Raw genomic sequence first — 63,768 nt, 5'->3', positions numbered from 1 at the left:
ACTGTTTGATCCTGGGTAAGCGAAGGACAGCCAAATCCCTGATCTTAAGAGGAATGTCATCTGGATGGTGATTCGATCCATGCCAAGGAAGTGCTGTGTAGGTGAAAGCAAGGTGATTTTGTTTTATGAAACCTGAAACCCATAATCTTACTTTTCTTCCTCATCACTCATGCATTATGTCACGGCGTCATTGTGTCTTAATGAGGTTTAATGATGCTCTTCATTGGATCCCCACAGAAGAAATGTCCTGACAGAGGGCTCAGGAAAGCTGAAGCCTCACATGCCTTGAATCCCACAAGCCTGTGCATCAGGCAGAGATCCAAATAATCCAGCTGCAGGGCAGCAAGTGTATTCCAGCAGGCCTCCTTCACCAGAGGCTTCTCATGGAAGGTGCACCACAGCTGGGGGGGACACAGAGCTGGGAGCTGCTCTCCCAGCCTCACAGCTGCAGAGCATCCCAAGCAAGGGGCACTTGGCATGAACAGAAGCAACTCACCATAAAGGACATCTCCTCATCCTGAGGAAGCTGCAGTTATGTGCACCTTATTTTATTTGCAGCAATATCGGTCTGCTAAGTAAAATGAGACTAAGACAAAAATGCTAGAAATTTAAATGAGGATTAAACAAAATGAATTAAAAAGAAAACTGGTGAATATCAACCCCCAGTTTCCAGTAGATAGAAGTTACTTTATTTTTCCTACCATTGTTGTTGGGGGAAGAAACAAAACAAAACAACACCCGGGAGTTAACAGGCTAAGCCCAGCAGCGCAGCAGGGGTGACCACGAATACAATAGCTGTGCTTCCTATCTCAGAGGCAGCTGAGAGCACAGCCTCAGTTCCTGTCTCCGTAGCTGACAATGGATATGGACTACAAAAAAAATCCCTCTCACATCAAGCCAGGTTTTCAAGGGTTGACCTCTTGCTTCTCTCCATCCACCTGGATGTTGTGTTGAGGGACATGGTTTAGTGGGAGCTATTGGGAATAGGTGAACGGTTGGACTGGGTGATCTTTTAGGTCTTTTCCAACCTTAGTGATTCTATGATTCTATGATTCTACCTAATACACCTGAGAGGAGAGCTAGCTCCCAGCCCAATTCCATTTGTGGGCCCGTGGTCTTGCAGGAGATAAGTACCTAAGGCTGTAAATGAAGAGGTCTTCTTGCCTCACAACACCCTCTTTAATTTTTTCTCACAGTGCAGCCCCAATCTCACTCATTCTGGTACATGCAGGTGCAGTTGAAGTGGTGGTAGCCACTGATGGCAAACTTCACCGCAACTCTTGCTGTTCCTTGGGGAGACTGAAACAAGAAAAAACAGAATATAATAGAAAAGTAAGTTGACTTTCAGATCAGGAGACTTTAAAACACAAAATACTGAGGTGCTCCAATTTGGTTCTTGTTTTTATTACTTTTTCTGGAATAAAAAGAACACTTTGGCACTGGTGCAGGTCACCGATGACTTGATTGAGCTGATCTGTGCTGTGAGAATTGAATGCCATTCCTGAATGGGAATTCAGGCACCAAGGTATCTTGAAATAAGTTCTAATTTTCCCCAAAATAAAAAGCAGTTTCCAGTGTGAGATCCTGGCAGCAATAAGAACCTGAATAACCTCCGGAAAGTCTTCTGGCCTTGCACACCAACAAGCTGACTCTTGTAAACCCAGAGCAAGTGACACAAGAGGACTGCAAACCACTACAGACAGTGCCACCTCCTGGGTAAAATGCACAACTTGGAATTTAAGAGAAAAGTAAAACGCTTCCATCCTTGGCTCTGAGATGCTGAAGTGTTGCTTGACAGCTCGATATCAGCTCTGGAAAATGACACTTCAAAAAGAAACATGATCCAAAACAACAACCACTGCCTATGTTTAGCTTAATCACATTTCCATCCATCACCTTTTTTTTTTAATGATTTCAATTCTCCAAGTGTTTCCAGTCAAAGGACGTTTGTCTGATTCATCTTAATTCAAAACAACCACAGCAGGTTTGTTCTTCTGTTTTGTTTTCCCATGAGCCTACAAGTGACCAAGTTTAAAACTGTACGAGTACTGTACTGTACTGAGGAAGTATTACTTTTCAGAAAGGGTGGTCAGGCACTGGAATGGACTGCCCAGGGAGGTGGTGGAGTCACCGACCCTGGGGGTGTTCAAGGAAAGGCTGGATGTTGTGTTGAGGGACATGGTTTAGTGGGAGCTATTGGGGGTAGGTGGACGGTTGGACTGGGTGATCTTTTAGGTCTTTTCCAACCTTGGTGATTCTATGATTCTATGATTCTATGAGTCTTTGCAGCCACATTCTGTGGTTCTGTGCTGGAGAGAGCTGACTGGGAGGAACCACAGCAGGGAGTGATCTGCATTCCTTTCAGGTGGAGGAGGAGCTGGTGAAGAACAGCAGTGACTGCATGCCCTGTCAATACACAAAAATGAGTAACACAAGATGTTTTTCAGAAAAATCATCTATTTTTTCACATTGTGCTCACTGTACAGAGCTTCAAATTCTGTAGTCAAAGTGAAAAGGACTTCCTATTGTCCCACTGAAACACAGAGAATTGCAACTCCAGTTACATGGGAACCTTGGTATCAAATAGCTTTGATTGTTTAATCTCAGTAGGTTTGGACTGTGTTTTCATTGAATTCATACAAGAGATGTTTTGTTGTGACAGAGATCATGTGTCCAAAAATTTCCTTCTATGTAGTCCTAATAGGTTCCTATTACTGTACTAACCAGTTCCTTCAGAGAGCTCATTAGCATCAGTGCCCTAAGAGGCCCTATACAAGGGCCTCTAATTTTCACTTAAAGCCTATTTAGTTACTGTTTAGGTTTCTTAGTATCTGCTGTCATCAAACTAATCAAGATTGAAGGAGTTAAATGAATCAATTTTTTACTTATGTGATGAATAGCAGCAGCTGAGCAAGAAGTGGAACAGGTCCACTGGAACAGGTTGCCCAAGGAGGCTGTGGATGCCCCATCCCTGGAGGCATTCAAGGCCAGGCTGGATGTGGCTCTGGGCAGCCTGGGCTGCTGGTTGGTGACCCTGCACATAGCAGGGGGGTTGAAACTCGATGATCATTGAGGTCCTTTTGAACCCAGGCCATTCTGTTATTCTATGAAATATAACAAAATAGTTTAAGATACCTTTATGCTGACTGAATGGTTATAGCAATTTACAATTCGTATTTAGTTTCCAATTTCAAGTTCAAGGGACAATCCACTTTTTCTCTCTTAATAAGCTCGCTTTCTCTCCTTCTAAATGTTTCATCCAATTTTACATTTATAATTCAATACGTCCTTAAATCTTCTTTCTTATCTAAATTCAGTAGTACAGTATTTGCAGGTAAAGAACTACTCAATCAACTTTTGCTGTTTCTGCAAAGTGCTATGTGCTACTTGTCTGCTGTCACATGAGTAAGTTATCCACATTCTCTAAGGAGAAAATGTAAATTCAAATTCACCACATGTCACTTAAATTCCCATCTCTACAAGCACTCATCAAAGACACCTACACAACATCTTAGGTTATTAATACCCAATGGCAAAAGCAAGAAGAAAGAAAAAAAGGCTCAACGGAATCTTTTTCTTTTGCAGTTTGTTGGGTTTTTTTTCTGTAGCTAAGAAAATTTTCCTTGACATCATTACCTGCTCAGTTTAAACACTTCCTGAAGGACAGGTGTGAAAAACCTACAATACCTGAAATATTCTGTAGCAGATTTACTGTCATTATCTCTCGTCTCCCTCAGGGAGGAAATAAAGCTTCTTCAATGCTTGCCCTCAACCACCTACCTAAGGATGTTGATTCATGTTCCATTGCCTTTTTTTTTCTCTGTTACACATCATTCTCATCTTTATCATTCTACATATCTTGAAACCTGCAATTCCACAGTCTTAACCATATGAGAGTACTTACCATATGAACGTCATTTCTAATATCAGAAAATACACTTCACATGATTTTCAGCCTCAGTTTAGGGATGTATCAGGTCAGTGAGGAAGTCGAATTAACACCACCATTAAAGATAGATTTAAGTTTTCTTCATCTTTTCAAAGAACTTCATGCCTACAGAGAATACTTCACTTTGACACAGAATTCTAAGATTGAAAGATGGCTTATCTAAACTACAGTTTGCTGCATTACACAGTGTGATAAAAGGGGATATTAACTAAAAAGGAACGTCCCATTCCTATTTCCCATTCATTTATAATCTTCCTGCATTTCTCAGGATTAATATTAGCATTTGCAGGATGTAATAATGATAAAATCTTGCCAAAGGTCGAAATACTGTAATTTCATTGACATCTTTAAAATAATCAAATAGACAGTGGGTTACCCCCCATTTGCCCGTTGATTTCATACTTTTGAAAGTATTTTGACATTTCCACAATGTGATTTGTCAAGAACCACAGTTCCTTTAAGCAAAGGTAAATAGTTGAAAGAGTTAAGAAATAAATAGCAAGTAGAGCTTTGCCATTTCAAGATCCATTCTGTTACCTCTGAGTGGTTCTTCAAACTTAAACTCATTTTATCTGCAAGACAGGTGATCAGCAGTGGCGGTCTTGATCCTTCATGTTGTGGTAGTGCTACTTTGTGGCTTTATCTGTTTGCATACTGTCCTGTATTGGATAATTTATCATTCATAGGTAAAAAACTGCATAAATTACACAATGGTTTTACAAGGCTCAGGAAGGGTAACAGTCTATTCTGGAAAATCCCAGACCTGTCATTTTTATATAGAGAGGGTTTGACTCCAGCCTGGAGGCTTCTGTGTCCTGACAGAAGGAGCTGATGTGCTGACTTCTGATTTCTGATCTGATTTTAGAGCACCACCCAAGATCTCACAAGAAGCCATTTCAAAGATATGAGTGTTACGCACATATTGTTTATCCAGTCATCAATGAACTTTCCCTTGTCTGGCACTTCTTTGCCTGTTACAGCAAGGAACAGCCCCAGGGTAACACCACATTTCAACAGGCAGAGCCTCAGATGCCCAGTGACCCAGTGCAGGTCACTTCCTTCAGGCCCTTTTTGCATCTTGCAGCCCCTGCATGCAGGATATGCTACACACAAAAAACCAACAAGAACTGAGATCCATGAGATTGAGCATGAGTATGCTCAGTATCCACTGTGCAGACACACAAAGAGCTTCCACTTTTCCACTGAAAGGCCAGCAGCCTCAATCAGGCGGCCAAGGATCAACCCTGCTGCTCCCTGCAAGAGGTGCCCAGTGGCACCAGGCTCTTGTTCTCCAGCACCAGCTTTCCTTGAGCATTTTGTACCTTTTCACACTGGGTAATTTTCCTCTTGTATCCTCTGTCACTGCTTGTGCTGATCTAAACCAGCAGCAGCTTCCTTCTCCACCCACATCCTCAAGGCTGCTGACTTCCTTGCAGCTTCTTCCTGTAAAATGAGCTTTTCCATGCTGGCCTTGGCCACAGGCACCTCAACCCCAAGGATTTTAATTGAGAGGTGTGAATTTGCTGCAAGTGTGGGACAAGATAGAGGAGAATATCTTTTTCTTCCAAGCTCTGCTTTGCCCATTGCCAGTGCAGTCTTGGGGAGAAGCACTGGCCCACATTTCCATATGGAATCAAACTAAATCCCATGGGAAGCAGAGCTTTCAGTCATTAATCTGTTTAGGAAAATAACAATTACTTCAGAGCACTCTTAAGTCTGAGTGAAAATCTTGGTCTACTTTGGAGAGGTAAGCCCAGCTTCCATCTGACAAATCTGTGCAAAAGCCCTGTCAAAGTTAGTACTGTTTCCTTCAACTACTCCACAATCCTACTCCAAGTCCTACTCCATAATTGTAAGAAACAGAGATGTAAGGTATGGCCAGAAACTGCAGCATAGGAAGTTCTGCACAAATGTGCACAAGAACTTCTTTACAGTGAGGTGACGGAGCACTGGAACAGGCTGCCCAGGGAGGTGGTGGAGTCTCCTTCTCTGGAGATGTTCAAGACCTGCCTGGATGCCAACTTGTGTGACCTGGCGTAGGGAACCTGCTTTGGCAGGGGGGTTGGACTTGATGATCTCTGGAGGTCCCTTCCAACCCCTACAATTCTGTGATTCTGTGATTCTGTGAATGGCCCACCTTTCTACTTTATATTTTATTATCCTGACCAAATTAATGACAGCTGAAAGTGTCACTTTCCACATAGGTTAAAATGGTCTCAAGGTGCTCAAGAAGAGGCTTAGATTACATAGTAGGAAGATTTACTTCACAGTCAGAGTAGTCAAGCAGACTGCCAAGGGAAAGTGTGGAGTCCCCATCTCAGGATGTATTTAAGAGACATGTGGACGTGGCATAAAGGATGTGGTTTCATGGTAGGACTTGTTGGGTCGGGTTGATTGTTGAACTTGATGATCTTGAAGGTCTATTCTAACCTAAATGACTCCATGATTCCATGATTTGCTGGTAAGCCCTTGTTCAGTTTTTCATAGCAGTTATGCTTGTAAGTTATGTTGTGTTTTGTTTGTTTTTTTTTAATTTAATTTCAGGAGATTTACCTCAGAAACACTTATTTTCCAGTTCCTTCACCACATTTACATCAGAAACCTGTGTTACCTTTTAAGTTCTCTAAAGCATTTATGACTCCCGTGCCTGTTTTCACAGGCAAGTGCAAACACCACTGAGCCTGATAAATGCAAGCTTCAGCCTGGTGAAATATAAGCCAGTCGTGTGGGAAACTACACAGAGTCTGGGCTGAAAACGAATTGCAAAATATCTCCAAAGGGCTACCTGAGGTCTGTTTGCACTTGCAAGGAAAGCACTGCCCTCTATGTACAGCTGAATGAACAGCGTTGACAGGAGAAACTCCAGCAGGGCCTTCTTCCCCTTCAGGTGGCCTCAGCTCTGGGCACACTGGGGGGAGAAACATCAGTGATAACGATTTGATAAGTAACTCTTGTAAATTACTGTTATACTTGAAGTAAAGCATCAAAAAGTATTTCTTTCTTACTTTCATGTATAATTTTAGATTGATGACACACTGAACTTTTAGAGAATACGTATGTGACTGCATACGTTACATAAAAATATACATGTTTATTTTAAAATGTAAGAACAGTTTTTATGTGTGTATTGAAGCTGGGGTATTGAAACAGGGGACTGAATCCAAGGATGTGTCTGCCAGAGATGAAGCAGAGAATCTGTGCATTTCACTATGGCCCTATTCCTATCTCACAGACCCTTCCCCTTAAGACTTGGTAATCCCAAAACAAACCCATAAAAAGGAAATGAAGATTTACCAGAGCCTACAGTTCTCTCTCCCCTCTTGGCTTTATCTTGCTATCTGTGCTAGGTTTCATTTGCACAGTGGCTGTAGCACAGGGTCAGTAATCCCAGCTCCTTTGAGGGGACTCTATGGCTGTGTTGGGAACTCTGGTAGAAAGGCAGGAGGTGCTTTTCCTCACCCTGCCACTGTGTGAGGTTGTAACTGCAGGGCATGGAATTTCAGCACAGGCTGTTTTGCCTAGCACTTCATCCCATGCTCCAAAAGCATGTTGGGCTGTTTATCCAGTGCACACATTAACTGCTGTAGGTAGACACAGGGGCATTCAAGGTGACTTTTTTGCAAAAACAGCTGAGATCTGGCAGTTTTAAAATCTATATGCAATGCAGTCCCACTCGTCCCATGGCCCAATTGGATCTGGAAACAAAATAAACTGACTACAAACCCTGACAATAAACTCACTGTGTCTCCAGTGCAAGGGCAAAGTGACCTGGGAAGGTTTAGTCTCATTTTCTTGGTTGTTAGCTCTGTCTTCCTTACTTCTGAGGTGCAATTTCTCCAGCATATAAGCTCTGAGTAGCCTTGAGCCTCCTGGCATTTCCTGTTATGTTATTCAACAGAGTGAAGGACGAAAAAGGAAGTTTGTATTCTTTATGCAGGGTGACCCTGGATGCTTTATTTCCACACACTTTCCAGACAAGGCAGTTTTTCATAGGGCCACAGTGAGTCTTCTTCAGTGTGTGTCTCCCAGACAGTCTTGTAAGCAGTAACCTTGGATTTGCACAGTGAACTACGTTATTACTAGTTGTTAATGCACACAGCATGCTCAGCCTCCTCCTGGATATAATGCTGTGGACAGCCACCAAATCTGTGCTACTCTAAATTATGTAAAAGGCAGCAGTAAAGAGGTCACAAAGGAGCATGCTATTTAGAACTAGACAAGTTAATCATTTTCATCCTAAAAAATGCACAGTATCTCCTTCTCTCCATAATCAAGCCCCTGCATGCTGTGTGTGCTCCACACCTGTAAGAACTACATGATGCACTGATGCTTATCCAACCTGTAATTGCCTCACACCGAGCAATAAAGCCTACAGGTCAGGGCCGCAGGTGCACTGACAGGCTCTGCAACCTCCTTTCCCCTGCCTTGGGGCTGACCACAGAAGTTGATTCATCCTCTCCTCATCTCACAAGCGCAATGTTCGGGAGCAGAGTTGATACAGGGCAGCTGTAATTTTGGATCTGACACCCAAATTCTGTGACAGAGCTGTGGAAAGCCCTATTTGGAACCTTCGCCCTTTGTTTTGGGGGCTGCCTTTGAACTCAGGCCCCCAGGCTAGGTCCTTGCCCAAGCTACACCAGCAGGTGCATAAGGAAGGTTAGGGGCCAGGAATCCTCTAACCTCAGAGTGTGCTGATTCAGGACTTCAAATACACCTGATATGATGATCAGAATAGTTTATACTTCAACTGTGCAGATCTCAGGGACTTGCAGTTTTTGGGGACCTGCCATAATAAAGAGAACTAGAACTGGTCTCCGTGTTTCTTAATCCATGTCATGAACTTGGGCAGTGCTGAAGCAAGTAGAGCACTCATTTTACCACTTCTGCTCAGGGACAAGCACCAGAGAGGAGAGTGGAGAGCTCAGGGTGACTGCAGGGTTAGAGCAAGATGCCAAATCCCTGTTCTTGTCAGCCACTGTTCTTGTCTGAAAGCTCAGAAAGCCAGTTGTTGTGGTCAGATCACATAGCACGTTCTCTCTTAAGTCATCTCTGTTCTCTCTGAGGTGTTCCAGCCTCTAATACAGGAAATCAGGTGCCCAAATTGTTAGAATTACCTTATTCTTCATCAGTATTAAACATGCAAGTGTAGCATGCACTTCTGGCAGCACCACAGCGGGGACTTGACAGCTCCTGATTTCTAGCACCTTAGGGAACACCATGGCCACAGAGATGTTCAGTAGTTGGGTCATGCTGCTGCTGGAGGTGGGGCATGCTCATCACCTGTGGGAACTGAGCAGCCCTTACCAGGCAATTTATGTTTTCAGATATATATACATATAAATCCAGACCAAGAACAATTCAGAAATGTTACTTGCTAGGGAATTTATACCATACTATTTAATTCAACAAACAAAAAACAGAGATTTCTTTTTATTGACATACAGACTGAAAAGATTCTTAATATATATCTCAACAATTCCCAGACAAAGGATAAAAGCAGATAGGAAGCCTCCAACCATGTAGTCTCCCCATGGGAACTTCCAATTACATCTCAATTCCTCAGTGATTCATTTCCTTGCAGTATTTTAAGAGTAAGCATCCCCTCCCTGGAAGCATTCAGGGCCAGGCTGGATGGGGCTTTGAGCCACCTGGTCTAGAGGGAGGTGTCACTGCCTATAGCGGGAGGTTGGAGCTAGGTGATCTTAAAGGTCCCTTCCAGCCCAAACCATTCTATGATTCTGTGATCACTGCTGCATGTGTGATAAGGGCCCTGATCCCTGTTAGAGCTGTTCCTCAAGATTTTCAGAGTCCCTTGCCCAGCTTGCCATCATCAAACACGGCCTGAAAAGCTTTTTGGTCTTACAGCTGCCATGGCTCTGCAGCCGTACCGTGTGCTCTCTTGGAACACCATGCAGGTTTTCAGACCAAAAAGTTCTTCTGTACTGGAATCTAGGCACCAGCATGGTAAGTCAGCAGAAAAAAGAACTAACTTTATTATTTTTTAAGAGAAAATTAATATATAGAATCATGCATGTATGAGGGATACAATAAATATATAATCACATGGCAGGAAAGAAAAGATTTCTAGACGCAATAATTCTAAGGTCCTTTCTCCAGTTGAGTTTGTCCTGCACTTCTTTTGTGGGGGAAAAAAAAAACAATTAAAACTGAATGCAGATGTTGTTGATGGAATGTAGTTCTTCATTGAGGAGCATTTGCACACATCCACTCTAGCTTGCAGATGCAGAGCTCCATGGGCAAGGCACAGCTTCTGAAAACAGCTAGGTAAGGCTACTGGGGATGTTTTTTCATGTAAAACAAGAGATATGCTGTTTGTCCCCTGCAGAAAAAAAAAAAGAAAGAAAAAAAAAGAAAAAGCAAAACTAGCATGTTTGAAGATCTCACTGATCTCAGTTGCAAAAAAACTTCCAGGTTTGTTCCTGCTCAACTTTCTGAGATTTAGGTCAGTTTAAGCGGCCCTACCCAATGCTCCTATGGCAGCATGCTAACCTCCCTGGCAGCACTATAGCTTACAGGAGGAAGTCTCTCTCTCCATGCTCATTTTCTTATGATTTATCAACGTACAAAGCATGGAGGAATCCTGACCGATGTACCTAACGCTAGTCAGGATCAAGGGTCAATCACACCACCACTCCTACAGCACAGTTTGTGACTACTGCAGGCTCCAGGTACAGTCAGTATAGTTGTCTCAAGTAGCCAGAACACAAGAATGCTCCCTATATACTCCAACATCCCCAGCTCATGACAGGCAAAGGGCAATTCCAATCTTTTGTTCTCCCTCTCTTTGCTGCATCGTTTTAAATAATGAAATTTAGACCCCAGAGTGGCATTAAGTAAAAACAAAGAGGCACTTCCTTACCAGCTGAGGTCTGAATGCCCATAGGTACTTCTAACATCATCCCATGACACCTGAAGTAAAACACAGAAGGTAAGGGTTGTAAAAACTCTTGAGATGGACATAATGTGATACCAGCACAACAGTCCTCATGACAGTGATACATCTTCTACTTTCAGGAGCTACAAATATTATAATTAAACAGTTAATCACTCATGATTTTTGAGGAAAATCAGTTCCTTTGCCTCTTCTGAAAAAAAAAAAGCAAAAAAAAAGCATTAAACAGATCTAGAGTACATAATGTAGGGCACACAGCCAATGGCTGCTTGTGGAAAATGCAAAGCAGATCCTGAGGTTCTGAGCTAAAGCCATCTTGCCCTCAGCTCTGAGTATGCTGTAGAAGAGGAAAGGCATGCACAAAGCTCTGCAGACTCATTTTTCTCTCCGGGTTCTCTTGAATTAGCGGTCAGTCAGACTAAGTGAGATCTAGAGGACTGTCTGGAAAGCTACAAAAGAAAAGTGGATTTGTCTCCTTACCTGTTCAACAAGAGAATCATTGAAGCAATACCATTTGCATTCTGTGAGACTTCGAATATAGGCACAGTAATGTCCATAGCTAGTTGATCCTGAATGAGCAACAACAGCAAAGAGCTCATACTGCCAGGTAGCCTGTAAAGAGGAACTTTCAGTAAGGCAATTTTCATTTACCACTGCTGAAAACAAGCAGCAGCCAGGACAGCAAGAATGTGCATTTCATAAGGAAAAGAAAGATGAGACTGACCCTGAGCATCCTGCCTTTTATAATATTACCCTCAGTGATTTGCCTGCCAACTGTGGACTAGCAGCCTCCCTGGAGGTTACAGGAACATAAAAAGGGCAATAGGACAGCAAAGAGGCAGTAAAGGGGTGACAAAGCATCCAAGCACTGCACCAGTGAGATTTTGCTGTTGCCACACTTTCCCTTGTTATTCTCAGTAAGGGGAAGAGATGTAGCAGGTCACTCAGCTGCTTGGCAAAGCTGTCATCTTCCTGCTAACCTCAAGGTCTGGATTTGGTCAACTAAACTGACAGTGTTTAAATCTTTTCTGTAGTATTTTTAGACACGGAAGAAAGAAGTTATGCTCATTGCTCTCAGAAGAAAGAAAAAGAACCATAAAGCCTGTTTTATGGCTTCATGGCAGAAAGCTCCAGTTAGTTATATTACCTTTGGAGACAGGAACTTGAATAATGCCTGAACCAGTCCAAACAATTAGATGTCAGACAACACCAAGCACAGGTAAAGTCTGAGACATACATTTCTAAGACTGCTTTGAAATGAAGTCCGCACTGATCTTATCAAATTCGAGCTAAAGGCAGAAGAAAATCTGACTCTTTTAGACAGGGCATTAGGATTATCTCACCTTTTCATTGTCATACGCTTGGCACTGCTGTTCTGTCAAGACTGCATTGAAATCAAGGTCTTGTGGGAATGGCAGACAGTTGCTAATTTTGTGGATGTAAGCTGATCTTCCAAAGCAGAAACGCTTTAGGTGTATGGTCAGAGTCTGTGGCAGGTGGACCAGCTTTACGCTCTGAAAAGGAATAAATAATGAAATTTAGAACCAAGGAGCAAACCCAGGAGAGCTGGGGTAGGAAAAGCCATTCCCACAGAATCACAGAATCACAGAATGGCCAGGGTTGGAAGGGACCTCAAGGACTGTGAATCTCCAACCCCCCTGCCACAGACACGGCCACCAACCTCCCCATTTAATACCAGACCAGGCTGCCCAGGGCCCCATCCAACCTGGCCTTGAACACCTCCAGGGACAGGGCATCCACAACCTCTCTGGGCAGCCTGTTCCAGCACCTCACCACTCTCTCTGTAAAGAACTTCCCCCTGACATCCAACTCTATCATTGCTAGACGGTGAATGTAGCATAACAACCCATCTACACAGAGATGTGATGATCAGGTTTCTCAACTTCAACTTGATAAGCATTGAGCCTTGCGTGTCTCATTGACTGCTTCATTTCTCATCTGCTTTCCTAACCCCAGGTTGGTAGCATTCCCATAACTCTTCCCTCTATTCACTAACCCATGGACTGAAAATTATGGCATTTAAGATGTTCAGGTGACCAAATGAGCCATAGCACAAAATACAGATGGTGTAGCATGCTGCCTAGCTGCCACAATCAGCAGGCTGTTTCTACACAACAAAGAAACAGTCACATTCAGAAGAAATTTCCCTCTTGCACAACTTGTCTGTGAAGATTCATTGGAACAGTTTTTTCTGTCTGCTGGGTTGGCTGTACTCTTCAGTGGCAAAATAACTGCTGCGTTCATCACCTCTTTAAACCCAAGCACCACAGTACCATCAATAAACTGGATGGGGTCTTGGGCAGGTGAGTGGATAGTCAAGCACTGTGCCTGGTGAGGAGAAGCAAGCCAGCTTTCTTGTGACATGGCCAACAGAGCTCTGTGCAGGATGCCACGCTGTCAGTTCACTCCACCTGGCGCTGCCTTTGTTGATAGTACTGCTGCTGCCATGACTGCCACCAAGGCATGTATGCACTGTGGCCTAGGAGGGTGGACCAATCCTGAAAACGTCATGGAAAGTCCCCTACAAACCTTGGGCTGAGGCACTCTTCCCTTACACACCTCTCTCTTCAATGCACTTGCTGCTGCATGAAACAGCTAATTCATCTGCTGGCAGAGACCAATACTGTAAACACACAGAGCCCAATGGAGAGAAGGAGAGAAAAGAAATCACCCTATGCTCTCCTGCTCTTAAAGGTATGCACAGCACTGGTAACATACTCTTGTCTACCCCTAGGTGACTTATATTAAAAACCATAAAAGCATTCTTTTGTCCCTACAGCTACATTCACAGCAGGGATCTTGCCATATGGCTTTTACCCAGCTGACAGTGCTATGTCAACACAGCTTTGAGTTGTTGATCTCTTAAACTGGTATGGCTGAGTTCTTTCTCTGTTTTTCCCAGTCCTAAAGGGAGTTCTGAATATAAGAGATGTATGGGGAAATACTTCTGCTTACCTGCCGAAACGGTGTTTTCTTTCCACAGTGTTCACAGAAACACATGTTTTGACCAGTCAACTCTTCTGAATGGAAAAAGCACTGCAGGCACTCCTCCTAAGAAGACAGAACAGTTTTCTTTCATCTTATTTCCTTCCTTCAAGCTAGACTTTTATTTCAACTTTGCTTCACGGGCTGCATGTAGACAACAAAGCTACAGAAGGCAATTTTTAATTCAAAGGAAAAAATCAGTTTTCTGTCCCTTACCATGAATGAAAGAGTGAAATCAAGTATTGCTAGTCAGTTTGAATTGTTCTGCATTTTTTTAGTGTTCAGAAAGATTTTGTCTGCCTTGCATTCATCTGTAAGTTAGACTTGCTCCTGAATAACCAACTGCACAAGCAGTTACAAAACGTGACGTGTTCAGCAACCTGTGGACTAAGCATTAAGTGTCACTGTAAAACATGCTCTTCACAGTGACATTAATGCATTTAATTTTTTAGCCAAAGAAAACAGAGGAAGGGTTTGGTCATTTCAGCACATATAGGTACAGCATGGAGAAAAGTTGTTTTCAGTCTTTGTTTACTTGAGTTCTAAAAACACAGTTTTTTTGTTTGCCTTCACAGGAGAGTGTCAGAAGAAAAATAACCCTTATTCTTCTACATGCAAAGATGGAATTTAGGAAGGAATGCTGCAGTAAGAAGACTCCCTAGATAAGAAAACTGGGCAATGCAGAGCTGGGAAATTTGACCAAATACGGAGAGCTGGACTGCAGTTCACTCTGACCTACCTGTATTTAAGTGCCTAGTGACATTAGGTGCCTGAATTTCCAAAGGCCCTGTTTACAGTGCATTAGGACTGGCAACTCTTGTTTAGCCTTGGACCTTGAAAAGCAAGGAGCCATTACGCTGGGACACTCAAAACCAAGAGATTCAAAATCATTAGTGACTTTTGAGTGTGATCTTCACTGAGCTGCACTTCCTGCTCTCACCATCTGAAGTCAGCAAACGTATGACTGTAAAACTTCTCCTTACGTAGTGCCTCTCCTATTATAACTGACTATACAGACATAATCTTAGTCAAACTGTACTGAATGTGCATTCGTATGTGTACACATGCACACACCTACACTGTGTCAAATCATTTCTATTGCAATGTGACCAGGACAGTTCTAAAACAGAACTTGTTTTGTTATTTCAACAGGTGAAAGAGCATCTTCTTTACATTAAGAAAAAAAAAAATCCACAAAGTATCAACAAAATAACATCAATAGAAATGCATTGTTTTAAACCCCATTTTAGAATGAGTGTGAGTAACAAACAACTGTGTGCCTTTCAAACAGGACACATGTTATGCTATATATTCCTTTTCCTATCACAGCCCTGACATTCCATCAATTTCTACCCTTGCAGTGGGTGAAAAGTGAGACTGGATTCCAGATTCAGCCCTTACTTCTCATGCATTCCAATGCAGTATCACACCCCTGGCATGCAGCCTGGTACAGGATCATCCCCATTGTGTTGTTTTTCTTTGATAGTGCAGCACTGTGGCAAATTTTCTATGAAGAGACAACTCCTAACATATCTCCTCTTTCTTAAGCTCTGGGTGCAATTACACTAATTGAAACAGTAGAGTACTGCATGGCACAAAAAAGGTGTTGATACGTGAAGGTATTTTACACCATCCCAAAGCCTCAGCGATTTTGAAGAAGGTTCCTTTATCCTGGAACAGCATAAAGCGATCAGAATAAGGTCCAGTTGTCCACTGACAGCTGAAACCCCCACTCTCCATTTGACACCATCACTTCTTTATCTGGATATCAAACAGCAGTACTGTTTTGACAGCAAAAGAACACTGCACCAGGCAAATGCATTGTGCCTGGTGAGGGACTAACACTTACAGAGGGCACTTCTCTGTGGTAAGCAAACTCTCACAGATACACATCATCATACAGTGTAAGTCTTTGGATCCTACAGAGTATTTAGTCAACATCCTTCTCAGAAAGGAGCTTCAAAGATTTTATTTTCTTTCTCCAAAATTGAACGGACTTTTTTTTCTGGAGAAGTTTAAAAGCCCTCAAAACAAGCAAGAAATGTGAATGAGAAAAGGCCCCAGACAATCTGCAGAGATTCTCTAGAGAAGTACAGGGAGACACCAGTCCTACAGGGAGATGGCTCTGACACTGAATAGAGAGGAATCTTCTTTCAAAGGTCAGAGCACTATCACTGAACTTACCAGAGTCTTCAGCATGTGATAGCCAGAATCTAATAATGAGACTGGAAGGGTTAACATGCTGCTGTTCCTCTTTGTTTCAGAAGAGCATGTCTGACAGGCCAGGTGCTCCTGCACACTGATGGTGTACAAATCACTCAGCTTTTCAACCTGGAGGAGGTAAAAATGGCCAAAACAAGGTTTGTGAAGAACCCATCTGAGGTATTTCCCTCTGCGAATGGGAAGGGACATGCCACTTCATGAAGTGTTGGTACTTTAAGGCTTGAACCCAGATCTGACCTTGACTCATGTGGACTGGACAATTCCACCATTTAAAGGAGAACAGCTCCTTCCCCTCACCCCCTAATGGAGGTGAAAGACATCTCCTGTAAAAGGACAGCTGAATGTCTGCTTTAAATACAATTTTATTGTTCTGTTTGGAATAGTAACAGGAATCTGCCTTGTGTATGAGCAGAACTATGATACTGATTTGAGGAACAGACACTTTTTTTCTTACTTTACATCATTCTCTTTGGAGGAACTGTCATATACATACCAAGAGTTACCAATAATGAAATGCACATGGCTGACTCCAAAGAATGAAGGAAATGTGTAAAGACATGCCAATTAATGCTTACAGAAATTTGGGAAGACATGCAAGTTAACTAAATTTGGTGTTGCTAAAAGATCGCTCTTATCATTTATTAATAGATTCTCCTGTTAGAAAGGAAAACCTGGCATGCTCTAAACAGAGGAACAATAGACGTGTGATTAAAACCCATGAAGTCTATGAGATCAAGACTGTCTACATTTAAATATGAGAGGGAATATTTAGATGGCAGATAATTCCAAGAATTTCATTTAGGATAACAATGAATGGGATTCTTCTTGGAGAAACAGAGGAAAGAACATATGGCAAAAGCCTGGTGTTCATTTTAGTGATCATACTTACCAGCTCTGGGTTTTTCATCTGTTTCTTTAACAAGTTCCAGAGAGTCAGAAAGAGTTGTGCAGCATCATACTGTACAAACACTGGACAAGCAGAAAACATCCTCAATCAGTATTATCAAGAATGCCAAGCATGTTTTCCATAGATGGCAAAGGTAGATTTGTTCTTCCCCATTGGAATGTGTGTTCTGTTCCATTGCCACCTTCTACCAGGGACAGAGCTTAGCCTGGAGACAGCCACAGTGTCTTCTCGTGACCTGAGCAAATAGTGGGAAAAGATGGGAGGGCTCAAGTACCCCACTGAACTACCCACTGCAAGAGGAACGTCTCTGTCAGTAGGACACAGAGCCTAGCATATGCCTATAACCTACCACAGGATAGGCCTGACTGATGCCTCATGGAGTTGGGCATCTCTCTTTAAGTGAAACAGAGAAGGCAGAATGCAAAACCTCAGAGGGAAGAATTATATAAATAGAAATACTAAGGTTAGCTCATGTTCCTCGTTCATATAGGTCTGGGCTGGTTATCGATTTTCCCTTCCAGAATTGCCATCTTTCAGCTTTTATACAAAGATCAGAGTATCTGTATGCAAACCACCATCCATATTTGTACATGTAATCAGACCCTCAGTATCCCATCCCTACTGATCACTTGTGCAGATAACTATTTCTCTCATTTGTACCCATGTCCAGATGGGAGAGTAGGTCAGTGAGTTCTTCTCTTAGCACTTATAACAAGGAACAGGAATGGGATCCTTGGGGATTTGGGTGAGCTCAGTATCTTTCTGACACGATCCCTTTTTTCTAATAAGAAATAGCAGCTGTTGCACTGTTATTAAATAGTATAGCGAGTCAAATCAAGCCATAAGCCATCCACTCTGTGTCTTGCACAGCCTTTTATTCTGTCCAGTATCAACTGCTGAGTCTTCTAGCAGGCTGATCATCTTTGCATCCTTTGGACACCAGCAAAGTAAATCAGAAGACACAGCACCTCACTCATGACAGGAAGGTAGCTATAAAGAGCTACATCATCATGTACCTACTTCTTGCATTTCTGAATCCCTGAACGAGATGCCAAAGTCTGCACTGCTTTCCAGTGCTTGATAACAAGCTTTCCCAGTCTGCAGGCACAGGTGGGCATGAGAAAATGGATGCTTACTTGTCACTCTGTGTTCTGCAAGACAGACAGCAAGCTCTTTGGGAGGAACTGCTTTCTGCTTTCCACACTGCATCTTCTCCAGCAGCAAAAGCATTTGGTATGGGACATTCTTCTTCTTTCCTGTGCCACACACTGGCACTGAGATCCTATAAAGAGAAGTAAAATGAATGGTAACCAAGCAGCGCAATGGAGGAGTATTAGATATCACACCAGAAGGAGCAGAGGTGGATGGCACAGATAGCAACTCAAGAAGAACCACTATGGGCACATTTTCAGCAAAATAAGGAAAAATGGGAAGAAAACACCAACACCAGCTCAGCCCACAGTGCAAGCTGACAGCTCTAAAGCAAAGGTTATGATTTTAAGTTGGCCCATTTCTGAATAAGGGGTAAACTGAGCAGGACTTGCAGTGCCTTCTGTGCTCTGAAGCAATATTATCTACAGCTGTTTTCAGAGCTGCTCTTGCCTTACTCCCTTCCTTCATTTTCAGCTACCCTCAAAATTTCATGGGCAAGTATATCACAATTAATGAATGCTGAATATAGAAAAGATTTCAACTATATGCCAACTGGGAAGCTCTTTATCCTCTATAAATTTATTAGAGTCAACATGCTTTTCTATGTCTTTCTTTAAATAATAATAGTAACCTTCACCTACATTATTTTGCTTTTTTAATGATATTTATCATCCCTGTACACCTGTAACTTGTCTCCTTCCCACTCTGCACACTGATGAGTGTGTAAGAGATTTGGAGAAAAGACTAAATAGGAATGATCCACTTAGATGCCTAAAGCTACAGTGAACTGAGCAAACTGGACACCAGTTTTAAGGGTGGCAGACAGAGCAGCAGAAGCCCACATCGTGCTCACAAACAAGTAGCAAGCACTATGAAGCAGAACAAAGCAGCAGCGTACTTGCACTCTGCTACCATATTAGTCATCTCTATCAAGAGTTAGGCCCCAGAGCAGTGGGGGCCAGAAGCTATGGATCATCAGGATGTATATATTCATATGCTTGCAGTTACAAGGTTAATAGTGGATATGGTTACACATGGCACATCCTTTAATTATAATGTGTTCTGATCATACCTGGGACAAAATCATATCCTGCTATTGAAAAGAGGTACAAATCATAAAGACTCAGTTCAAGCCTGCAATGCCTCGATGTACAAACATTACATAAGAGATGACTAACAAGTAAGAAAACTGCAAGTTTTGACTTCGTAGGCCCTAGTCTGTAAAATAAGAGGCACTGCAAGATAGAGATCTTTTTGAGCTAGCTGGAAGTACTTAACACATCCTAATGAATCAGTCCTTCAAATGTATGCTCCATATGAAAAAAGGACCAGAGACAATGGGGCAACAACAGAACCATCTCAGGTAGTTCAAGCAGGCAGTACCTTCGCAGTATCTTTGTGAAGTGTATGTTCATGAAGAACACCTGGAGCAGAGAGTTCAGACAGCAGGTTTGTCCAATATTATACAGTCCAACAGCTCCTGTAGGCACAGGAAAAGAGGAAGTGAGTCCAAAGACAGGTGACAAGAAAAGAAAGTGAAAACGATTTAAAAGATAGAAAACTCATCTTTGTATGTATTCAGCCATTCAGTGCACAGCTTCAAGATCTTGCTCAGACCTCAGAGAGGCTCCAACCTACCTTCCTCAAGCAGATAACATCTGTGTTTTTTTTGACAACTGACAGGAAAAATCCAAGTCAGCCTGGATTATAATACTCAGATGTCTCCCAGCTCCTCTACTTTCAGTTAACACGCTTAAAATAAACAGATACCAAAGGCTGCCTGTATGAACATTTTTATTCAGCCTTTTAAACAGCCAGGTCTACCACCAAATAAGGAACTGCATGTGAGAACCACATGTGAAGTGTCTACCACACAAGCTAACCCGCAGCTGTTTACACTGCATATAGAACTTCTTTCTGTATTCTGTGCCGCAAAGCAATACCAGTAAAGCATCAGAAAGGAAAAGTTTGTCTCCTGAAGTCAGGAGAAAGGAAATGGGGCAGAAACTCAGAACAACTGTGAAACGTGTACAGCCAGTGGTAACGAGAGATCTATGTGATACACAACAGAATGTACACCTGAAATACTGATGGCAGCTTTTGGGGAGCCAATCTACTGACACAGCATAGTAACTAGGACCTACTGTCTGGTTTAGCAAATCAATAGGCAAAGCTGGCTGTGTATGGAAAAAGGCTGCTATTTACTTATTCTCAGCTGCAATGGCCAATACAAGGAGTTGGAAGGGGAGAAAGCTCTGAGATCCTCATGTAAGTCCTTATCAAAACCCAAAATGGTCTCTTGACAGTGCAAAATGAGAATCATCTGCATATTCCTCGGTAAGGGGGTAAAGGAGAAAACAAAGCCCAAGAACAGAGAATGGAACAGAAGGCATGAGAGACAGAAAATATGCATGCAAAAAATAGACAAAACTTGATTACTGTTTTTTAAGTCGGCAGCACCAAAGACTGATGGTGGCCTCCAGTCTTCACTCTTTGACGCTTTGTCTTCTTCTTTATAACTTTTTTCTTCTGCCTTCATGGTCTCACTTGGTGATGTCTCTAGTTCCTTCTTGCTTTCCTGATGCTCACCTCTTTGGCTCATCAACAATATTGTATGTACAATCACGGAAGGACTGCAGAAGGACATAGAAAGATCAGAAAGATAGGGAACACCCAGAAACATACGATTTCTATTTCATATTTTCACGATGAAAATTATGGAATGTAAATAAAACTAGTTTGATTACTGCAGTAGTGTTTGATACATTTAAATTATTGTGGGCGTGGTAAATGGGCAATATATCAGCAAGGTAAAAGACACAGAGCTTGTTGGCAACTGCACATCCTGACTTCTCTCTGTGACTAAATGAATGATCCCCTGGTTCCACAGAAGTAGCTCCACCTAACCAAGGGAATTCTAGACACACCTACCTGTTCATGATTCGGTGAATATTATTGTTCAACTGTCAGATGTTGAAAAACTCCTCTGGTTAGTAACAGTAACGCCCCAGTATTCAAAGGAGAAAATTTCACCTCACCTAATCTTTTGAGCTGATAAGCATTTATTTTCTGGTTGGGCTGTCTATATTGTTTTTAAGCGCACCAACGACAGCTCTACTGCAGCACTTTGTATTCTAATTTTTAAAGGCATTTCAGCATTCAAATATCATTTTCAGTTCACGCTTCTTCAAGTGATCACAAAGGAACTGTTTAAGCAAGAGAACAATTACAATGCCTTGAGTTTGAATGAACCATTACTCTAACAAACCTCTATGATTCAGCAACTGGCACTTAAAGTAAAACTCAAAACAATCACTAAACAAAAAAAGAAATTAAAATCACAGTGTCCCACACTCAGATCAGATCACATCATCAAATTTGCTGAAGAATTTTATTTGGGGCAAAAAAAAAGAAAATCAGAAATTGAAAGATAGATTCAAGAAGACTGCATTTTATATGAATTGATTTGAACAGCTATTCAGGAAAAGCTTAACTGGATTCAATTTCTTCTTTTGCAAAACAGTCAGAACTCAATCTGCACGTCACCTGGAAAGTGGTTTAACCAGGCATTCGGGATTCTGAAATCCCATCCAGAGAAAGAATGCATCTTTGTGTGCAGTAGAAAATACTGGGTTTATTTGTGGTGTATCAGCAAGAGTGTGAGTAATGCCATCAGCCAGTGGTGATGTAGGAAGAGACAGAAAGGAGGGAAAATGATCAGTAGAGTAAAGGGAGCTGAACAGCAGCTATGCGTGTGCTGGAGATGAGGAGAACTTGCAAGACACAGCTTTTGGTAGGCTTAAGAGTGGGATGAACAAGCAAGCTCAGCGCTAGGAAGCTTCGGGTGACTTGAGAAATAGGTAGAATTACACTAGTGTTGGAAGGAGCAGGGATCTACAGAGATAGAAGGATTTGGGTCTGTGGTTTGATGAAACTCTCCCCCAGGCACCCAGGCCCTGCTAACTTGAACCCTGGCTTGGAGCAAGGACAAGACCTGAACTTCCCAACCACTGCATGGAACTGCCTTGTCTCAGCTATAAAACATACAGTATTCCTAAGATTTGCACGTGATCCTCCTTTTTCTGCATAAATATGTAAGAAATCTGGTGAGTGGGCAGAGGACTTGGGGAGCAGGCTTCCCTCTTAGCCCTGATTTCTCCCCTCTTACTGAAGGGCAGGGTCCCTTCTCTGTTTCCCTGGCAGATGAGGGGGATGACTCAGTACCACTTGTGGCTTAGATGAGCGGAGTGACCATGCTAACTGCAGGCAGATAGAAGGCAGCAGCCACGTCTGCTTCTATCTTTCACCCATCATCTACAAGCTCTCTCGCCCATCCTCTCAGTCAGCTTAGACTCGTCCCTTTCACTCTCAATGCACCACAGCCTTCTGTGATTCTGTGATTCTGACCATCCATGATAAATCCCCATGGCCCCTTTACACCTCCATGCCACAATCCTCTCAGCCCCAGCATCCCTGTGGTCTTGCTGCCCCTTTGCCACCCAAGCCCTCTCTGCCTGAGGATAGCCTCTGTCCCTGGTCACCATTCTCCCTTCCCACCATCATCACCTCTTTATCCTCATGGGGTTTGGGCTCTCAAGGGGACAGACAGTGGCTTGGGGAGATAAAGGCCAACGCAATGAGTTGATCTAGTGGCCAGTAACCCTGCCCACAGCAGAAAGCTGGAGCTCGATGATCTTTCAGGTGCCTTCCAACCTAAGCCACTCTAGGAATCCATGGCGCTCTCGAGGAGATGATGGTGGCCCTGAGGTGCAGCTGCAGGGCTGAGAGGTGGACTTGAGCACTTGTCTTGACACGGCTGAAATGAGACTTCCCACTCCTCTGTTGAACTACGCGTTTGTTCAGCTCCCTTTTTTTTTTCTTTCCCTTTTTATACATATTTTTGTTCATTAAAGAATATTTCTGATGAGCCAGACAAAAGCAATCATTCCAGCCGCTACAGACGCCAATTATTCGCACCCCTTTGACTTCATGCCCTCTAATTAGCACAGTAAGAGCTTGCAGACAAGAAGACCCCGACACATTACGCCTGGGACCGCCCTACTGGCGCCCTACGGCTGCGGCTCGCCGTAGCGACAAGCGGTCCAAAAGGTTTCCCTACCAGTTCCTGCAGGATCTCGAGCGCTCAGAGCCACGGCGGATCTTCAGCCTTCCCCCGGGGCCGCATGCAGCCGTAACGAGCCAGGAAGGCGCATGACCGCAGCGCGAAGGGCACCTCGGTCCCGCGGGCAGCGCTGAGGGAGCGGCTGCCGCGGCGGCGCTGCCTGAGAGATTGCCGCGCTCCTCCCGGCTGCGTCAGAGGGCAGCGAGGAGCGCCCACAACGCAGCGGAGCTTTCATTTCCCGCTTAGCTCTGCCCCCGGACAGAAAGTGAAACTCAGCTCCGGTGCAGACCGCGCGGAGCCGGTTTCGCTTCCCGCTCGCCGCCAGGGGCGGACGAGGCGCAGAAGTAGGCTGTTGTGAGGTACGGCGTCCGTTCCTTTTAGCTACAAAAGCAATAAGAAAGCCAAACTGTTAGGAACGCCCGCACTAACCTACTTATTTAAAATAACCCTAAATAAGTTACTTGCTTAGAAACTTAATGCGTGTTGCAGTCTCGAAGTGTAACTGCTCGTAAGTGAGCCGTAGTCCCCAGCAGAGTATGGGTGAATGGCAGAGATATGGTAAACGAAATTACTCAACCACAGTGTAGCTTCAGCTCCAGCCCATGCTGGATGGTGCCTGGCCTCAGCGAGTCCAAATGCATCCAGACCAGCAAGAGTTCAGGCACCCACTCCTCCAGTGCATTTCCAGGCTACCTTCCTCTTCTTCCAGAGCACCAGCAGAAGGAATGGAACGATGTGCTGCCCTGCTTGGATGTTTCGCTTGTTGGGGAGTAGCTACCAGTCCAGCTTTGCACCACACAAGGAGAGAGGAGAGCTGAGAGGTGAGTGGTGCTGCCCTGCTGGCTGGGAAGTGGTGTGTGTGTGAATCACAGGATCATAGAAACATGGAATTGCTCAGGTTGGAAAAGACCTTAAAGATTGCCAAGTCCAACCATGACCTAACCAAACTACCTTAACTCTAACAACCCTCTGCTAAATCATGTCCCTGAGCACCACATCCAAATGGTTTTTAAACAAATCCAGGGGTGGTGATTCAACCACCCCCCCGGGGAGCCTATTCCAGTGCTTCACAACCTTTTCTATAAAGAAGTTTTTTCCTGATATCCAACCTAAACCTCCCTTGGCGCAACTTGAGGCCATTTCCCCTCTTCCTGCCACCTGTGAAGTAGGTGTTCTGCTATCTGCGTGAAATAGATGGAGCCTTTGGGAGCCCAGGAGTGAGACCCTGCTCATACAGCCTGGCCCTCACAGCAAGAGCTCTTCAGCCAAGGTAGCAGTGGCAGTGAAAAGCTTCCTGAGCTGTCACATGGACAGACAAGGGTACCTGTAGAGGCCTGTAGAGGGGAGAAGAGTACAAATGAATCAACATCTTTCCTGTGGAATTGTGAATCATTTTGGTAATGACAGAGTTAGTGGTTTTCACTCTGTATTACTAGTTTGTGTGGAGTCTGCTTGATAAAAGTGAGAGGAAGGATAAGAACTGCATAGCTGTACGCTGCCTTGAAACAGTTAAACCAACTAAGCGGAGTGCAAACTGACACCGGAGATTAACTAGGAGCTAGATCTGTGTAAAGCAGTGAAGGACCATGCAGCTGCCATGGCTTTTGGTAATGACCTCTTTGAGAATCTGGTTACTAGATTAAATGGAGCTTATGTCTTATTTAATAATATTGTAGGGCTTGCCTGTGGAAGTCAGTTGTGACACTCCAGTTCCAAAATGTACTGGGCAGGTGTCTGAGCCTGGGAAATACACTTAGATGAAGAGATGGTTAGAAGTGAGTAGATAAAGTGTTTGGATCCAAATACACTGCCTGTTGAATGTCATGGGGTAGTGCCACTTTGACAAAACCTGCTTGCTCCTGGTAACTGCCATAGCACTTTTAAAGTAACCTCCAAATATTTCTAAAGAGTTCATTGACTACTGAGAAAATTGGGATCCTGATTCCTAAGTGTCCATGCTAATAAAATAAAATAAAATAAAATAAACCATAAAATTGATAATCAGGATGAGATTTGAAAAGCATTCTGGGAGTTAAGAACTCCACATCCTATGGTTTAGAGTTTATAATGTACTACACTCTGGATTGGTGTCTTCTCACTTCTTCATCGTATCATTTTCAGCAGTTTTTCAAGAAAGCAAGCACTTTGTCTGCCAATTTTGTCACCATTTCTTTTTTAACAGTGTCCTATGTGTAAAGTTTCCTGTTTCTGGCTTTGGTTCCAGTATAGGAGATAACAAGGAGTCTAACAGTCTAAATCCCATTGGGTTGAGTAACACTCTTTCCTGTTGCTTCAGTTTAAATACATAATCAAGTATATCCTGAATAGGGATATTTTCCTAAAGAGAGGCATTTCTGGTATTCTGTAAGTGCACAGTTCAGCATTTTAGTGATCTGGATAATTAAATGCATATCATGCACACTGTAACTGTCAACATAAATAGAAATCTCTACGTGAGGAAGATAACAGAATCATAAAATCACAGGATGGTTAAGGTTGGAACAGACCTCTGGAGGTTGACTGGTCCAACTCTCCAGCTCAAACAGTGCTACCTGGAGCAGCATGACCCTCTGGCATATCTGCCATTCCTCTCACCCTCTAGGCTCAGCCATTCAGCCAGTTTTCAATCCATTTCAGTGTCTACTTACGTAGCCTGCACTTTGGCAGCTTCTCTTTGAGAATCTTGAAGATCTGACCAGAGACCATTAAAAGCCTTACCAAGGTCTAGGTGGACTATATTCACTGCTGTCCCCTAGTCTACAAAGACAGTCATTTTGTCATAGAAGTTTATCAGATTATTCAGACATGACTTGGTGAATGCATGCTGACTACTAATAAGTTGTTTGTTTGTTTTTTCTGTTAATGTCCATTTTATGTCCATCAGTTGAAGATCATTTAGAGGATAATGAAGCACAGAGCAGAGGAACCATTTCTCCATTTCCATTGTTTTTTGACATGCCAACAAGCAAAAGGCAAAGGTATGTCAAATTTAAATTTGAAAACTATGGCATTTCGCTGTAATCCATTAGAAGCTTGTATATATTGGATTTTCATGTTTTAACATGTGTTAGAGTTTTTAAAAGCTTACACTAACAGGAGAGCAAGTCTTTGTACATTGCTGGGAATGGTGGAGCGTTACTACCATAATGAAGATACGATCATCATATCTTACAGGACAATCATACCTTACAGGACAATTTGCCTGTGATTCATAGAACAAAAAAATGTCTTTACGTGACTCCTCCTATATTGGTGTATATTACAAAGGTGTGACATAATCATAGACATACGCAGTACAGTGATGCAGAGACAATTCTGTGCTCACTAGGAACAAGATGTATTTTAAAATTACTCTCCATCATTTTCATCTTCAAATGAGTCAGTTCCCACTTCTTCATAGTCCTTCTCCAGAGCAGCCAGGTCCTCTCGGGCCTCTGCAAATTCTCCTTCCTCCATGCCTTCACTTACATACCAATGAACAAAGGCTCTCTTGGCATACATAAGATCAAACTTGTGGTCAAGCCTTGCCCAGGCCTCAGCAATAGCTGTGGTGTTGCTGAGCATGCAGACTGCTCGCTGAACCTGGGCTAAGTCTCCCCCAGGAACTACTGTAGGAGGCTGATAGTTGATCCCAACCTGGAAGTAGGAATATGAGAGAAGCATGAAAAAGGCAAGGGCAGAATGTAGTCAGGAAGTTGAAAAAATTAATAAAGTCACAGATGCTGTGATAGCATGGTACCACTATCAAATGGCAAATACAATAAAACATAATAAGGTTATACACGATATATAATCATTTTAATTGCTGTACACTTATTCTGTTTAATGTACACTGAAACTTCCTAGCTTTCTTAACAGCTACTCAACACCAAACATACTGTTTCAACAAGATGCTAACTAATATGGAAAGTTGGTTCCCAGTTAAAAGTACTCGGTTTCTAAACTAGATATTTGCATGACAGATGTATTGCTGTAGAAATGATGTTTGTCAACGTTCTATGGAGCCAAAGGAGAGAGGCCACGTAGTACTTCTGTATGAGAGTGTTAGCTGACAGCTTCTTGAGTACCAGTATTTCCTTTATTGAATGTATTGACTTCGGTATTTCCTTAGTTTTGTTGCTTCAGAGAGCACAGTCACTGGCTTTTTCACAGTTCAGGTCTGAAGGTAATATGACTTCAGATTTGAACTTATACAGCTAGATTTCTACTTGTAAATATTTACAGATCTGTGCCATTAGGATTTCTGAAGGAGAAAGCGCATATTTTATACCCATAAACCTTTTGTAGGTTCATTTTTCTCACAAGTGAAAAGCGTGCAAGATCTAAAGCTTAAAATACAAGATTTCAGCCGGACATTAAAAGTTAAACTCATGGCATTCTCACCTTGAAGCCTGTTGGACACCAGTCAACAAACTGGATATTTCTCTTAGTCTTGATGGCAGCAATTGCTACGTTGACATCTTTGGGAACTACATCTCCACGATAGAGCATGCAGCAAGCCATGTACTTCCCATGCCGCGGGTCACACTTCACCATCTGGTTGTTGGGCTCAAAGCAGGCGCTGGTGATTTCTGCCACTGAGAGCTGCTCGTGATACGCTCTGTCAGAAGAGATGATGGGGGCATAGGTCACCAAGGGGAAGTGGATGCGTGGGTAGGGCACCAGGTTTGTCTGGAATTCTGTCAGATCCACATTGAGGGCACCATCAAAGCGCAGCGATGCGGTGATGGAGGAGACAATCTGGCTGATCAGGCGATTGAGATTAGTGTAGGTTGGGCGCTCGATGTCTAGGTTTCTGCGACAGATATCATATATGGCCTCATTGTCCACCATGAAGGCACAGTCTGAGTGTTCCAGAGTGGTGTGTGTGGTAAGGATGGAATTGTAGGGTTCCACCACAGCTGTGGAGACCTGAGGAGCTGGGTAGATAGCAAACTCTAGTTTAGACTTTTTTCCATAATCCACAGAGAGGCGCTCCATCAGCAAAGATGTAAAGCCAGAGCCAGTGCCCCCTCCAAAGCTGTGGAAGATGAGGAACCCCTGCAGTCCAGAACAGGCATCAGCCTAGAAACCAAAAGATAAAGTGAATGAATCAGGGCCGAAAAAGAAGTAAAAGACTACATCTAATGCATTTGTTTATTCTGAGATGAAGGAGAGAGCAATCGTCAGCAATATACAGCACATATTTCAGCTCAATATTTCTTAAGAAAGAGCTGATGGTAATTTTTTTTCTTCTTTCACTGGCTTGGCTTTTGACATAAAAATTATTGTCTTAACAGTGAACTTCTCTCCCTGAAGTCCACAGTTCTTTCAGTTAATCTAACTGAAACCAGCAACACTGAACTACGTAATCCATACTTCTATGTCAGTGTTGGTATTTTAGAGCTATGCTAATGATAAAATCATAGAATTGCTGATTAATTGCATAGAATTGCTGATGACTTGCATAGAATTGATGAAAAATTACATATTCAGAAGCATCTTTTCAGACTATCTGAAGCCATGCAACTGGGAGGTCTCTATTGGTCTTTCTTAGAGTGGTAATGATCTTTCTGTAGGTCTTGCAGTCTCCTTTCTGAACTGATTCACATTTCCTATAGTGCATTTCTTCCTTCAGTGGAACCAAAGCACTGATAAAAAAAACTACTGGGACTTACCAGCTTACGAACACGATCAATCACGATATCAATGCTTTCTTTGCCAACAGTGTAGTGTCCACGAGCATAGTTATTCGCCGCATCTTCCTTTCCAGTGATCAGTTGTTCTGGATGAAAAAGTTGCCTGTAGGTGCCAGCCCGCACTTCGTCTGACCAAGAAAGAGAAATTATAAGAGGTTGCACGACCACGCTCCAATGCCAACAAGCTGGTTGTTGTTGGCAGCGGTGCCAGCTTTCAGTCGTGGGAGGTCATGACCCAAAAAATGACCCAAAAAAACATACGCTGACTGAGAGGGGAAAACTAACAGAGAAAACTTCCCTAAGAATTTTTGTCCTTGTTGTTGTGGCATTGTTTATTTTTGTGAGGCATCTGCCAAAGCTGTTATTCTCTCAAGAAGAGTTTGTTAGTTAGTTGTATTGACAAAAGGACAGATTACCAGGAAAGAAAAAAAAAAATAAGGCAGAAGAAAATCTAGTTCCTAATTTTAAGGAAACCCATTTTTTCCTGAAAGGAAAATGCCAGTTCCCATTTTGAATCCGAAGTGGAGAAAAGCAGAATTCAGATGACAAAAATGTCATGATAAAGGAAATCAAGAATTAAGAGTTTCTGCAAAGAAGAGTCAACTGTATATACTAGCTATTAAACTGCTGGGGATCCTGCCATTCCTAGGTCTGTAACACCCGTAGAGATAATAGCATCATGACAGAATGTGACATTCAATGTCACAGAAAAATTAATTTCATGAAGTCTCATGGTAGACATGGTACAAAGGATGTGCTTCTTTGTTCCAGCCTGGTGACACACAGTAGTGATACTTAGGAAGAGTAACCCTTTTTCATTTTGCACGCTGATACCGACCTACTACAGTTGGTTCCAAGTCCACTATTACAGCTCGTGGCACATGCTTCCCACTGACAGTTTCATTGAAAAATGTTGTGAAAGAGTCATCGTTGTTGAGCTGATTGTGCTGATCCTTGAAGGTGCCATCTGGCTGAATGCCGTGCTCCAGGCAGAAGAGTTCCCAGCATGCATTTCCTATCTGAACTCCAGCCTGGCCAACATGAACAGAGATGCACTCACGCTAAAGGGAGAGAGCAGAGAAATAAGGTCAGGAAAATCAGTGTGCATTAATATTCCTTATTCCTAAGTTACTTTTTCCCAGAATATTACTTTAAAATGTATATATATGTATATTTAGTTGTCACTGGCAGTATTTCACTTGTTTGTTCAACATCATGATTGAGATTGCACATATACAGACCAATGACTGGGACAGACTTTTTAAAAATTGAGGTCTCTGTGCTGTGATACATGAAAGCAAGCAATAAATAATAATTTCAGTTCTACAAAGCCTGCCTTTCCTCCTATGAATTGGCTATGCAGAGGAACACATCCCACTTTATTTTTACTTCTGGCTGGAACCTGACACAGTCATATGGTATTTTTCAACCGTATGAAACCCAAGACGGGTGATGTCTTTTGATCCTTTTACCCTCTGATAGCACACCAGAATGCAAACTTGGAGGAACTGCTTTCAGCAGTATTCACCTCAGGAAATGTTTTCAGATTCTTTTGGTTGAAACTAATGTTCTTTCAAGATCCTGAACAAGCTGTGAATTTTACACTGCAGGTTCACTGCTTAATTAAGTCAATATGACAGAATGGAATATGCTTACTTACATAATTTTGAGTATAATTCCTGTGGTAGCCTGGAACTTCAATGAAAGGAACACAACATATGTAACACTAGGCTTAACTAAGCAGATGCAATTGCTGAAAAGCCTCAACACATAGAGTACAGGGGCCTGGCACTGGATTTCATAAATTCAGAAAGAAAATTACAAAGTAGAGATTTCTGAGTTGGTCCAGACTAACATGACATCGCATGAAGGAAAGGCAGTTTTGTAAGAAAATGTGGTTACAGACCACATGAAGTTTTTCAACCTCATTTTCTGCTTTGGAGCAGTTGTAATTATAATCTTCTGTGCTCCAAATTTGTGGTATCACTGGCCCTATCTATGCTAGTGAGTAAGAGACGGTAGCCTGTACTGATTGATAATTAATACATACTCTGGCACAATTTTGGCTTGTGCCAGCTCCTACTTTCTCAGGTATTGTTTGGGCACCGTTCAAGGATAGCTCATTGTTGAGAATGGTTTTCAGTGAGCAGCTAGCTGACCACTGCCTGGTTTTGGAGGGGGAAAGAGATGCATATGCAAGAGATGCATAAATACAAAGCAGGCCATCCTAGCTGCCTCAAGGCAAGAGAGTGGTCCCTAGTCATTTTCAGTTTGCAGTGTAGATATATATTTGATTACGTAAGAGCAGATGTGGCCAGTTAACTTTCTGTTGTTTTTGCTCTCAAATTCTGTAACTGCTTATCCTGCAAAATCGTCCCATGATCTGACAGTTAAATGTATCTTCCCCAAAAAACAAATCCTCCAGCAGAATGCACGACCAGCATCATCTCTAGGGCAGTTTTCTTCACCAATTTTCAGTGTTTGCATTTTATAAACAAAACTAAACATATTTTTTCAGAAGCATGTGGTATTTTAGAAGTCACTACTGCCACAGGTTGCCATTTGCAGAAGTTCAGATGAATATAGAAAACCAATCTAATTATTTCATCCAAGGAAATATTTTACTTCCATTCAGTGCTCATTTTAAGTTGGTGACTGTGAGAATTCATTTGCAAAAGCGTGTGTAATGTACTTTCAAGCACACTTGTGCAACCTTGTTTTTTTCAGTTAAGTTTTGCAAAAGTGAGTGCTGGTGCATCTGCATAGGCTAGTATGCTGCAATGGAGTTGCAATCTGGAGGATTACTCAGGAAACACTGAAGGTTAGATTGGGTCTAGTGAGTACAATTAATGCTGATTTGGCACAGGACAGGCTCTTGCCTTTCAGTTAGATCCCAGTGTGAATCTACAAGGCTGACAGCAAGAAAAAGAGCAGCTCTGTCTTTTAAACACAGAAATGAGGCAAGGTAACTTTTTAATAGACTCTCCTTTGGAGCAAAGCTACAATTAAGAGCCAAGCAACACTTGGAAGCTTTTCTCAAATCAGTAGAGGAATCAATTTGTGTGCATGCACGCGTGTGTGTGTGTGTTGTCTTAGAACAACTAAGTTGATACTGTAGAGCTTAGCATAGGACCACAGATGAAAACTGTAGACCTAGTTTGTTTCCTTTCAGACAGGGCTTCCACTTCCACTGGCTTGACGCAGCGTCTTAACTCTGCATTTGGGCAAGGCTTTCTGCCATGACTCCTGGCTTCAACCCCTGTTTCTTCCTAACCCAGCAATTGCTTGGAAATATTCTGGCAAGTAAAGAAGACAGTAACAAAGAGATTTCTAATTTTGAGTAGTAAATAGCTCTTAAAATAATGTTAGACTTCTGATAGGAAAAAGAATGGCCCTTCTTCAGAATCACAAGATGGGCAAGCTGATCTCTGTGTGGTATTTCAATTTTGAGCCTCCTCCAAACTCACATTTCACACTGCATCACTAACGTACTAGGACGTATCTCACAAATTGTGAACCTGACTTTTACAGAGTCTGCTTTAAAGCATGGCAAGTGCATGGAAGTGTATGTACTTTGCCTTTGAAATAAGCTTTCTTGTTTTGCAGCTGTAAAGGCACACACAATCACCACGTTTGGAAAAGAGCTTTATCACATAGTTTTCTACACTAAAATACAACAGCTATAGACATAAATTGGTGTACCAGGTGAAATTATTTTTTCACTTTATAAGAGGGTTTGAGCAATTTCTATGGATTTATTAAAAAAAAAAAAAGACAAAATTCTGTTTTACTTACTTAAACACATAAACATATAGAAACCTTCCTGCACTCCAGAAACACATACATTGTGTAACTGTGAACAGTACAGACATCAGGGCTAAATTAATGTAAAACAGGCACAAATGTAAGGAAAAGGATTATTATTTCATATGAAAATGAACATGCATTGAGAAAACGTAGTCACAACAGAGATTACTAGAAAACCAAAACTCCAGATCAACTTCATTTTATAATTCCACTAATTAGAGACTCTGAAGAAAACTGTGTCTCTGTGTGCCTTGCAGCCGCAGTGAGATATTCCGACACAGCTTTCCTGACCTTTAACATCATAACCCGTGAGTGAGATCAGACTCTGTGGCACAAGCTGGTGATAATGGCAGATCCCCCTGACTACCCTTGCCCGTCATCCTCCCGGTCCCTGGTGGTATGACTGGTGACCCCACATCCATCCCCCCTTACCATGGCGTCTCCAATGGTGTTTCCTTCCCTCTCGGATCAGTGATGGCAGGTTTTTTGCAGAGCCCTGCACTGAACCTCGCTGGACACCTGCTTCTGCTCATCAGAGTCACAGTGCTTTGGGCAATAGGTCACAGACTCCACAGTTCAGCCTACCGCATCACCGCCTTCTGCCCTCCCAGCTGCCCCAAATATGCAACTTCATCCAGGCAGGCTGGGCTCAGATACACCCCAACATTTCACATTTAGACGCTTCTGATTCTGCATGATTCTTAAATCTGAATGTGGCCATGTAACATGCCTCACACTATAATTTCTGAGTGCTATATAAATATGCGTCACATACAAGTGACATGCTACCCCAATTCCCTGTTCTGCCAGCATGCATGTGTAGACAAGAGCCATTCCTACATTCCAGCATGGAATACAGAGATCATAAAGGAATGAATGAGTGGGAAAGAGGAGAACAGAAGAAAAGACAGAAACAGAGAAATGGAAAGTAAATATGCTTCCCATTTTGAAGTCTCTTCTGCCAATGCTCTTAAATGTTGGGCTGACCTCTTTCTGTCCATATTCCTGCTTCTCTGTTAATGTTTCAATTAGTTCTGTTGGTTCTCCTTCCATACAGTCATCTGGGCTGTACTGTCAGCAGCATGGTGCAGCATTCATTATGAAGTCTGACTTGTCTGTTCAAATGCAGAAAGGAATTTGATTCTTATTGCATCGCTTATTGCGAGAAATAGCTGGAGGCATCAAACACATGCTTGCAGTCTGAACTAGGACAGTTGCCTCCACCATCACATTGTTTGCTCCTTCTACACTAGCTCAGCATTGGAAAGAAGCTGCTTCTCTCAGGGGACAGATAAATCCTCATGATTTCAGCTCCTACGTCACAAAGAGAAAGGTACACTTAATTTCTTGAATCTGAGTATGATGTTAAAAATATACTGTAGATAATTATGTTAATATGCAGAAATTTAAATTTACAATTACTAAATTTTAGGTTAGTCTACCTTGACGTGATGATATCAACAGATTGTTCTGCCATTGCTGGCAACCAGCATGTACCTTTTGCTTTAAATCTTACATTTTAACAGCGTGAAGTAGTTCATGCCACTTTTCATAAGTTTGCACTTAACACTGGTATGCTCTTGTTTGGGTGTTCTTTACACAAACCTGCAAATTTAACACCTCTGGTTTTGGCTGGGAAAGCTTCAGATTTCTGGAGCCAAGATATTTTTTAAAGAGGACAAATTCCCGTGGCAGTTTACCTGCTGCTTTGTTTAAGCTGATTCTCACACTTCTCCAGGAAATCATCAGGCAGTGACTTTAACCCTAAAGAATACTTTGGTTTAGTGTTCTTCTTCCAAAGGAGCTGGTAACTTTCCAGACAATCCTCAGTATTCTGGGCAATCTGAAATGTGAATAGTCATAGCTCCACCAAATAGATCATCTGTACAGAGAATCACATCAGGAAAAGATCTCAAAGCAAGTCCACTACCCAGAACATCTTAGTCGTTGTTTAAGTCATCGTGTCAAATATCACAGCTACAAAAGCCAACAGAGCTCCATGAATCACCAAAACATTTGCAATTTTGTCCGTATCTGCACTTTCCCTGCTCTTCTGTTCCCCCTCTCATCTCTTGCGGACAGGCACTGAGAGCACCTCTTGGAATTAGTGCTAATTTTACTGCTCACTTGTCCAGGACCCACTGAGTAGACTCTGGGTCATTTCTCACTGGTCAAACACTTCTGGGGAGGAGGGAGTGCTACATGGTGACAACACAGAAATACAGTTGTGAGTTATTACCTCCATCTGCTGATGCTACTATCAAAATCAGCCTCTTAAAGGTGCAACAACAAAAAACCTCAACCCTCACACAAAACCCAATTCCTACTTAAAAACAGACATTTCTCTGAAAATAGCATTTTGAATAATCTGGAACTTAAAGTTTAAATAAAGAAACACAAAATACCTCTTGGAATACAGTTTCAAAAGTTGTGTTGTTTTGTTGTTGTTTGCTTTTTTTTTAATAAAAATTGCCATATTATCATTTCTATAGATGTTATAAATTGTAGAATTAGAAGCAGTGCACCTGAGTGACTGGAAGGGGTGGAGCCAGAATCCATTCCTTCTCAGGCCTCATTTAAGGTTGGCAGTGGAGATGCTGTCCAAGAGTAAGTAGCTCTTTTCCTTTGTTTCTTCAGCCGTGGCTACTGTGTTTGGGCTTGTTCTCATTTGCTACAGCTGAAGAATTTGCCACCCTGTTATTATCATCCCACTATAGCATTACAAAGACCAATGTTATTCACTTTGAAGATAAAAAGGTAATCTACATCAGTGACGTTTCTGGATATGGTGTTTCTGTGGTAGGGGGGTTGGAACTTGACGATCCTTAAGATCCCTTCCAACCCAGGCCATTCTATGATGTCTGCTTTTTCTTTAGATTCTTTAGCAAATCTAATGCAGATTGAGCTGCCAGAAGGAGGGCAATGTTCCTCTCAACAGTTTGAGTAAAACATAATGCATCTCTGTAGCCATGCTGGAGTAGTATATGATGAGTGTATGCTTCAAATAAAACTCTCTTTTCAAAGAAATGTATTAAAGATCACTAACAAATCTATCGTTCCAATAGTATTGTGATGTATATTAAAAGACCTTGTTCTGTCCTCCATCCCCTCCAGGATGTCTCTTCATCAGGGTTAAGGGAAACCTTCCAGATAAGTGTGAGTACAGAAGCAAGTCAAACATGCATGGTGATGTCATCACAGCAGGGCTGTCTTGCTTCAGGTGTTATTCATAGCAGGGCTGCTTGGCAGTTACACCTAAGCAGTTGCAATTTTTATTTTTTCCTTCTATTACTTTTCCTCTGCCCTTCTTAAGTAGATGCACAAGCCATCTGCTTTTTCCCACTGTCCCTGTTCTCCTGATTCTTATGCTTTTATTTGGTGATGTCAGCTTCAGTTAACATCCAAGGTAACCCAGCACCCCCTTTGCTCTCTGTTGATGTCTCCCATTCAAAGCAAGACCCCAAAACTCCCCTTTCGCCTATATGTAACATCCAGTAGCTTCTGCTGCCGTTCTAAGATGCAGGTCAAGATTAGCCAGCCACTTCTCATGATCTGTTGTCAGCAGCATTGAAGATTTGTCCTATTCCTTTGTTACCTGGTTTACCTCAGACTGCAGCAGGCCATCTGCCTGTTGTGTCTTAGTGATGCAACGTTCTACTACCCTAAAGCAACTGGGGTTGCTAACTTGAGGCTAAACTGCGAAGCCGTACCATCCTACCCGTGTCTACAACACACATTCCTTGTCACTGTTCTGATTTATTGTACCTCAGTAAGTCTGATGAAACTGGTGAAGGCTTTGTCCAGCATTGCCATGTTTTAAGGCTCTTGACTCATAGATGTTATTCACTTAGCACTGCAACAGAATTGTCAGCATACTTATGCCTCCAGACCAGTTAGGATAGCTGCACCACAGCTGCACAAGCATACTATACTCTAAATTTCTGCTGAAGCTAAGAGAATCTGGATTGTGTTCCTACTCTTGGCACCTAGCAACATTTCTAACCACCCCACGCTGTGGATTTTGTAGAACCAAGGCAACAGGGCACTAGCTGTATGTTCTCAGCACTGACAGAGTTCTCAAAGCATCTTAGAGTGGAACAGCTTTACAAACATTATGTTTGTTATTAGTATGAAATAAAGACTAAGGGCAAGAAACTTTCCTTCACGTAGTGTCTGTAGTAATGGCAGGGGATATTTTGAAGCAACAGAACTCCTCAAGTGATATTACAGGTACATGACTGTATCTTTGTGTTGAATAAATGACAGTGTAGAAGATGAGGGATCTACAAGTAAAATTCCTTGCAGGATATATTAGCAAAAAAATAGGAAGTGTGTTGCCCCTAAAAGCAAAGTGAGCAATGATTAGCTGGTGATGTATCTCACACTTACTGCCTTGTGATTCAACAGTGAAGAACTTACCCTGTTTACAGTCTAATAAAGTGGCAGTGAAATTAGAATTAATCATAGAATCACAGAATGCCTCGGGTTGGAAGGGACCTTGAAGCCCATTCAGTTCCAACTCCCTGCCACGGGCAGGGCTGCCACCCACCAGCCAAGGCTTCCCAGGGCCCCATCCAGCCTGGCCTTGAATGCCTCCAGGGATGGGGCACCCACGGCTTTTCTGGGCAGCTGTGCCAGGCCCTCACTAACCTCAGAGTAATGAATTTCCTCCTAATATCTAATCTAAATTTCCCTTATTTTAGTTTTCTTATTTCTTGTTTTCTTGCCCCTTGTGAAAAGGCCCTTCCCATCTTTCCTGGAAGTACCTTTAGGTACTGGAAAGCCACTATTAGGTCTCCCCAGAGCCTTCTCTTCTCCAGCTCCTGCAGCCTTTCTGCATAGGAGGGGTGCTCCAGCCCTCAGATCATCTTCATAACCTCCTCTGGCCCTGCTGCAACAGCTCCACATTCTTCTTGTGCTGGAGGCCCCATGCCTGGACACAGTACTACAGGTGAGGCCAAAAACATACTGTGTGTGAGACAAGCAAAAATGTAGCTATATGAAATAAAGAGACACGGAGACAATCATATGCACAGAGAAAGACAAAGTGTTTTATGCACAGAAAAAAAAGGCCAAGTGGACGTTAATATTCCCTTGCCTCATTTTCATTCTCAAATAAGTCAGTTCCCACTTCTTCGTAGTCCTTCTCCAGGGCAGCCAGGTCCTCTCGGGCCTCTGCAAATTCTCCTTCCTCCATGCCTTCACTTACATACCAATGAACAAAGGCTCTCTTGGCATACATAAGATCAAACTTGTGGTCAAGCCTTGCCCAGGCCTCAGCAATAGCTGTGGTGTTGCTGAGCATGCAGACTGCTCGCTGAACCTGGGCTAGGTCTCCCCCAGGTGTAGGTATAGGTGGCTGATAGTTGATCCCAACCTGCAAAGAGCAGATAAAATGGTTCCGTGAAAAGAGTTACACAAATAGGCTTCTATTAGTAGTAGAAATGCTAATTCATGGCCTGAAACAGTGATTGAGCAGCTGGTGGGAAGGCAGGGCCAACCCAGGGGAGATCAGGTGCATATAGTGTACCTGAGTGACCAGAGTGTGTAGAGCCAGGATCCATCCCTTCCCAGATCTCATTTAAGGGTTGGCAGTGGGTTAGGGGCATCTTGCTGGAGATTCCTGCCTAACTGAGGCCTTCCAAAGATAAGCAAGTTGTCTTCCTTTATTTCTGCATCCCTAGCTGCTGCATTTGGGCTTGTCTTCATTTGCTGCAGCCTCGGATTGTGCCACCCCGCTATTATTGCTGTGCTTCCCCATCATATTATAGCATTACAGTTACAATAGGTTAAGAAAAAAGCTGAGGTTAAGAAAGCTGTAAAGCACTGGTCAGGAGAAGGAAAGGAGGTAAGGAGAGAACCTGACCGGAACAGTAAATCTCTGTTAAGTTTTAAGTCACTCAATGTAGTGTTTTGGGTGCAAATCAATTCCTACTCTCAATAACCTGAATAAGACTAAGTGAAGAAAAACAAAAAGGTTTTGGCACTGTTGGCAAAACTGGCATTCTTGGAGATGCAGCATAAATGTTTCAGTTTGCAACAATATATAGTTGACACTGTTTTGGGTTATTCTTCTGGTATGTTTGAATCTCATGGAGCACACTCTCAGTGGCACCTTTAGAACATAAGCTGTACCTTAATCTTTCTTCTAGAATGCAGTTTCTTCTAGTTTAAAGATTAGGAGTGTCCACATTCTCCTGTTACTAAATATAAAAATACTACATATACTCACATTTGTTTAAACACTTAGGAGTCCGTCTACGGGATGCCTGAGGGAGGAAGGGGGCTCAATTTATACCATCACAGCTTTCTTTGGTACCTTATTTTCACAAGTGAAAAGCATGCAAGATCTAAAGCTTAAAATACAAGATTTCAGCTAGACTGATCTTGCCCTTAAAGAGAAATTCATGGCATTCTCACCTTGAAGCCTGTTGGACACCAGTCAACAAACTGAAGGGACCTGTTGGTCTTGATGGCAGCAATTGCTACGTTGACATCTTTGGGAACTACATCTCCACGATAGAGCATGCAGCAAGCCATGTACTTCCCATGCCGCGGGTCACACTTCACCATCTGGTTGTTGGGCTCAAAGCAGGTGCTGGTGATTTCTGCCACCGAGAGCTGCTCGTGATACGCTCTGTCAGAAGAGATGATGGGGGCATAGGTCACCAAGGGGAAGTGGATGCGTGGGAAGGGCACCAGGTTTGTCTGGAATTCTGTCAGATCCACGTTGAGGGCACCATCAAAGCGCAGCGATGCGGTGATGGAGGAGACAATCTGGCTGATCAGGCGATTGAGATTAGTGTAGGTTGGGCGCTCGATGTCTAGGTTTCGCTGGCAGATGTCATATATGGCCTCATTGTCCACCATGAAGACACAGTCTGAGTGTTCCAGAGTGGTGTGCGTGGTGAGTACAGAATTGTAGGGTTCCACCACGGCACTGGAGGCCTGAGGAGCTGGGTAAATGGCAAATTCTAATTTAGACTTCTTCCCGTATTCCACAGAGAGGCGCTCCATCAGCAAAGAGGTAAAGCCAGAGCCGGTGCCCCCTCCAAAGCTGTGGAAGATGAGGAACCCCTGCAGTCCAGAACAGGCATCAGCCTGAAAGCCAACAGAAGAAAAGAAAGAGTAAGTGAATATATCTTCAAATTTCACTCAGATAGAAATAGCAACCCCCACAGCTAAAGCATAACACAGACATGGGTAGTTTTTCCAGTAAAAACTCCTGTCACCTGTAAATCTCAGGCTGGAGTATCACTAGAATAATACTGTTGGGGTTTTTTCTGACAGTGTAACAATGCTACATCAGCATTTGACATTTTTCACTGAAGTCTTCACTCATTTGAAACCTAAGGTGGGTCATCGAAGAACTGAGTTGCTCTATTCTGAGCACTGCACATTTTTTTCACTTCCCATCCGTCAACGGCCTTGCTTCCAATGTAATATTGCGTACCAGTTTGCGGATGCGATCTGAGACCATGTCGAGTTTGTCTTTGCCAACAGTGTAGTGGCCACGTGCGTAATTATTTGCAGCATCTTCTTTTCCAGTGATCAGCTGTTCTGGGTGGAAAAGCTGCCGGTAGGTGCCGGTTCGTACTTCGTCTGAACAAGAGGAAAAAAGAGTTGTATGCTTAGAATTATAAGCTTAGAAGAGATGGTTCACCAAAGTTAATAACATTTGCAAAACAAATGGAACATTTTACACATGTTGGCAAACATGTGCTATGGAATATCTGCATGGGGGTAAGCGGCAGGATGATGATGACAAGTACAGAGGTAATGAGCAGTGTCTGGGATGATCTCAGTTTTGACCAAAGAACTGGGCTCCTATCTGAGTGTAAATGGTTGTGCTGTACAAATAAATTAATTTAGTAGATGAGGTTTGTGCCATGGTGTGATAAAATTTCAGCTTTTCCAACTGATTGGATGTAGATTGATCAGAACCTTCAAGGGAATTATTAGAAGAGATAAGGCGTGCAGGAAAAACACGTCTGTCAGGACACTCCCACTTCATTATTCACGTTCTTGTTTTCCACATGAATGTGAAGAAAACAATACTTTCTTTAAGAAAGTCAAATTGTATTCAACCAGTATGGGTTTGGAGAGTAGAAAACTTTTTATTTTAGTATCAGTTAAAGCATCCATGACAGAGCGTAGTTAGTTTTCACCTTTTCATTGGGAGTCACATCTTTTAGTAATACGTGCTATTAAAACCTCTAAACGTATCAGTTCTGTCTGGATGCTGGGATCATCCCTAAAGGTGAAGACACAGGCCATTCAGTGGTCTGAACTTCAGCACAGAGAAGAGTTAATTCATTTCAGTTTTCCAGGATGCATTCTGTACTGACCTACTACAGTTGGTTCCAAGTCCACCATAATAGCTCGGGGCACATATTTACTCATGCTTGTCTCTCTGAAAAATGTGGCAAAAGAGTCATCGCTGCTGGGTGGGTCACTGAAGGTGCCATCTGGCTGAATGCTGTGTTCCAGGCAAAAGAGTTCCCAGCACGCATTGCCAATTTGAACTCCAGCTTGGCCAATGTGGACAGAGATGCACTCACGCTGAAATGGGAGAACAAGGGAGACGTGTCATTACTCAGGGATGTATTTTCAAACAAAGTTTGAAAGCCTTTAGTAGGATTCACCCAACCTCTCAATTGAGAACTCCTTGAAACTCAGTACAGAAATTATAGACCTTCCCTGGTTCATGCTGCTTGAAAGATTTAGAGAATGGTGATGGCTTGGGAAGACCACAGATAAGGACCATTCATCTCTGTCCCCCTCACTTAGCTGCAGTTTCAAATCTGAAATTAAAATACTTCCATGAGCCTTCTCCCTGTCCCTCATATCTTGCCTAGAAGGCAGAAAAACAAAGGCCCAAATCCTTGCTCATTGTCCAATAAGATAATGATACGTCTGTTACCATGGTTCCTCCTCTGTGCTTCCTTTCTTGATGGAAAGGAGAAGCTTTGGTTACTGATGTTTCTACTGCTGTTCAAGCAACCTGGTGCAAGGAGAGTTGGCGTTCGTACTGTGCTGGTTGGGACCCTGTGATGTCACAGGAGAGGTCAGTTTCTCCTTGGCAACCACTGCACCCACCCACCTGTTACATCACAGCCAGCTTTCTCCCAGCCCTACAGTCTGTTCCTAAGCTAATTTTCCCTGTTCATTTTCTCTACTGAATGGTGGTTTTTTTTTTGTTTTTTTTTTTAAATCGTAGCAGGTATTTTGAACCAGGATTTAACAGATCTGTTGTTCAATAACCGTTTCCTTCATTAAAACACTTACACCTGGTGAATCTGCTACTAATAACTCATCTTTTAAGATTTTTTATCACTTCTGAATTTCTTAGTCCTTCCAAAAGGTGGCATTATTTTCACATTTTGTCCTGCTGACAACAAAAGCTCCACATCCACATTTCATTTACAGTCAAGTTGCTCAATGGAAATGAGTTGGGGAGCAGGTTGAACTATGAGGCATTCCACCTAACCAACTGTTTGGTCATCTGTGGGCAAAGTACATGGGATTATCTTCTTTCCTCCTTTTCTTTGCAACACCCCTTCAGCTGGTTATAGACAACTGTTCTTCAGTCCTCCACCTGCCTACACTATGGGCTAACACAAGTTCTGTGCATCCACTTAGAGGATGCCGGAACAAAAAAAGCACAACATTTGCTGTTACATCGGGACATACCAGCATGAAGTTTGCATGCACGTGACAGGCACACACATTCTCTCTGAACAAGCCTTAAATGGTAGGATTCCAATAGAATTAACACAACTGCATCTTTTCCCTCCACGATACATTAACAATGCGGAGAAAAACAGATCAAGACAAGTACCAGGTAATTTATTCTCAGTAGTTCTGATCTTAGCCATCCCAAAGTACACAGAAACACTTCAATATATTTTAAACATATCTATATATACACACACATATATTGCATCTTTCACAGAAAGTAATTATCACTTTCTGAACTCCTATGAAAATGCAGGCCTGTCAGTCTCTACTTAACTACCAAGTCTGCTACCTAATTCCAGGATGCTTGTACAATGAGGACATGTATGAAACATTTCAGAAACTGTTTTGAGGCTCTACAGCATCAATGCATTAAATACTAAAGCTTTGATACACTTCATCACAGCACAAATAAGCAACTCTACAAAGAGGGAAATAAGTAGTCATTTTATGGTGAAAATTTAATATTGCAGGTTTAGTAGTCATTGCAAGAAAAGAAAGATTGGTTGTTTCCGCCTTCACCCCTCTCATGGAGTGCTAAACACAGTTCAAATCCAATATCAGTAGTACCCAAAAGCAGAGACTGCTAACCTACCAATAAAATCAAATAGAGTTTTAGTAAATGAATGGCTGTGATATTTAACAGAGCTCTGCACATAGCAGATGGTCTACCCACTGAACCCAATCCCCAAAATGCAGCTCTGCGGTTTAACTGGAAGTGTTAACAGAAATTGAGATTAAAAAAGAGGTTGTTAGCTGAATGATCATGTATTGTTTAGAATTGAGCCTGACTTTGATGGGAAATTTATTGTTTCATAAACTGGTTTAATTTAGAGCAAGGTCTTGCAACTAGGCGGCCAGTAGATGCAACCCAGTCACCTTTCTGGAGGAACTCAACTCCAGCCAGCCCCTCTGTGTTGGATTCTACCTGGCTTTTCATCAAGGGCTGGCTGTAGGGAAGCATAGCTACACTGACAGATTACATAAATCATCTAGCAGTATCAAGAACTGCTCCTCCTTGTATACACAGCATATGATAAATGTATATTTCTAATTTGGTGAAGCATTATGTGCTACTTGTCCTGGTGTAAAATCCAGCTGGAGACAAAAATTCCAGGGGAGAGAGGATAGGAGTGTCTTGTGGTTTTAATCTTTTGTTTACCTGAGATAACTAGGTAAGGTGATGACTGCTTTCTGCATTCATGGGTGCCCCACTTTATCTCACAGTAACACCGGAGTATTTCTCTATCAGGATAACTCTAGAACAATCCAGACAGAACAAGACTTCTAGCAGTAAAGACACAGACTTTACCAGTGGTCTGGTAGGCTGCAAAGTGACAGAGCGCACCAACAGGCTGCTATCCTTGTAAAGAAGACAAAAATGGCCACTATCTGTGTAGAGCTATTGCTAGAAACAAATGATCACTTCAGAGGAGGCTATCATGGTAAGACACTGCAGTGGGACCTACATCGGCTACTTTACACAAGCTTGGTGTGTTGGATAGAAATTGGCCACCAGGAAGGCGGCTTCGTTTCTGTAGTTTTGGGTGACGCTGGTCAGCCTGAATCATCTGGCACAGATGCTGGGATAGCTGGCTACATTCGCCACATGGCTCTGACTTGTTCTCTCCAGCACACGTGCAGCTTGCTCCAGTAGAAGCAATCTTGCAGTAGTCAGTGCTCTCTCCCTTGGCACTTACTCGCTGTCAATCTATGGGAATTAATTATTCTCCTGCAGACCTCCAACCTCTGCCCCAGGTGATCAGAAACAGCGCCAGCCTGGTAAGACCTTCTGTAAGGGCAGTAACTTTCTTGCCACATTTGTGGGGATCTCAGAGCTTCTATCAAAGATTTGTTTGTTCTGAATGATAGAGCATTGCTGAATGGTTACTGTGTAAATCAGGACTTCATGGGCATAGGAGGAAGGTTTCTAGACCTAATGGGACTTTCTGACATCTTCATAAAGGTAGGTAAAGAGTAATAGGTAGGGAAGAGGTCCGTAAAGAGGTAGGGAAAGAGTAAAACAATGCAACAACCTCAGTGGTCCAACTAAACAATATGGAACATAATTTAAAAGAAAATTCATTCCCACTGGCACGGGTGCCTATAGATTACTATGGGCCAGGCAAGTGCAAGGTACTGTAATATGCATTTAAGAACTGTAGGTGCAACACAGCTGTACTTGCAGCACACCACCTTGGCTTTCTGCCATAGATATGATTAAAATTGAGAGCCCCTGTATGAGGGGGCATCAGTCACAAGAGAAACCACGGTGCTCAAAAGACAACAGGCTTTGTTTCCTGCAGTGTTTTTCTCCCATGTACTTGTCCTCAGCCCCATGCTAGAGGAACTGGGATTTGAGATGTCTTGAGACAAAACAGAATACTCCCTCTAAGTATTGATCCTCCGCTGCCTTTAACATTCCTGCTTCTAAGAATGCTGTTTCAGTTGTTCAGGGAACTGCATGGTAATTGCAAGGACGGAACCATCTTCCAAACAGGCATCGTACTTCGTAACTATCTACATAACTCTCACTCAAGAGCCAACCCAAAGCAAAGTGTTTCAAAAGGAGGATCTTAATCAGCTGTAGATTACAGAAGGAGTGGCTTTACTCCAGTGCTGGACAGAATGGTGCTGAATAGCCAAGGCAATGTTAGGAAGACTTGGCATGGCTTCAAAAGTCACACACCATCATCTCCTGTCTGAAGAAAGGAGAGGACCACTGTACAGGAGATCACAGGTGGTCATCTCCGCTAGGACACCGATTTCAACAGTTTTTGAAGAACTTCATAAAGTCCTCGAGACAAGCTGACACAGGAGCAGAGGCAGAAGACATTTAGTCTTGAATTGGAGGCCTGTGGATTGGAGACAACACAGCTGCCCAAGCCTGTCTGAAGAGTTGCACCAGTTTGCAAATGAACGGCAGGGATGTAGGAGAAGCTGCAGAGCAAAACAAAGATAGTTCTACCCTTTGAAACAGACCAAACATATCAAGAAAGAACTAACTCAGCTACAGTTAATGGAAACCAAGGTGTCTTACTTTCCTTCTCTTCAGTACTCAGGCTCTCACCCAAGGCACTGCTCCCTTCTCTAGCAAGATTTTTTCAGTATTTTCCAACACATTATTTGCAGTATAGCTATGGAGCACCTGCCACCCAGCAGAAGGGATGTCTCCAGGTACAAAAAACATCCAATCCCTCCACAGCCCAGTAGCCACCTCTGTGTCATACAACCAGCCAGTTCTTCTGTGGTCAGGCACTGGAACAGGCTGCCCAGGGAGCTGGTTGAGTCAGCATCCCTGCAGGTGTTCATGAAACATGGAGACATTGTACTAAGGGACACGGTTTAGTGGGCAAATATTGGTGGTAGGTAGATGGTCGGGCAGATGATCTTGGAGGTCTTCTCCTACCTTAGTGATTCTATGACAGCTTCAGGCATCACTTATAAGACCTCAGTATAAGAAAATCCAAAGCACGACCACAGTGCTGCCCTGCGCAACTCTCTGCTTCCCTGACAGGTCAGCCCTAAATTACAGTTGCTCTTCTAAGAGGCATTCACCTTGTAGCACCTCAAAGTCACTGAGGCAGAAGCTGCATCTAGGAATCCCAGCCTGCCTCTCTCTGTCAGCACTTTGTCTGTTGGAAAGAACTGAGGATGAAATCACTGTTTGCAGAAAACTGGCTTTTGTAGAGCTACATCTTTCTACATGGATTGCAACTGAAAATATTTGAAACAAGCTCCACTAATAGGTTCCCAGCTACACAACTTTTGCCTCTTCTGAAGACGAAACATTTATACAGATCTAATCTATTACAAAACAGCAGTTTTCTTCTCTATAGCCACAATTAAATATATTAAAAAAAGAGAGCTTAATACTTAATACTCTACCTGGGTCTAATCTCACCACTACCAGGTACAGCAGAAAAGTAGCCAAGAGCATCTTTTTATAAGGAAGTAAATAGAAGTGGCTTGACATGGACCTTAGTGTTCTTCGTAGCAAAGTCAGCATGGTCAAGAGCTTTTGGCACAGAGCACCTGGAACACAGATCAGAAAAGCTGTTGGGGCAACGTAAAAAACATTAAAATAATCACACAGACACTAAGAAATTAATATAAATACTGTGGTTAGCTTGATTACATGAGAAGTGTTTTTCATGTTCTGTTTTGGTTGATTGCGGTCTTTTTTATTGTCATTTCTACCTAGAGAGAATAGAGAAAGAATGGAATTTCATAATACTATTTGCTACACTCTTTTTACATGAGAATTTATACCACAGTAATGCCTGCTTCTCTCCTGGGAGATACAGTGATTTACAGTGCTGGAGAAGCAGATCTTTGAATGCCAGATGTGGCTGGTTCTACACGGGCTTGACTGCTAACACAGAAGTAGAGAACACACAGAAGCAACAAGCATTCTTTATAATTGTCAGCAAACAAATCACGATCTCCTTCTGTGATACCCAGCATGACTTCCTTAAGGCTGGTAAGGCCTAACGCTAGTATTAATACAGACTTAATACTTGCTACTCCTTGTAAGTCATGCATGAACACAATTGGTCAGGTAGTTCTGCAATCTGTTAAAGCTAGATGTCAATGCACAACTGTATTTGAACTGAAGCCATCAACTCATTTAAGGAAATTACGAAAATTAAGGGCATGACTGGTAAGATAAAGCACTGCTTCCTTTCTGAGCCACTGGTCTCAATCTGGTTTCAGGCATCAACACCTGAGAGAGCTTCAGTGATCACTGGGCTTGTGAACAGCTTTCATTTTTGGAACATGCTCCCGCTCTCTTTATGTACCAGTGACAGTTTGCTGTCCACACACACACTGGAAAGCCCTAAGTGCTTGTGAAAGCTATGTCATCAACAGCACTATAGCATAAGCAGACTTTCTGGAATGGACTGTCACACATCACAATAAAGAGAGCAGACAGTTCATAGGTTAATGTCACGGAATGCATGGATGTTGATGACCAATTACAGTCTAGATGGTAATCTTTAATATACATGTACCTTTAAACCTTGAAATCTGAGAGAGGAATACAAACAACAGAGGGAAAGCCTACCCAAAACAGTCTCTGTTGCTTTATCCTCTTGCTCATCATGAGCTGAGTGCATTTCTTCCTGTTGAGTCCACTGACATCGCTTTTCACAAATGGTCTCAACAAACGCCAGCTTCTGCTCACTGTCCAGAACATCACAGCTGTACACAAGCTCTTCTGCCCCCTCAAATCGACCAAGTGGAAGCAGCACGTGCAGCAGATACAGCTCCAGCAATGAGACATACTCAGACAGGCTCTTATTGGTTTGGTCCCTCAGCCAGCTACTGCCAACCTCCAGCATCAGCTGGGGCTCTCTCACTTTGCCGTATAATAGGATACTGCAAAACAGGAAAGAGAAATTAGAAGGTAATAACTCCATAGAATTTGAGACAGCTGGCACTTCCCACAAAGACACATGCCAAGGTTTACACCTGAGGTACATAGATTTCCCAGAGGAACAACTTTCCCTTAGAGTTTTGTACTTTATCCCCTTAAAGCTGTCCGAATAAACACCGCCTTTCTTTTTGTTTATTTTTCTTTCTGAGCACAGGCCTGCCCCAAGCTCCACCTTCATCCTTCACGGCACACAAAGCGAGAATACCAGAAATTATTCAAGTCTCACCTGCTATTAAATCTAACCAACGCCGGCTCTCTGCGCGCGGCAGCCCACACTCACCACAGCTCCAGGATTTTTGGAGGCAGCTGCTCAGGGCGATGGTAGTACTGCAGCACCCAGGACAGAACTTCTCTCCATCGGTTCATCTCAGCCAGAGCCTGAATGCCCACCACGCAAAGGGAGCACTTCACTTCCGCACAACTGCTAACAAAAAACACACCTACCTAAGCGCTTCTTACAACCGCGTTATCCACCTCTGAGCTACAGCCCCGCTGAAGTGCTTCGTAGTTCTCTGAATTTGCCCTTACTTTCCCGCCCAAACAACGGGAATTCAGCACATCCGGGCAGGTGCATGCACGCAGCCCCTCTTTAGGAGCAAGCACTGCCGGCACCCGCACGCTTCCTACTTCCTACCTACACTCAAACCGGAGTTCCCAACACAAGAAGCGGCACAACGACCGCACGGAGCCCCCTCGGCTCGCACCTGTCGGGGCCGGGCGCGGGGCCCAGGCTGCCGCAGCCCGCCTCGCAGCGCTCCAGGGCGGCGGCGAAGTCCCGCTGCAACACCAGCAGCTCCGCCGCCTCCTCCAGCAGCGAGGCCGCCTGGGCCGAAGCCGGGGACCAGGCCAACGGCCCGTCGCCCATGGCGGCCGCTGGAGGGCTGGCGGGAGGGCTCTCGCCGCCCGGCCCGAGCCCTGCCGCCTGCTGCCCGCCCGGCTCCGGTTCCGGCGCCGCCATTGCCTGCCCGCACCGCCCTTTCCCCCCGGGAAGCCGTAAGGGATCCCCTATGCCACCGCCTGACGGCAGCGGAAAGACCGCCCCCGGCCCACACGTTCTCCGACCCGCCGCCCGCTGGGAAACGTAGTCCGAGCGTACTGCGGGTGCGGACGAGTCGGTTAAAAACGGGCTCTCCCCGTTCTGAGGAGCCGCGCTGTGGTGCCAGGACGGGTTGGAAGGGACTGGGCTTGGGGCTGAAGGGCTGAAGACAGGATTCACGTTTGCTTTCCCAGCGACCGCAGTCTGTTGTGTAAGGCCTGCTTTGCGTTGCAGTATCGGCTGGTTTCTGATGAAATCTGGGCACGGAGCTGTGTGAGGATTATGAGAGCCGTTGGTTCAGCGGCACCGTGGAGATCCGTGTTGCCCAGCAATGCCTTGTACCTGCGTGAGACAAAGTTTTTTCTTGGGATGAAGAGATGTCTCTGTTTTTGCCTCAGTAGCACTCATTCATATCAGAATCACAGAATCACTAAGGTTGGAAAGGACCACTCAGATCATCCAGTCCGACTGGCAGCCATCCACTCCTCCCCTGCCCCCTTCTTCCCCCCCCCCATGCCCACTGACCTTGTCCTTGTGTGCCACATCCACATGGTTGTGGAACACCATGAGGAATGGGGATTCCACCACTTCCCTGGGCAGCCTGTGCCACTGCAGCACCACTCCTGAGAAGGAATTTTTCTTAATGCCAAACCTGCACCTCCCTCCTGTGCAACTTAACAGCAATCGGACAAGAGGGAATGGCCTAAACTCAAAGAAGGGGATGACCCCTACCTCTCCACAAGCTCCTTTCAGGCAGTTGTAGAGACTGATAAGGTCTCCCCTGAACTTCCTTCAGACTGAACAACCCGAGCTCCTTCAGCCATTCCTCATAAGACTTGTGCTACAGACCCCTCACAGCTCCATTGCCCTCCTCTGGACAATTTCCAGGGCTTTGAAGTATTTCTCGTAGTGAGGTTTTGAGTTGAAACTGAACCCAGATCCTTTCCCTCCGTGCAGCTTTCCAAGCGAAGAGAGTTTGACTGGCTTAAGTTAAACCCTTAGCTTTTCACTAGGAGAAACCTTTCCCACTCTGGCAGCCTAGGGTGAACCGAGCCTCACACCTCGCAGGGGAGTCAGGGCCCGGCGACAGGCATTGCCTTTCCCCTCGGGACCACCAGGTGTCACCATCCACAAGCATGTCGGCCTGCCCAGCTCGGTTTCCAAGTGCCGAAGGAGGTTACTGTGAAGTGAGCCAGCACAGCTGTAGTCCATTGGTTTTCCTTGCCAGCGGGAGGAGGGCTTTGGGGTGGCAGGGAGGCAGAGCGTTCTTCGCTCGCGGCTGAGGCAGTTTGCTAGTGGGGTGGGTACACGCCTTTCTCTCATCAGAGGATGTTCCCCTGAGATCTCCAGCCAGAGAGCCTGCTGCTTCAGGCGGCTTAAGCTATGAAATGGAGTTGGGTAACAGTAACAGCATCTCCACTGGTTCTGCACAGCAGCGTTATAAAATGTGCCACATTCTTCTTTAGCTGATATTCAGAAACAATAGGGTGTCCTAATTGCAAAATAACTATTGCACTCTGGAAACACTCTTCATTAAATGAATCTCTACAGGAGAGGTGGGATTTATTACACTGCTTTAGTGGTCCACTAGTAATTAAAAAATCACATGTACTAAAAAAGCATTGAAGAATGAAGCATGAGTTTAAAAAGGGAGCTTCTTTGCCAGAAGAAGGTGTGGGGAATCTCACTGTGCCTGCTCCTAGCTCCCCGAGATGCTGCTTGCAGGCAGCAGGACAGCCCTTGTCTGTTCAGCACAAGCACCCACAGCAGCACCTTTGGCAGAGCATGCTGGTTTGTGTGCTGTGCTGCAGGCTGTGGAAGGGGCCCCACACGTGTTCAGCCTGTTAAGTCAGAGGCACAGCACAGAGACAGCACAGAATGCAGGGCCCAGCAGCTAAGCAAAGGCAGAGATAAAAGCTTTTTGGATTTCTGTTACTGTTGCTTGGCTCTTGCAATTGGGAAAACAACATTCCTTTTTGGGAACTACAAGTCCCAAAGTGCACTGTGGGAAGACTCCGGCTTGTACCAGCCAGTGCCCAGCACAAATTCCCAAATATGGATAAGGAATCAATTTTGAAAAAGCCTCGCACTCACCGAATGCTCCTCACTGAGATTCTGAAAAGGAGCGAGACAGCATGAGAAAGAGGTGAGTGTGCGTTGCGCAAAGATTTTGTTCAAAAGCATCTCCTGGAGAGAGCAGCTAAGAATATTCCGTTCCTTAGAAGGAGGGTGCAGCGCTGCCTGGGTGACAGTGGAGCTGGCTGCTGTGGCGATGGAAGGGACTTTGGAAAGGGAATTGTTGTTTCAGGTGGGAAAACAGCAGCAGGGGCAGCTGTGCTGTGGGGTGAGTCAGATCCTGCTTCCTTGCAGATGCTCTTTATTAATAAAGGACTATGGAAAGACATGTGGGCAGCAACAACAGTGCATTTCTTTGGAAGCAGAGAAGGGCAGGGAAGAGGTGAGAGATGCACTAAGCAGCACGGCTGTGTGAGTTGTGGGGCTGTTGGTTAAGAAGCTAAGATGGAAAAAAGCAGCTGTGTAATAATAATTATTATTATGGGTCAACGTACTGTCTGTGTAAGGTATGGTATGTTTTTGTACTTCATCGCTCTTCCTAGAGGGGACAGTGTGGTGCCTTGAAGGCCAAACTGACAGGTCCCTGGCCCGCAAACAACAGTAACTCAGTGCAATTACCTGTACCACTGGCAATTGGTTAACAAGCCAAATGAAATCGTTCTGCCACAGAACCATCCCAGGAGAGACGAGGAATGCTGAACCCCCAGCCCAGGTCTGTGACCTCTGGGCTGGTTGCAAATGCAGGAGCTGTGCCTGGCCATGGAGAGATGCATGTGGCAGTTTAGAATAGTACACTGAGCTATCACTTGGAGCTCAGTGCCAAACAAGAATGATGCTGTTTTTCCAGCCTTCGCTAAGTGCAAATTGTGTGAACTGTTTTTAAGGCTGTAAGAGCCATTCTTGTACTTGGATTCTCCAATGCAGCTGTGCGATATCACTGCAGAAATACTAGAGGAAGTCAATGTGTTTGGCTGCATCTTGCTTCCTGGATAACAATCTCTAGTAACCAGAAAAGCTAAATTCAAGCAAATCTGCTGTCAGCGACAGGTGGTAGGAGAGGAAGGACTTCACCGTGGATTTTGCCCTGTGGGTGGGGTGCTGAAGCCTGGCTCTTCGCCTCTGCCCCAAAATCTAGGGTTTTTGGTCGCAGTCACCCTGATTTTATAGAGGAAAAGAAAGGGGATGAGGTACAGAAGGGCTTTGTTTGTGTCTTCACCAGCTGTGAATGTACAGGTTGCCCTCTTCCTCTCCCCCAAGCAGTTCAAGGAGAGTTTAGAGTTACAGGTACCTGTAACAAGGCCTCCTGGGGTAAATCGCCTCAAGTATTAATCCAGATCTGACCAGCATGCGGTCACAGAGCTAGGGGCGCTGGCACTCAGTCCTTTCTGTGGTCTCTTCTGTGTCAGTAGGCTGTTAATATGGGATTAGCAGCATTAGGGAGACCAGGAGCTAGAAACAATGAGGCCTTCTGACTTGAAGAAACACCTTTACACCCATACAAAAACAAAGAGCAGAGTTACACATTATATAAAGGCATCATAAACAGAGCTGAAGAGAGGCCATTCTCTAGAAAAAGAGCTGTTTTGCAGAATGTTGTAGGTATTTATAAAGCAATGAGGTCCCAGCATACAGCACTGTCCCTTGCATCGCATGTTTTTGTTTTGGTCTGGCTAGGCCATTACACGCCAGAACCTGTAGTTTGCTTGTAATTTCCACAGCAACACATCCCTATTAAACACAAAGGTAGCTGGCTGAAGTTCCTTTCAGTTCACCTGGACTCAGGGCTCCCTCTGGTTCCTGGCAGGCTGTCATGAGAGCCCTCGAGTGTGTGAAGATGAGCACTGTCTGGTTGAGCACCAAACAGCTGGCCAAGCATGACCTTCTGCTTTCATATTTTACTTAGTGTGGGACAGAATCAAACATGTTGTTTGAAACCTAGAACTAGTAAGCGGTGCCTCACCTGCTTTTGAGACCACTTGCTGATAGTTACTGGTTTTTAAAACACTGACCTCTTACAGTGGCCATACGAAAACCCATGTAAATAACAGGCGAAGATGGTAGAAGACAGGAGAGAAAACTATGGAGGTAATCATAGTCACAGTCCAAATGGGGGATATCACATGACATTAAAGTATGAGCAAATTCCTGTTTTAACCTTCATCACAAACACAAACGCTGTGTCAAGTGCAAACACTGGAAACCAGAAAACTGGAAACACAGAGTTGTTTTCACAACTTGCAGTAACTTGTATTTTTCTCATTATAATGGCAGAAGGTTTCCGAAGCAAAGATCAATTTTAAATTAATTATGCCTTTTTCTTTGTTCCATATCAAACAAAATGCCAGACTTGGCAGGACAGCAAAGTATACCAGCTGTTACTTTTTATGTAGTTGTTACTGGTATAATAGCAATAATTGGTGCAGGGTGGGGCATTTCATCACTGTAAGATGAGCCATTCGTTGAAAGCCTCAGGCTTCTTTTCTGCAACTAGTTATTACCTGTGAGAAAATACTGAAGGCTGTCACCAGCGTGGGTCAGTTGAATCCTGTTTGCCTAACACTGCTTCCCTCCATGCGCTGATTCAGAGTTGCATGCCGTTCTAATGGTTCATAGCTCTTCTTAGAATCTCTCCTACTGAAATCAGTTGTTGTCCGTTGATCTCTTTCTTTTCTCTTCTTTCAAAAGTCAATGATGTGCTCTCCTAGCTGGCAGAAATGCTTGACAGTGGGAATCCTGGAAGTACTGACACCGTATGGCAAATAAGAAAACAATATTTTCTCAATAATTCATAACTTCATAATTTCTCATTACTTGCCTTTTTTTTTCAGTATTTGTCAGATATTCATTCTTCCTTTTGAGTGCAAGTTTGCCACCACCTCCTGTTAGTTATCACTACAAACAGACCCTGCATGTTCAGCATTCTGAAGTGGAAATTGCAGGAAACGTTACTGACATTAGCAAACTCTTTTACACTTCAGGCTGCTGGACCAGGTTCTTATTTGGCCAAGTCTTGTGATGCTCACACAGGTTGTAATTAGATGTTATTTTAGGAAAGCCAGCAGTGCTGCAGAGTTGCTCGGTAACAGCATCTTCAGCTCTGGAGAGGATCAGTTGAAAAGGGGCTGCTCCCTGATGCAGCTCATGTCGTGTGTTTCAGGGCAAATGTGCTGCTGCATTCTCCTCCTGCGCCCAGGCTGTGGCATGGAGTCGGTCAGGACTTTACTGCTTGATGGTTTGCTCACAAACTTGATATAGTAATTAAGAAGCTGCTACTTTTTTATTAAATTATCTCTGAGCTTTTTTACGGAGGTAATGAAAAAGCAACAACTCTTTTTAAGGTAGGATCTTTCCCCTCCTTTTGAAGATCTGTGTGCTATTTTAGAGCATTACTGGATTGAGAGGTATGATCATAGTTTGTGTAAAGTTAATGCCTAGAGCATTATATTGCCTCCTATTTCTGCAAATTAATGTTCTCTTTCCCTCTGTCCATTTCCTGCTGGTCCTTCTCATCTTTCTCAGCCACATCATAGCAGTACTGGATGCAGACGAACATAGGATTAGGTGTCTAATTAGTTTACGTGGCCTTAAACATACTTGTTTACTTCTTGGCACTGGGGGAAGGGCAACCCAGAACCTAACTGCTGTCTCTCCTTTAAAAGCAGCCTGAGTCTGGGCAGACTGGAAAGAAAGGCCAGAATTTTCAACTACTTTTTTTGTTCCGCATGCCTGCATGCAGAGAAAGTTGAAAACTGAGTCTGTATTACTAAATATGAAATAATTTCTCATTTAGGGTTAGATCCAAAATATTTATTTCCAAACAATGACTCAGTGTAGACAGTCTGAAAGAACTTGCTTGAATTGTTATGGAAAAGCTAATAAACTGTAATTAATATATTTGGAAACTTTTCCATAGATCAGAACAGTTGCATTTTAAATATTTTTGGTTTAGTCAAAGTGAACTTTAAGCTGTAACTTCCCTGCTTCCAATTGCACCCTTTGGCAGATCTAGCTGGGGAAATTCAGCATGGTATTCCCACCACAAATTATTTTCACCTCAGACCAATGCTGTTTCATCTGTGGAGAGCGATAACACAACAGTTTGTCTTAGTTCTTGTCAACCAATTCACTGCAAAGTCAGTGGCTGCTTTTAATCTACTGCTGAGAAGAGTTTGGACCAGGATGGCTTTTAGACTCTGAGGTTCTTGCAAGATTTTTTCTAGCATCTCCAGTGTGAGAGAAGCCTGGCTGTGGGGACAAGAGCTTCCAAGAACAGCAAGACTGCTCCACGGAGGAGGACAAGTTGTAAGCTCAGGGAAGACAGGGCAGTGCCCTCTGAGCAGGGTGAGCTGCAGAGTTAATTGACTAGAGATTTCATCCTATAAAGTTTTTCTGAACATCTTCTCAGTTAATGTCGTTGTCTCTACTGCCTGGGAGAAAGTGTATTAGTTTTGTAGTTTATCATAGAATTGTTAAGGTTAGAAAAGACTTATAAGATCATCCAGTTCAACTGCCAACAGCTCCCCACCATGCCAACTAACCCGTGTCCCTCTGTGCCACATCCACACGGTTCTTGAACACTTTGAACACTCCACCACCCCCCTGGGCAGCCTGTGCCACTGCAACACCACTCCTTCTGAGAAGTTGTTCCTGACACTCAGCCCGACCATCTCCTGATACAACTTAAGGCCATTGCCTCTTGTCATATTGCTGTTAGCTGGGAGAAGAGGCCAACTCCTTTCAGGTAGTTGTAGAGAGCAATGATTTATGTTGTGTTTATGAAGTGTTCTGAGAACTGTAAATAAGAAATGCACTGAAGTAAAGCAAAGCAAAAAAAAGCATGCCGCAGTTGTGTACACTAGAAAACTACTCAAGTGCTAAATAATGGAAATGAGACCCCTGCATACACATTGACCAGTCCTGCTGAGATGGCAACTTGGATGTCTTCTGCCAGAGCCTAAGAACTTAATTTTAGTATTCAGTGATAGAGAGCACCTGCCCTCACATTTCTCACACAGTGTACTTGACAAGTCTACTACAAGGGTAGTAGACTGGGGAAGATCACAGTTGCCTGCTGGACTGTCAGGATGGCACCGGGAACACAACCAAGTTGTTGGGCTGGATGTCAGTGTAACACTGGCCCCTGTAACACATGGAGGTTACAAGAAATAGGTTGATCAAGAGGTAGTGGCTAGTTTGAAAAGGAGAGTGGATGAAAAGAGGTGGCTGCTGATAGTTTTTGCAATTGGAAACAGAATGATAAGTAGCTCAAATGTGTAACTTGTGTTCAAGAGCACTTATCCATGCCGGGACTCAGCATCTTGTCTTTTTTTTGTGTAAAATTAAGCAACAGTTATTCCCTAGTTGCTATCAGCTGCCAGAACAATAATCCTATTCTAAACTCCTCTTGCAAGATTCTCTCACGCCAGAAGGTGTGTTCACTAGAAGAAACTCAATATTAGAAAGATACTTAGATTATTTTAGAAGATGGTATCAGTGAATACTAAATCCCCAAATAAACTGACTTGCAAAATAGTCTTAGCTCTGTAAGTCATTACCAAAAATTGGGCTGGAAGTGTTAAAACACTTTGCATTATGTGCACAACATTTGTGCCTTCATCTTCCAAACCACTGTTTTTTGTTTTCCAAGTTTGCTGAGATCAAAGCTGGCTCTGTGCTCTCACTGTTCATGTGACAGCTGAAGATTCAGACTGGCCAGAAATAGGACAATCATGGGACTCAGTCTCTCGAACTGCCTGAATCACAGGGGTAGAAAAGAATCGTGAAGCATAGTAGCTGCCTTCACACTGCTCAGCAAGTCAGAGGTTAACAAAGAACCTTATTCTGTGAAAAGATAATTGACACTGAAAACAAGTCAACCATCCCACAGCTAAGCCCTGGAGATCATCAATTTTCATGAACAATAGCCAATGTTGTTTAGGATTCACTGAGTTAAGTGGTTAATCCTATACAGAAAGCTGCATCCATAATGGCATTTAAATGGGGGGAATCCACCCAATTTGACCCCTAGAGAATTGCTTCCTGCTGTTACACTGATGGATGTGCTTATAAATACCATGGTAGCCATCAACAGATAATATCTTGAAGAGCTGAAAAGCCTCTTTCTATTAAATGATACATTGATCTTCATGAAACAGCAATAGCCCGGTTAATGAGCCATGGAAACCAGTCTGCTGTTTTTTGCAGTGTGCTGTTGCCAAATGTAAGGAAGTTCCATATATTGTTTCCTTTTTCATTTAGTAAAAGAGGTCTGAACTCTTTTCTACAGTTCCTTTCTTCTGCCCAGTCATCCAGAGTAAGCCTGTTTCCTTGCCTTCTGATCGGGAAATCCAAAAGCAAATCAACATCCTCTTACTGTATACCAATCCAAACTTAGCGTTTGCTCACTGGAAGAGTCCATCAATCATGACAGTTAGCACAAATTGGAGTTCTCTTTGCGTAAAGCAGTACCCTTACACGGCTGCAGAGAACTCAGCTTATGTTCATTCTCCAGCACAGGTGGACAGACAGACAGACAAACTTCAGCAATCACAGAATCACAGAATGGCTTGGGTTGGAAGGGACCTCAAGGACTGTGAATCTCCAACCCCCCTGCCACATGCAGGGCCACCAACCTCCACATTTAATACTAGACCAGGCTGCCCAGGGTCCCATCCAGCCTGGCCTTGAACACCTCCAGGGACGGGGCATCCACAGCCTCTGTGGGCAGCCTGTTCCAGCACCTCACCACTCTCTCTGTAAAGAACTTCCCCCTGACATCCAACCTAAATCTTCCCTCCCTCAACTTCAAACCATTTCCCCTTGTCCTGCTGTTATCAACCCTTTCAAAGAGTTGATTCCCCTCCCGTACCCTTCAGGTACTGAAAGGCTGCAATGAAGTCACTCCACAGCCTTCTTTTCTCCAGGCTGAACAAGCCCAGCTCCCTCAGCCTGTCTTCATAGCTCCTTCATAAAATCACTACTGTTTGTCCTCACCAATTTTTTTTTCCATCCTCATGCTTTCAGCACAAGTGCTCACAGTCCGTTTTTTTGTTTGTTTGTTTGTTTGTTTTCTTTAAAGATCAAAAATCCATCATGATGCAAGGCTTAACTCACAATTCTGTACTTCTCAGAGCTATGGTACTGCATATATATAACACTATGCACATATGCATAGTGCATAGACTTCAGTCCCTTTGTCCATGCTGCCTGTATAAAGCCTCCATGTCTGCATGCACAGACAGGCCTCAGGACAAGAGTGCCTTATTTCCGGTGCTTTAACCAGAAATCAAATTAAAACACATTGCGTGGCTCAAAAGGATTTTCCTTAGGAATTTTCTGTTTATTTCTTCCTTGCAATTGTCCATTTGTTTCCCTTTTCTTTTCTTCCATGTTGTTCTCTGTCTCTGTGCTCCCCATCTGCTGTCTTGCTGCAGATCCCATTTTTCTCTGCACAGAGGACTGTGCTGTACCCCTGCTGGGCAGGCCCCTGGGCATTGCTGCAGGACTGACCTGGAGGAGATGCAGGAGACACTTCGCTTACCTGTCCTGGCTGGCAGCTGATGCTGTTGGCAGTGGTATCCCAGACATCACAAGGGCCTAAATGAGAAGGATTCAAAGAAAGGAGGGCTTCACTCTCCCTCCAAAACCATGCCCAGAGCTGCTCACAATGTGAGAATACAAAAGAAAGGGGGAATTAGAAGGCAGAATGATTTGGGTGCTCTCCTCCCTTCTTTCCCTTCTTCCACAAGATTTGGCCTTCTCTTCCTCACAGCACAACAGCTCTGTTTAGGGAGGGAAGTCCTGCTTTTAGCACTATACTTGGATATTGTGGCTTAGAAATAGTCCTATGCTTGTCTAGGAGTGAACTAGCAAGAAAGAAGGGAACTTTACAGGCTCTTTGTTTCTAGACTTTGATGTTTTTGAATGTGAGACAGCCTTTTGCTTCAGATACTCTAGAAGGAGTTGAAGTGGAGCATCAGATGATCATGCAATTCAACAGCTCTGCCTGCCCGGCTGCACTCACAGTTGGGTCTGTGGAGCTCAGTGACTCAAAGAAATGAGCTATCATTAGCTCTGAAGAGCCAACGCACTAAGAAAACAATTCTCCATTTTCAGCAGTATCAACAAAATTGTTTACCAAGTTCTGAAGAGTTATATTTTTGGCATCCCTGTGGCCTGATTTGGCCTGTTGAACGTTACTTATGAGTAAGGAGGAAAGAACTTGACTTGACTCTCCGTTATAAAGCAGAATTTGTATGGTTGACAGCTAAAGAAAAACAAAGCAAACCAAGTTTTTTTGTATGTTTACCTCATCTGATCTGGAAAGACAATGACTATGAGGCCTGCTGACTGCCATCAGAGGGATGTGTACCGTCATGTTTTTAAACTGCATCTCTGTCTCTCAGAACAACCAGAACTTGAGACACCCAAAAGGAAACACTTCTACATCTAGTTGTAAATGGCCTATTCAGAGTCATACACGCTGTGGAGAAGTTGGAAGGCCTCAAACCTTTTTGCTAAGGGTGGAATTTCGGTCACAGACAAGCCTCTTCTCTGTCATTTGGGGCCATGTTAGCTGCAGCTCTGCTGCAGTCTGTTGTCTCTTTGACATTAACAGAGTGCTGGATAGGTTTTCTGAAGGAATCACAGAATTGCAGATATCTGCAGGATTCAGTCTAGAAACAGATCTCCCTCTGGGGGAGGCTGCAACCACCCCTTTTTTCTGCTGTCTTGCTGAGTGAGGAGAGCCTCTGTCTGTCTCCTCACTGTGCAGATGTGGTAAGGGGATAGCTGCAGCTAAGGCTAAAATCTGAGCCAGGTGGCAAGGTGAAAATGCTGCCAAGTGAATAAAGGGGCATGAGATCTTCACTCAGATTCTATAAAAATGGCACTGCTAGAAAAGCTACCATCTTCAAACTGCCATGCCAGGTGGCATTGCTGGCTGCACAGCTTAGGCTGGGAACAATAACCATGGCAGCACTGGCTTCATCCTGGCCACTGCCTCTGAAGGGCAATGTACAAAACAGTGAGAATAGAAAGCAACAGTGGTAAAACAAATAGCAGCCTAATGAATCATTCATCCCAAGGATTTATACAGTATTTTACTAAGCCAAAGCACTGTGCAAAGCATTAGCTGATTAACATTAATTAATAATTCAGGTAATTAAGTGAAGTGGAATGAAAATTGTTAGAGGAAGTGTGGACTGTGAAAGCTTCCTGAAATGATGAAATGATTTTGCTGTCTTTGATGGAAGGAGGAATGTCTTCCTTTAGGGTTGCAGTGTGTTCGGTGTGGGTGTAATTAGTGCAGCTTTAATAACCACCTGCTTAATTCCATAGGATAGGAGATGACACGCAGCATAGCCAGCTCTACGTTTCAGTGCAGAGAGTTATAACCAGCTTCAGTAAGAAATCTTATTCCTTCGGCTGCTCACTAGCGAGATGAATTTTTGCACATTCCTTTGCAAAACTTAGCATTTTCCATTGCAGGAAAATAGGGCATGGCTATATATCTACAGCTTTATCTTAAGCAGTAGGGAAAGATAAAGCTGTTCTGTCAGGATACTGCAAGTGAAAGCTGAGTTTTTTAAGGGCTAAGTCATTCCTCTGCAGTAAGAAGATAGGAGTCTTTGGCAGAGAATCACTGTGCAACTTGATTCCTGGCCATGACGTATTTAGGCTTTCATTATCACCTGCTGCCCACACGTATGTGGCATAAACTCCTCAGAGAAGCTGTGAAGAGATGCATCTTATGTTGGCTGACCTGGATCACTTCTTTGTTGATAAACCCTCAAAACTGCTGGAAGAAGTGTTTCATGCCAGAGCAGTGTTACCTCATACTGAGCACATAGCACTGATTTCCCAAATTCAACAGCTGACATATTGCAAGGCGTAAGTTGGGTTTTCAATGAACGTGCAACCTGATAAGTCAGTATCTTGTACAAGCACAATGCAAGCAATTGCTGCTGCAGATAAAACCACCACCTCCAAGAAAGCAGAGATTTAATAGACTGCTAATTGCTTTGATACCTTTGCTACCCGTCTTATAAAAGACTACAAGTCTGTGTTTCCTTATGACCTGGAATACTGTCACTGTAAGCAATGAAAGCTATCAGACCTCCTTTTTTCTTCTCTTTTTCCTCTGTCCAGTTCTCCTGGGGATGGACAGTCCTGGCAGCTGGACCTACCCCAGGCTTTTGCCTTTTGTTTTCCTGTACTTGACTCTTGGCACAGTTCAGAAGTTTTTAGTGTTGTGCTTCTACAATCACATGCTAAAATATTTGCACAGCTGTCTGATGATAGAAAAAGGGAGAGAGAGAAAATTAGCTCTTCTGTTATTTGAAAAGATTGAAATAAAAACAACCAACTAAACGAACAACCAAAACCAACAAAAACAAACCCACAGCCAAACAGGGTTTAACATGGGTTAATCATAGAAAATCTTGAACTTGCTCTGCTTCTCCACCCTCTTTTGTTTCCCCCATGTTCTTCATCTGCCTTCTCTCATACATCCCAACCCACTCTTTCATGCTTCTCTTAAAATACTTGTGAGTTAAACCCTCCCATGGGATTCAGACGCCCGTGGGACTGTGTTGCCCACCTGTGTTCATTCACTTCAGCCTGCTCCCGCTGTACAGAAATAGGACCAACTCCTACAGGCTATCATTAGGCATTCTTCAGGCAAATTTCTGACTGAAGTTGGTGGAAGTTTTGGCACAAGGACTGCAAAGCTAATTACATCCATCCTCTAAGAATATAGATTGGATGGTGATGAGAGATGAGAAAATACCGCCTAGAAAGAAAGTCCATTAATAAGTGAGATCTGGATGTGAGGAAGAACAGTTGATTGAATTATTTATAATGCTGTTATAAAATTGCTGAGTTGCTGAGCTCTCCAGAAACTCATCAATAACAGGCATGACTATAGCTGCAGTTAATAGGAGTATAGACAAGCAGGAGCAAGGATCTTCATGAACATCAGATATGGATTTTTTTTTTGGGGGGGGGGGGGGGAGGAGGAAAGCCTAGCTTATTCAAATTGCTTAGCATATAATCTATTTTAGTGAGGTGATAACTTTATAAAAGCCTTGAAATTTCATTCTGAGTTAATTTTACCAGCTACGCACCACAGATTTTCAAGCAAAAACAGAGCAGATGTGCTCCCCTCTTTTAAAAATAGAAAAACAGCATAGATGCTTGCTGATAAGGCCAACTGTAGATCACAATGAATAACTGAAATGGATGTGAAAAGAAAAACATCTGGAGAGGGACACTATGAGCAAAACTGAACCTCAATATTTAGCTGGACAGTAATTCTTTTCACATGTTTTGTGTCAGAGTTATCTAATTAGTGACTGATGATGACAGTACTGTAAGAGATACTTTTCTGCTGTGTCTGGAAAATTGAACTTCTCAAACCTTCAGTGGCTAGAAGAAGGAAAAGTGAAAAGGCCACCTCTAAATCATATGCATGCACTCCCACTGCAAACAATCCACTCCCTGCCTACGCGCATAAACACACTCCCTGCCTTTATCCTGCTCTTGGACCACACGCATGTCTCCATTTCATATCAGCCAGCCCCCTCCTTCGGATACAAGGACCCCTTCTCTGAACTGTCTCCTCAATTACAGGCTTGTTTCCACCCTGATCCACCACATTTGTGGGTTTTCTAAGGGTTCATTGCTGTCCTCAGTCATGAACTCCAAACAAGCAGTCCTTTCTGTGAGGGAACTTCACACCTAGGAATATGGTTTGGACATTTATAGACAAAAGGGCATTCACGTTGCTGCTTCTGTTGCCTCTTAAACTTAAAGAAGAATGAAAGTGCCAACATTAGCCTTCCAGTTCAGTTTATGAAATCTGTGCCTTCCTGTGGATGTACATTTAGTGTAGTTCTCTTTTTGTTTGTGCTTGAGACTGAGATGTGTAGGCATTGGCCTGGACTCAGCAGTCTGAATGTCATTTCCAGCCCTTTAGCCTCTAAAGCATTCTGTTTGCAAAATTAGTCTGATGAGGCGACTGATGAGAAAATGGTGCTTATTAACTGCTGTCATTTTTATACCCTCTTCCAAGAGTAATGGTACAGCGGCCATCGTGATCCCATTAAATACTTCTAGCTAGTGCTCAGGCTGTGAGAGGATAAAGATGCAAACAGCTCCTCAGTGCTGCAGGCCAAGTCTAGCCACCTCCTCTCCCTGACATCTCTCTGAGACGTTCATTACCCAGCACTGTTCCCTCTCAGGCTTGCCTTCTCCAGGGACAGCTTCATTTTGAGTGGCCTTGTGCTATCACACCCAGAGGCACCAAGTCTTTTCCATCAAGCCAACCATAAATATGTTGGTATGTGTGTGTGTATCAGCAAGATAGATATATCTAACTATATCTACCAGCTAGCATTTCCCCTATGTAAGATTAAGCATACAGTCCAGTTTCTGATTTTATTCCATTCTCATTTAAAACTACTGAGGAAGAAGCCATAAAATGGCCACTATAACATGGGTTTTTATTACATGCATTCCTATTTTTAGTAAGCTTACATTTGTATGGGGCCAGATGCTTATAACTCTGGATGTACCTGGAACTTGAACAACCCACTAAGCTGCCATGCAAAGACTGGGAGAGGATGCTGTTAAAGCCCAGCATCTGCAATATACAAGCTCCAGACCTACTGGGACTGGCTCTAGATGCTCTTCAGCTGCTTTGGAAAGGCACTTTTTCATA

The 63,768-nt window shown here is 43.4% G+C and overlaps 4 protein-coding genes and 1 long non-coding RNA gene across 6 annotated transcripts; 1 reads left to right on the top strand and 4 right to left on the bottom strand.

The window, feature by feature from the left end:
- Positions 1–8,147: 8,147 nt before the first annotated feature.
- On the bottom strand, positions 8,148–23,613 carry USP18 (ubiquitin specific peptidase 18). The gene is made up of 11 exons (XM_048967033.1): positions 23,270–23,613; positions 20,590–20,783; positions 19,534–19,630; positions 18,135–18,280; positions 16,981–17,060; positions 16,053–16,199; positions 13,839–13,934; positions 12,206–12,376; positions 11,343–11,474; positions 10,830–10,879; positions 8,148–10,289 (listed from the first exon to the last, which is right to left on the bottom strand). The coding sequence occupies exons 2-11, from the start codon at positions 20,750–20,752 to the stop codon at positions 10,241–10,243; spliced, it is 1,131 nt and encodes a 376-aa protein (XP_048822990.1). The 5' UTR covers positions 20,753–20,783; positions 23,270–23,613; the 3' UTR covers positions 8,148–10,240.
- Positions 23,614–26,041: 2,428 nt separating this feature from the next.
- LOC125703037 (tubulin alpha-4 chain) lies at positions 26,042–33,336 on the bottom strand. Its single transcript, XM_048967014.1, has 5 exons — positions 33,190–33,336; positions 29,789–30,011; positions 28,930–29,078; positions 27,656–28,336; positions 26,042–26,908 (listed from the first exon to the last, which is right to left on the bottom strand). Exons 1-5 carry the CDS (start codon positions 33,190–33,192, stop codon positions 26,621–26,623), a joined length of 1,344 nt encoding a protein of 447 aa, XP_048822971.1. The 5' UTR covers positions 33,193–33,336; the 3' UTR covers positions 26,042–26,620.
- On the top strand, positions 28,160–41,079 carry LOC125703143 (uncharacterized). The gene is made up of 3 exons (XR_007380779.1): positions 28,160–28,262; positions 39,785–39,885; positions 40,306–41,079. It is a non-coding gene; the product is annotated as an uncharacterized LOC125703143 (long non-coding RNA).
- LOC125703045 (tubulin alpha-2 chain) lies at positions 37,787–42,474 on the bottom strand. Its single transcript, XM_048967023.1, has 4 exons — positions 41,106–42,474; positions 40,211–40,359; positions 39,178–39,858; positions 37,787–38,134 (listed from the first exon to the last, which is right to left on the bottom strand). Exons 1-4 carry the CDS (start codon positions 41,158–41,160, stop codon positions 37,841–37,843), a joined length of 1,179 nt encoding a protein of 392 aa, XP_048822980.1. The 5' UTR covers positions 41,161–42,474; the 3' UTR covers positions 37,787–37,840.
- A 457-nt stretch (positions 42,475–42,931) lies between these two features.
- Positions 42,932–48,949, bottom strand: PEX26 (peroxisomal biogenesis factor 26). 2 transcript variants are annotated; one of them, XM_048967160.1, is made up of 5 exons: positions 48,640–48,949; positions 48,216–48,359; positions 47,564–47,877; positions 46,384–46,530; positions 42,932–45,435 (listed from the first exon to the last, which is right to left on the bottom strand). In XM_048967160.1, the coding sequence occupies exons 1-5, from the start codon at positions 48,891–48,893 to the stop codon at positions 45,332–45,334; spliced, it is 963 nt and encodes a 320-aa protein (XP_048823117.1). In that variant the 5' UTR covers positions 48,894–48,949; the 3' UTR covers positions 42,932–45,331. The 2 variants fall into 2 exon arrangements, with proteins under 2 accessions (XP_048823117.1, XP_048823125.1); XM_048967168.1 differs by having other exon boundaries at positions 48,216–48,356; positions 48,640–48,948.
- Between the last annotated feature and the right edge of the window lie 14,819 nt (positions 48,950–63,768).

The sequence above is a fragment of the Lagopus muta genome, chromosome 1 (assembly GCF_023343835.1).
Source record: "Lagopus muta isolate bLagMut1 chromosome 1, bLagMut1 primary, whole genome shotgun sequence".
NCBI classification, from domain to species: Eukaryota; Metazoa; Chordata; class Aves; order Galliformes; family Phasianidae; genus Lagopus; species Lagopus muta.
Note: the sequence above shows the minus strand (reverse complement) of the source record. Positions and strands in the feature narration are given on the sequence as shown.

Excerpts from the sequence above, each read along its gene's own strand:
- USP18 (XM_048967033.1), bottom strand. The coding sequence starts at position 20,752 with ATGAGCCAAAGAGGTGAGCATCAGGAAAGCAAGAAGGAACTAGAGACA. Across the intron at positions 13,935-16,052 it reads ATCACATGCTGAAGACTCTG|GAGGAGTGCCTGCAGTGCTT; the intron begins GTAAGTTCAGTG and ends CTGTCTTCTTAG. Across the intron at positions 10,880-11,342 it reads ATGATTCTCTTGTTGAACAG|GTGTCATGGGATGATGTTAG; the intron begins GTAAGGAGACAA and ends GTTTTACTTCAG.
- LOC125703037 (XM_048967014.1), bottom strand. Across the intron at positions 28,337-28,929 it reads TTGATCGTGTTCGTAAGCTG|GCTGATGCCTGTTCTGGACT; the intron begins GTAAGTCCCAGT and ends TTTGGTTTCTAG. Across the intron at positions 26,909-27,655 it reads GGTGTCCAACAGGCTTCAAG|GTTGGGATCAACTATCAGCC; the intron begins GTGAGAATGCCA and ends TCCTACTTCCAG.
- LOC125703045 (XM_048967023.1), bottom strand. The coding sequence starts at position 41,160 with ATGAGTAAATATGTGCCCCGAGCTATTATGGTGGACTTGGAACCAACT. Across the intron at positions 39,859-40,210 it reads CAGATCGCATCCGCAAACTG|GCTGATGCCTGTTCTGGACT; the intron begins GTACGCAATATT and ends GTTGGCTTTCAG. Across the intron at positions 38,135-39,177 it reads GGTGTCCAACAGGCTTCAAG|GTTGGGATCAACTATCAGCC; the intron begins GTGAGAATGCCA and ends TGCTCTTTGCAG.
- PEX26 (XM_048967160.1), bottom strand. The coding sequence starts at position 48,893 with ATGGCGGCGCCGGAACCGGAGCCGGGCGGGCAGCAGGCGGCAGGGCTC. Across the intron at positions 48,360-48,639 it reads CCCGCGCCCGGCCCCGACAG|CAGTTGTGCGGAAGTGAAGT; the intron begins GTGCGAGCCGAG and ends GTTTTTTGTTAG. Across the intron at positions 47,878-48,215 it reads CCAAAAATCCTGGAGCTGTG|TATCCTATTATACGGCAAAG; the intron begins GTGAGTGTGGGC and ends CCTGTTTTGCAG.